Raw genomic sequence first — 61167 nt, 5'->3', positions numbered from 1 at the left:
GATGAGGTAGGTTGTACAAATGGCATGATGGTGCAAGACAGTACGGTCGTAGCAGCATGGGTGTGCAAGTGGTATTGTAGTGCAGGACAGTTCTGTCGTAGCAGCATGGGTGTGCAAATGGCATTGTGGTGCAGAACAGTCATTTCAGTCATTTGGGGGGGGGTCATCTTCTTGACAGCCTGGTGACTGAGGGGAGAGAGTTCAGCATCCTAACAGCCTGGTGGATGAAGCTGTTGCTGAGTCTGGTGGTGCGGGAGTGGAGGCTCCTGTACCTCTTCCCAGATGACAGGAGGCTGAACAGATTGTGAGCTGGATGACTTGCATCGCTCACAATTGTGGTCGCCTTGCGGATGAGGCGGGTGGTGTATATGTCTTTCAGGGAGGGAGGTGGGGCACCAATGATCTTTCCAGCTGTGTTTACTATGCGCTGCAGAGCTTTTCTGTTGTATTCAGTGCAGCTCCCACCCCACACAGTGATGCAGCTGGAAAGGATGCTCTCAATGGTGCCTCTGTAAAAGGTGTTCATGATGGGTGGTGGAGCACCTGCCCGCCTGAGTCTGCGGAGAAAGTGGAGACGCCGCTGAGCCTTCTTCACCAGAGATGCAGTGTTGGTGGTCCAGGAGAGGTCTTCACTGATGTGCATCCCCAGGAATTTGGTGCTGCTCACTCTCTCCACAACGGCACCGTCGATGGACAGAGGCAGGTGTTCGGTGTGACCTCTCCGGAAGTCAACAATGATCTCTTTGGTCTTGCTGACGTTCAGCAGTAGGTTGTTGTTCCTGCACCACCTGCTCAGAAGGTCAACCTCCTTCCTGTAGTGAGTCTCATCTCCCTTGGTGATGAGACCCACCAGAGTGGTGTCGTCCGCAAACTTAATGATGTGATTGGTGCTGTGAGTTGTTGCGCAGTCGTGTGTCAGCAGCGTGAAGAGCAGTGGACTGAGCACGCAGCCTTGAGGGGCCCCTGTGCTCAGTGTGATGCTGCTTGAGGTGTTGTTGCCAACACGTACCACTTGAGGTCTCTGACTGAGGAAGTCCAATAGCCAGTTGCAGAGTGAAGTGCTTAGTCCTAGTTTGTCAAGTTTGCAGATGAGTTGTTGCGGTATTATTGTGTTGAATGCTGAACTGAAGACTATGAACAGCATTCTCACATAAATAAAAACTACCTCCTATTATAAAAATACAAAATAAAAGTAAAAAAATAGTATAAAACATAAAATAAATGCATCAGGAGGCTTCTCATACCATTCATTCATTTTATTCATACAGAGGAAAAGAAAAAGCTCAATTTCTTGTAGGGATAAACTGAGGTAGTCAGGTAGCAACTGGCAAATTTGGTAACAAATTATAAGAAATTAACATTTTCAATGTTGTATTACACAGTAAAATGTAAACACTCTCACATAATATTGTCAAACAAGTCAAACAAATGTTTCAAATAGTACCAAAACTGAAACTCTCTTGAAAATATTACAAAATAATTAATGAGTGTGTTTTATGTGCGTTAGCATGTGTGACGGGTTTCCAGCAACGTACCGCGCCTCCACAAAACATCGTCGGCACTCAGTCTTTGTCCAGTCCACCACTCATGTCCCATCGCCGTTATGTTGCACCGGGAAACCAAAGTATTCCAGTCAATGGTTCCCACACTACTTCTCTTCTTCGTTAGTTTTCTTCCTCTGTAGGCTAATGACATTAGCTGGCAGCTTTTAGGATCATTACCGCCACCTGGATTGAAGTGAGGACTCGACTTTTTCTTTTTTTTAACTGGCTACTCACTCAGACGTATTCCCCGTGTGAAAGACTGTCCCAGATCGTCATCCTTTGCCACGAATCCAAGACCTCCTTGACAGTTTACAGGACAATACCTGGTTCTCCATCCTTGATCAAGGCAGCGCTTATCACCAAGGATTTGTAAGTGAGGAATCCAGACATCTCACAGCTTTCAGGCGGATACGTATTCCATTCGGCCTGACAAATGCCCCTGCAGCTTTCCAGAGATGTATGGAAGGTGTGCTGGAAGGTGTTCGAGATGAATGCTGTGCCCCATAGCTTGATGATGTCTTGTGTTACTCAGTGTCCTTTGAAGGTCACATACACCACCTCAGGCAAGTTTTCAACTGCATGAGAGAACATGGCATTAAACTGAGACCAACCAAGTGTGAGTTATTTAAAAAAGAGGTCCGCTATCTTGGTCGGCTGGTGTCTGGGGAAGGAGTAAAGATAGATCCACAGGATTTGGCAGCAGTGATGGCACTTAAAGAGAAAGAACCACACACAGTTGGAGACATCAAATCTTTGCTGAGGTTTCTGGGATACTACCACTCCTTCATCCACCTATGGCACGCTGGGACAGCCATCTTACCAGCAGTGGGGTACAGGAGTGAACTCTCTAATGCCAAGGTACCCTCTCCTAGACCACCTCTGTACTGCCCCCTTCCATATTACACACCTTCACAACCATTTTAACATTTTTAATGAAGAAGCAAAGTCCCAGTCATATTTTTCACATGACAGTACATTACTAAGAAGATAAAAGTCAGTGGTTACAAGACTGGTTTGCTTTCAACCACTGCTTGAGGTGACTTTTGAAGGTTTAATGAGGGACACTCCCTTATGGAGAGTGGAAGACTGTTCGAGATCTTACTTTACAGAAAGAGCATTTTGTCCAAAGGCTGTTTTTCTGTGTGGGACCTCACAGTCCCCTCTAGAGGAGGCAATGGTCCTGAGACCGTTGTGAGCCCTTTTTTTTTTAAGAAAGATAGACATGGGAGGTGGGGCATGTAATTTTATTCCAGCCGTCATCAGGCAAGAGGCGGGGCACACCCTGGACAGGTCGCCAGTCTATCGCAGGGCCAACATATACAGACAGACAACCATTCACATTCACACCTACGGCCAATTTAGAATCACCAGTTAACCTAATGAGCATGTCTTTGGACAGTGGGAGGAAGCCGGAGTACCTGGAGAGGACCCACGCAGACACAGGGAGAACATGCAAACTCCACACAGAAAGGCCCAGTTGGCCCATGGATTCGAACCCGGGACCTTCTCACTGTGAGGCATCAGTGCTAACCACCTCTCCACTGTGCTGCCCCCACAAGTAAATTTACGATTTTTTAAAATTCTCAAGACTCACTAAGTGGTGCTTTTTTAAGATGTTACAAATGCGAAATGACATCTAGCAGTATCAAGTGTTATGAAAGGTCGTATTAGTTTAAAATTTTTCAAATTGAATTTCACTGTATTAGATATTCTTTTAATGTGGCTTTTGAAACATAGTGTGGAATCAAGGGTCACACCAAGGTACTTGAATTCAGAAACAATTTCTATTTCCTGTCCTCCCAAAAATACACTTGAATGTTTGATGTCCAATGGTTGTGTTGTGAACATCATACAAACAGTTTTAGTTGTGGTTAGTAGCAGGCAAGATTTATAAAGCCACTCATTTACAGGAACCATAGCTGAAGTAAGAAAAGAGGCTGCTTTGTGAATATTTTTTGCACTAGTGAAGATGACAGCGTCGTCAGCGTACATTTGAAATTCAACATTAACACATGAATTTGGCAAGTCGTTAATATACAGAGAAAATAACAGAGGACCCCTGAGGTAGACCAACAGGGACATCTAGAAAAAGTTGATTTGACACTGTTAATGCAGACACACTGTTTCCTGAATTCTAAATATGATTTTATCCACTGAATTGCCGCCAAAGAAAAATTAAAATAGGTTCATTTAGACAGAAGAATTTCATGATTTACAGTGTCAAATACCTTTTTCAGATCTAGAAATACATCACCAACGCAAGCATTAGTGTCCAACATGTCTTCTGTGGTCTCCATTACTCAATACATGAAGCTGGTCAAGTTGCCTACTTCTGACAAGATCCTGCCTCACAACTACGGCTGCTACTGGATATGGAAGCACCTACAGTGAGTCCTCATTCTCTTTATTTTGACTTTAAACTATGCAGTGGCTAACCCATGCAGTCTTCTCAGTCTCATCACACATGTATGTCTATCTTCTTTGGAACTTCAGCTGGTGACGTTATCGGCACCAGGCTGAGGCAAGCCTTGCTTCATAACGTGGATCACCAGACTTGCACCAGCTCTGGCTGGTGGGGCAGCACTGTCAAGAAAACTATGATCTGTGCTGGAGGAGGAGCTCAGTCTGCATGTAATGTGAGTAATATTCATGTGCAGCAGTGACTTCCAAAAATCAAAATCCCCAAGCCCACACTGTAGCTACTCCCCCAGAGGAGTGTAGTCTGGGAGCTGCTATTTAGGCTAAAGGGTTTTCTTTTTTTTTCTTTTTCTTAAAACAAACACCCTCACTATTAAGACTCCTTTCTGTCTGCAGCTTGCAAATTTGCACACAAGACACACATTTCACACAAGATTGTCATTTTACAGTTTACACACATTTTAAACATTTCATTTTAAGCTATTTCTCTGATTTAATCACCGTGTAAGACCCAATGCTTATAAGCAGCCTACATTCATTAAATTGTGCTTCATACATTTTATTTTATTCACTCATTCATCTTCTGTACCTGCTTATGCCTGTCACAGGGGTCTGCTGGAGCCTATCTCAGCTGTCATCGGGCGAGAAGTGGGGTACACCCTGGACAGGTCTCCAGTCTATCTCAGGGCTAACACAGAGAGACAAACAACCATTCACACTCACATGCACATCTACGGCCAATTTAGAATCACCAGTTAACCTAAAATTAGCATGTCTTTGGACGGTGGGAGGAAGCCAGAGTACCCGGAGAGAACCCACGCAGACACAGGGAGAACATGCAAACTCCACACAGAAAGGCCCAGTCGGCCCATGGATTCGAACCCGGGACCCTCTCGCTGTGAGTCATCAGTGCTAACCACCTCTCCACTGTGCCGCCCCCCAGAGAAGAACAATGCGAACAAAATTGAAATGGAAATATAGTATATACATGTGCAAATAAAAGACTTAAATGTAATTCATCTCCTGATGCCGGAACAATTTTGTCCGACTCGGTTAAAACTAGGTCTGTGCGGCTATCTTTGCTGCACACTACCTACTATGAATGTTGACGGTTATAATATGACCCCTGCGTGGCCTCATGAATGCTAATCAAAGGCTTACAGTGGAATTATGTTCTGTAGCCTCTGGGTTGTTACTGGAAGTGTTTAGACGGTGATCATAAACAACATTAATCAACAACTTGTAACCTGCAATACCAATGAATAGTCCACACGCACACATTATTATTATTATACCACGACTGTTCCTCCTTGACACGTGTTTAACTCTTTAATCTGGAGTTCAGCTGCTGGTTGTTGTTGTTCTTCAGAGGTTGACCGTAGGCCCACATGTCTACCACAACCACTGCATTTTATATTAAACAGTTTAGTTACCGAAATAGTTTGTATAAACTCTGCAGCAGCTCCATGGACACATTTAAGCCAAAACTCTCTTCATTTAAAATTGGTCTGTTCATGAAAGCTGATCCAACTTTTCCCCCAATTTCTATTCCACAAATGTCTTAAAAAACACATTAATATGAATCCAACATAATGTAGTGAGATAAATAGAGGCAGAAGATGTTATCTTTCAGTCAGAAATGCACACATTCCTCGACGCACAGGAGCTCTCTCATGCTGGGCACTGGTTCACTCACAGCATAAGACTAGCCTGGACCGCTCCCTCCTGCAAACAGAGAGGAGGACCCGTCCCTATCACTGCTGCGCCAATCATGAGGCTGCATGTTACATGCTAGCTCTGTCAGGTTCCCCGTGATTGACCCCGGGAGCTGATTCTGTCCACAGCTGACTAAGTTCCCAGTCAAAAGGGCGCATGCTGCAATATTATTTTAAAAAAGGGTACCTTTGTGAAAATAATAAATAGAAAAAACAACATTTACTTCACCCACCAATCCTTGTGCAATCATTTTTGCAAGATATCCCTGGCTAAAACACTACAGCTCCTATCGACAACAGCCAGCAACTGACTACTGAGGCCTGATGCCAAGTGTATGAACACTGTCATGAGCAAAAATGGATGATCTGTTACTTGACCAAAATACTAGACAAAAACAAGGTATGTTTATAAATGGCACTGGCACTGCCACCCTACTCACTGTACCCCGCACATGTTTAAAATAATAACGTGAATATATGAACTTGTATATGAATAGTTTAGTACTGAACACACAATAACGGTACATTTATAGGTGGCACTAGGTCCAGTTTAACAACACACGTTTATACAGTATATATAATACGGGGCAAGTGTTCCATCTCTCTATCAGTTTTGGGGGTCCTGGCCTAAAAAACGTTGAAGACCCCAGGCATGTAGTATATACAGCTAAACTGCCCGATCACATCTTTGTGTGTAAAAATAGAGTTGTCACGGACCAATCCGATAACTTGATCGCCTCCAGTTTGCTTTCTAGACTGTCAGAAAGGGAACAAAAGCATACACGCTGACTGCGCTGAATAAAGTGCATTTGAAAATGGGCTTTAACAGCAGGCATGCACTCAAAATCTCCCCCGTAATCTTTGAATCTCTGCTCTGCTGATCCCAAAGGTGTCGATGAAGACATGACGAGAGCAGAATATTGTGTAACAGTCTTGCCGTATAAGTGAAAGTTGCTAAGACGATGCACAATAAGGTAACAAAATATATAGCATACATTATACTGAACACTGCTGCTTAGTGGAAGACAGAGAAAACCCTGCTGCACAAGCCTGGTTACTAATGGTGGAATGGATAAATGGAGCTGAGTCAGCTGTTCTATGTATGAATCCCCTTGGGTCCCACTATAGCGATAACTGTGAGATAGACACAGGTGGACATGGGCTGGTATTGTCACACACATACACACATGGTATACACTATCAGCAGAAGGGGCCCTAAGGGTATAAAAAGAGTTGTGCGCAGGAGGGTCCAGTGCAGAAACTTTCAGGAGACAGCAGACATGCTCAGATTTCTTTTGTTGACCTCTCTCGCAGCCCTGGGTAAGAGTTGTGTCATTCTCCCGTGACATTTTGCACACACAAATCCTCACATACTTAATTTGGGGCATAATTCTGACTGTTGTTGTTCCACTGTCTCTGCTCTGATCAGTGCTGGCTGAGCTGGAGCCCCAGCCCAGGTACCTGGAGGATGACATTGCTGAGGAGAGAGTTGTGGGAGGTGAGGTGGCCAGAGCCAACTCCTGGCCCTGGCAGGTACTGTATGCCTTTATTGACTCTACAACAGCTTTTGTTGAAGTATTCAGACCCTATATGCAAGTAAAACCCCTTAACTTTTGCCCACAAGGTATTATCTTGTCCAACAACAGTATTTTCAAGACTTTACAGAATTTCTTTTGTAAGAGAATGAGTTATGTGGGTATATGGTTATATAATAATGCATTGTGCTCAGTGATCGTGGATCTGGCTTGTAGAAGAAAATATTAGTATATTATATTATATTATTTATATATTATAGTTATTTCTGCTGCTGAAAAAATGTATTGCAGTGATAATATCAGAAATGTACCATCTGAAGTGTAGTGCACTATTATGTAATATAAATAAGAAAATTCCAATTGAGTGTATTCAGTTAGCTTTACTTCAAAATGTAAAACATTTCAGTGCAACATGATTCTGCATGCACGTTCACAAAGTCAATCAGATGTTTTTAAAATGGAGCTTGTAATGCCTTTAAGCATCTCACAGAGCGTGTAGCGCTGCCAAGACGTGTTTTGGTAAAGGGTGAATAGTTAAGTCTCCTGCAGTAAATGCTCTCCGTTGTCATATCATCAGATCTCGCTTCAGTACAAGTCTGGCAGCAGCTTCTACCACACCTGTGGAGGAACCCTGATCAGGAGAGGATGGGTCATGACCGCTGCTCACTGTGTGGACAGGTGGGAGTTTCATGCATCACAGAATAGCCGCTGAGCCTAAAACCGGACTAAGCCTCGTTATGAACATGAACTTCTTTTTATTTTCTTACATTTTCTGAGGGTGTAGGCGCACAGCTGAGACATCTTAGACTTGAGTCTTCTGCTTCAGTGCAATCATCATTTCTGCAAAACATTACATCCAAGTAAAATATTGATTTTTAACAGATGCGGGTTACTGGAGAGTTCAAACTGCCTGACAGGATAAATACAAGTGGATGGATAACATTCTTGACTTTTTTTGGGTGTATTTGCACCGATACAGGTCCAGGACTTGGCGTGTTGTTCTTGGAGATCACAACATCAACAACCATGAGGGCAAAGAGCAGTACATGAGCGTGAGCCGCGTCTACCTCCACCCCAAGTGGAACTCCAACAACGTTGCTGGAGGGTTAGTTGTTATAGTTTGAATTTACATACATGAACTGCTGATGAACAATGTACACCACATATTATAACAACATAATGCATTTAGATTTTGTCATCAGTACAATAGAAGGCACATAAATCTGATCTAAAAATCATTGTTAGGTGCAGAATTTACACCTAAAGACAGACAATAAGCCACTCCTAAAGAAAACCAATGAGAAGAAATAATAGAGAAATAATACTGACATGAGGTCACGTTTATCTGACCCTCAGCTGGGACATCGCTCTCCTGCGTCTCTCCACCGATGCAACTCTCAACAACTACGTCCAGCTGGGCGCTCTGCCTCCTTCTGGCCAGGTTCTTCCCCACGACAACCCCTGCTACATCACTGGATGGGGTCGCACCCAGAGTGAGTCTGGCATACTGATAAATTATTCAGTTCAGTATTTGCATGCATAAGAAAATCAATATGGAAACAGCATCAGACGTTGCTGAAGTGTGTCATGTTGCTATCTCAGGGTTCGGCTAATATATATTTTCCTGCTGTCCTCAGCTGGAGGTCAGCTGTCTGCTCAGCTGAAGCAGGCCTACCTGCCTGTTGTCGACTATAGGACATGCACCAGCTACGGATGGTGGGGCAGCACTGTCAAGGACTCCATGGTCTGTGCTGGTGGTGGCAACGACTCTGGCTGTCAGGTGAGCTGACAGTGTGATGAATTATTTCATGGTTCAGCTTTATAACACGCAACTCTTTATTAAGGATTTATGAGCTGTAACTAGGAATGGTATTCATTTATTTATGAATCAGTTATAAACGATTAGCAAGGGGAAAAAATGGTGCTGCCAATAGCTCCTTTGACATGTTGGGTTTAATAGCCACCTTATAGGAAGATGCAGAACCTCTATTTATTAAAGAATTATTAATGGATTACACTGCAAAATGACCAACTTCGCCTGTTAGAGCAGGGCAGATTTTCAACTCTCTCTGAACCCAGTTTCAAAAGTTGTCTCCCAAGCGTGTCACCCCTCGAAAAATGGTTGTGTAAAAGCAGACTAGGAGCAAAACACTGGAAAGAACTTGTCAGTATTCAGTCCCACTCCACGGTGACAGAGGTGGACTCGAATGCCTCCCGCTGAGTTGCGGGCCGATCCCATCCTGTCAAGAAAGATATTTTGGAGGACAACACGCGGGATTACTTGCTACATCAGCGGGGCCACAAGTCAGTTAAAATGATCCAAGCTTGTGCTTAAGCCGCACAAATTGTCAAAATGTTGCAAGCCCGTGTTCTGCACGGAGTTGCTCCTGGCTGACTGAGATTAGAAGTGGATATGAGAAGGGAACGGGGATGAGTTAAGTGCTCCGGAAAATTTGCTTCGAACTCTGCTTAAAAGTGCAGAAATAAATCCATCAGTTTTGAGAGTCTTTAATTTGTTTGAGGTGTGCTTTTTTTCTGACTGCAGGGTGACTCTGGCGGCCCCCTGAACTGCAGCGTCAACGGCAGTTGGGTTGTCCACGGTGTGACCAGCTTCGTGTCTTCCTCTGGTTGCAACACCTACAAGAAGCCCACCGTCTTCACCCGTGTCTCTGCTTACATCAGCTGGATGAACGGCGTCAGTATTTAACAATAACTCATATATATGAGTACTGACTGTTTTAAAATACTGTTCATAAATACATTTAAATGATTTATTTATAGTTTTATGCCTTTTATTTGTATAAATGACACTGCATGTAGTAGTTGAAGAGTTTTATAATCAGTCTTTACAAATGCATGTTCTGTATCTCTGCAGCATTTTGCTGATAATCACATAATGATTCATTTGTCCTTACTTTGCCAGATCATGGGTTGAGAAGAGCGGCGATCTCCATGGAAACGAGAGAACACTTTGAATTCATCTCAGTTTCTACCTCTGTCAGAATAAAACGTCCTTTAGTGCACATTTGCCTCACTTCTTCTATTTTTTTTGTGTGTATAGCAAACAACAGACACTGGCCATTAAGATGTTCAAACGCAAAAGTAACCAGAGGTGAAATATATTTCAGGTGAGAGCCGGTTCTAATGAGCGTGAGGCGATGTTTTCGAGATGACCTTTTGCCGCTGAACCGACTTCAAAACATGCTCACAAATAGAGTCATTAAATGCCACGGTCAGTGAAGAACAGGTGTAAAAGTGCAATTTATTCTGAAGAGCAAAGATAAGTAGGTCATTAGAGAGTGATAATTCCCACTAGATTCAAATGAGATTAAAACAGGCTCGAAAACAATTAAATGTGCACATCAGCCTCTTAGCAACAAATAAAGGAAAACATTTGAGAAGATCATATTTTAGGAAGAAATCTTGGATGGCAAACTTTACTCCAGAATACTTTAGTGGTTTACTTTAAGTGTCAGCAGCATGTAAATAGTTCATAAATACACAAATCTGCACGACAACGAAAGATAAAAACGAACATAATAAGATGATTTTCACTGGCTGCATATTCAGGTATTATTTGGACACAAGCAACAATCAGAGTTAATTTAGTTACACAGGTATGAATCAAATTAAATTATCACAAATAGCGTGGTTATCTCAAGGTGACATTGACATATTACTGCTTGTAAATACACAAGTGCTCATATTAAGGTAGAAATGAGTCGTGAAGCAGGTAAAATCTAAAAACATAGATTCAAAAATAGGAGTAATCCAAAAACCAAAGGCAAAACGAGAACCCAGGAACACTATTGGACAGTTCTTAACCCTATTTTAGCAGTTTCTGTAATCTCCTTAGATGTTTTCTCTGCTTGATGCATGCCAGTGATTTGATTGTTCTCAAACAGACTAACATCTATTCCACGACCACAGGATGTGTCTTTAGACATGGTTGTTTAAGAAATGAGAAGCTACTCATTGCATCAGTTGAGGTTAAATAACTTGTTTCCAGCTGAAAGATAATCACCCATGTAGTACTTATCCAATAGGAGGCTCGTACCTATTTGCTTAGTTAAATCCAGGTGGCGACTTTTTTTTTTTTTGGCCAGGCAGTGTATATACATATGGACAGAGGGGTGAGACACAGGTGATACTAATGAGGGAGGAACACACAAGGAGAAACCGATCCAACAATCAAAGGGGGCAAAACACTGGAAGAAAAGCAGTACAAGAAACGCCAAGGAAGAAGTTTACAAAATAAAAACAGGAAACACAAGAAAACCAAAATAGGGTCACAGAATATATTCCAAATTCAAAACCATGATAATTTTTGCTTAATATTCTCATTTGTTGTTTATTATCTTCAGCAGTCAAGGCTATTGGAGGCTGAAATTCCTTCGTCTGTCAACCCCTCTGGAGGTGATCAGAGTCCCCCCCACACAATAGCAGAAACTCTATACTGACGTGTTGCTCTGGCCTGAGCAAATCCACAATACCACAAAGGAGCCGTGTCTTATTCATGACTTAAATTCATAGTGAATAGTTTGACAAAAACTGGAACCTTGACTTCTTTACTAAGTCACACATGGAGGGAACATTTGTCACAAAAAATATGAAAAAACACGGAAATATCATAACAATGAAAAACAGAAATCCTCTCTGATTAACGACCTTGGCTGCGGCAGATAAGTGTGAGTTATGGAGAAGGGAACCGGCCAGTCACCACTGAGGACACATCGCTTGATTCTTACACAGTGCGAAGCACATATAGACGGAGGCTGTGTCGTCCACCAGTCCTAACATGTAGCTGAAGACAGTCTGGTGGTGCAGACAGCTCCGCCAGCTTTGAGGTAGCAAGTTAATGTCATTCCTCATTAGTGTACAGGTTCTTCTTGGCAGGGTCAGATGGCGTATATGTATGAGGAAGCTGGATCCAGGAGATGTGAGTCCATTATTTTCATAATCTTAGCTGAGGTACTGAAATATAACTAACATGATGTGTCTCTTCATGTCTACTAGAGGAGGATACGAAGGCTTAAATATATGCAGTACTTTGTCAAAGATATAAGCATGAAGGTAAAAAGCAGAGTATCGAAACATTTGTCATCCAGCTTCATAGACGTTGTGCCAATTCTGAGTTAAACTCTGATCAAAAATATTCTGACTACAAGGTTTTCGTATTTTCATTCTTCTCCCAAATTGTTACTTAAAACATTAAAAAGTTCCCTCCTCCCTGGCCAAATTCATTCTGTGTGTGTTATAACCTTGGATGGTTAATAATGCACGCACTCTTCGAACGGCTTAACGGACTTTACTTCGTCTGCAACAGCACTCATAAAACAGGTAGCATCACACAGGTAGCAGCGTATCAACCGGGAGGGGTACACTTCTAAACATTCCTGGGGGTCACTGGGTTAATTAATAAAGGTTCCGGGGTGCCATTCCCTGATAACACAGTAACACATTTTCAGTCTATAACACTGTGGACCACCCAAAACTTACTATATCAATTATTTGTGTTAGACCCCAGCGCCAACACATCACCCTGTTGCTTAAGTATTGCAGACATATCTGTCAGAAAACCAGGATCAGGAACATGCTGACTCTCTGTAAGCACACTCTGGCATATTGTGTGTGTGTGTATGGAGGGGGAAAAACTGCTGTGTCTCTGCAGCGATGTGGCCATATGGTGGTGATGATGGCTCTACGTCCTACAGTAAATACCTGTCATCTTGTGCCGTTGCAGCACAGGTGTTCTGATGTAAATTTAAGCTAAGTGGAACACCGAGCGCATGAGTTGGAAGAACGTTCTGACTTGCTTTAGTGGCTGGAAAGAATGTGAAACTGTCAAAAATGATAAGGAAAGCCATTTTAACACATTATTGCCAGGATAACGTCAGGGAGAGAGCCAAGCCTGAAGGAAAAAAAGGAAAAAGACATTTTCAAATAACCTACACTAGGAGGAAGCTCTTGTGACAGTCTGTACATAACATGCAATACAAAGAGATATCCAAAATGCGTTTGAAAAAGGCAACTGGACTTGCAGAGTTTTTTGAGAAGACGTTTCACCACTCAAACGAGTAGCTTCTTCAGTTCTAGGGGACTGGTGGGAAGTTTGAGGTTTAAATAGGAAACTCTGTGGGTAACCCATCAGAAACTTGCTTGTTTGTGTAAACAACCACCTGTACAGCTAATTTCCATCAACGGTTAGATACTTACCTGTCGTTAAGGGGGGACTGTTTGTCCCTGTCCTCTTTCCCAATGAATGGTGCTCTAACGACCCTTGTAAGTCAGAGTCTCCAGTCTCAAGGTGTGAATGGAGTTAAAACTTCTTGGGGACAGAAGTTAAAACTGTATCGTAAATTGATGGCAGATTACATCTCAGTCCACCTCCTCTGTTTACAGAAGGTTTTTCCAATCTTACATAGATGGCTTCCTTTACTCTTTCAAACCATCTGTCTTCTTTGGCTAAGATTTGGTATTATCGGGTTTGATATAAACTGGAATGCAGTGTTTTCTGAACACTGTTTCAGAACAGTTTGTTTCTCCAACACCCCAGCCACGTAAGGAATGACGATGTTCTTCATCTTGTTGTACTCCTCCTCTCTGTCCTTTCTGGGATATCTTTTTGAGCTTTTGACAAAGGCCCAGTTGGGATATCCACATGTCTTGAGTGTTTGTTTGATGTGTTTCTGCTCCTTCTCCTTACCATCCAGTCTTGTTGGTACAGTCTGTGCTCAGTGCTGAAGGGTTCTGATGACCCCCTAGTTTGTGTTCCAGGGGGTGGTGGAAATCAAATAATAAATGCTGATCAGGGTGAGTGGGTTTCCTATATACTGCAATGTTGAGGCTTCGGTCTTCTTCCACGTGCACCAGACAGTCCAAGAAGGCCAAACTACCTATGTCAAGTGAACTTGATGTTGCTGTCCACTGCATCGATGTGCTGTGTGTCCTCCTGTGTCTTATTTTTAACCCAAGTGTCGTCCACATACCTTGTGCATTCGTTTGCAGCGGAGGGACAGAGAGCGTCGAGTGTCAGTGTTGTAACGGCCACGCTTGGATGGATATGATTAGATGCGACTGGCTGTGAACGAGGGAGCGAAGGTTAAGCATGAATTAAACCCTCTGACTCCGGCTAGTGCACGCTTGACTTGCCTGAAATAACATTTCCTTCCAATGACAAGTGAGCAAAGTACTGTTCTGTTTATGACGACCGATTGAAAGCTCCAGAACAAGGAGTCTGTGTTTGATGTGATCTCATACTATAAATACAATAAATCACGTAACTTCATGTTTAACATTTTGGGTAAAATGTATTTCAGTTTCTTAACAAAACAAACAGTGGAGACTCTGTGGATATTAAATAATCTTTGCACATCAGTGTGAGATACCCAGTCAAGATTGCCAAACTAATTAGAGATTATTACACAGGTTAATCAGGACAGCATTAATGGATAACATTTCTTTTTTTCTCTCTCTTTTTTAGTGAATTTCTCAGCTGGTGGAACTAAATCAAAAGGTCAGTGTATCTGTAATATCTCTACAAGAAGATTGTGTTCCCTAATGAGAAGCAGTTGGCTCGCAGGACTAATTACGGAGCGTTCATCATTTTTCTTCAGCTTGATTAATCATATTCTCGTGTTGAAAAATGTTCACCTCTCCATTTAACACGCACCGTCAGGGGTAACATGTTGGGGATGCGAACCGCTGTCTGGCGCTCTCAGAAGTCGCGCCCCACTCTGTTTTAGTCTGATTCTGTTACAGTAAGTTTAGGCGCTTTATGCTGGACCCAGGGGTCTCCACATTCTGTTCCCCATCAGCCCCTGCTAATTCACCATACAGACATCGGCGGGGTAGATGATTAAATTATCATTACTTTCAGGAACTGAAAGTCATATAAACTAGCAGACAATTGCTAATCAGGTTTTGGCAGCGTACTTGAAACTTTGCTGCTTGATTACCTGCGGTTTTGGAAGATAATTTGCAAGTAATTGCAGGTCTTAATATTCTATCAGATAATAGTTTTAGTTTTTATATAAGTCATGCGAAAATTGTCAAACTATTTCATTCGCAGCATGAAGCATCAGATGACTAAGTCATTAGCAGTCAGCGTGCAAACTTGTTCAAAATATGTTAATTGTAGTAAGCATGCCAAGTTTGTTAATTAGCGCGGAGAACAAAGCACACCTGACGTTGGAATATTTTACAAGAATTTGGAAAAAATTCTAAAAATGGTACAAATTAAAATTTTGACCTCATGTCACAATGAAGGGGTCTTTCTCCGTGGATCACATGTAACAGAACAAATCTGAAGAATGGCATATAGTCCTTGCTAGCATGTAACATGACTAAATGGCCACATGACAAAAAAATAATAATTATACACTCACACGGAGTATTTCTATCTCCCTTCCACCCAACAACTTCCTCAAGGTATTTCGTTTATTCATTTGCTTGTCTCATTAAGGCCTAAATGTTCAGATCATCCACAAACATCTGTCTGCCAGACTGACAAAGAAGTCGAGTTTATTTAGTCCTGGAACGGTCCTGGCCCTGAAACTAGAAATACTGCAGAAAGCAACAAGAAGGCATCTCCTGTTCAGAAAGCACAGATTGATACGTCACCCGCTGTCTCTGCCTTAATGCAGAGACTACCTCAAGCTTCCACATCACGGAGACTGCCAGAAAATGGTCAATTTTATTGAATGCCTTTGAGAAAACAAAGAGCACCAGACTACACAGTAAACTGTTCCACTTTCAACAGTAGTCTCACCTAATCGATTAGGCGACGAGTGGTAGATTAATCATTCAGTGTCTAAATTTGTGCCACATGTGCTTAATAACCGGTACTCTACCTGGTTTTTAAAAGCAGGAACCACATTGGTTTAGATGACCTAAACAACTGCACTTGATGGAGAAATGATTCAGTTTAATGTGTGCTGTCTTATGGTCTGGTGGTGTGTGGTCTGCCCAGCAGAGAGCAGTACCTTCTGCTTATGTCTGCAGTGGAGGGAGATGAAGGATCTATTAGCATCCCTAGGCCCTGATCAGATGGCAGCTGTCGCTCTGGATGTCAGGTCAGTCAGTTATATATCAGCTCTTTACTGCTCAGTAGAGCTCTTTTCCTACAGCGATGCAAAGGTACAACTGATGCTGTGGGTTTGATGGGTACACAGTGCCATCTGGTGGATTCATAATAAACTGAAGCTGATGCTGCAACCAGTAGAGTGTGTATATGCCCTCATCAGACACTTTATCAGCTCCATGAGCCAGATCAGTGAAGAGGTCATTACTGATTAACTATGCATTTTTAAATAAAGTGTTGCTAAGAAAAACAGAAGTCTGCTAAGATGAGCTGGCCCTCACATCGTACATTAGTTATTACAGGATATCTGCAGCTGATGAAACAGTCTGTTTCCTAAAAAATATAACTAAAACACAACTTCAACATTTTCAGTACTGAGCATCTCTCCTGCCGCCCCTTCATCACACATTCCTCCTTTTTATGGGATTTTTGGGGAGGCCGCCTCATATTTAATAATAAATTCAAGGGTTCAATTCGACCTAATGGAATCAAAAGAGACTCAAACTATAGGTGGCAGATAAAGGATGTTTAATTGATTAATTCAAAACATTACACATAAATTGCCTTTTTGGAATTCCTCATTTATGTGGTTCAAACATGTATAAATACTATGACACTCCATGAGTGCGATTATTTACAGCTGAAAAATATATCTCATGCAATAAATGCCAAAGAGGCTCCAAACATACCGGATTGTTTTAATTATTTAAGGCACAAATAGAATAAGAAAATATGTGACTCCATATACACATAAAATGATCTTACAGATCATGAACACTGTGAACAGGCCATTAATGTAATGTTTATTTGAAAATTTGTCTGAAACTGTCTTCATAACCCTGCAAATGTTATATTTTATACCTTTATTCAGTTATTATACTTCTGCTTTTGTTTAAATGATATATTCTTCCCTGCTTTATATTCTGTTTGCATCTTTATTTCCCTTGTCACTGTTCTTTATTTTTGCAGCAGTGTGCTTTGTCGTACCCTGGTCCGTATGGCAGAAAGACCTTCATATGTGTAAACTCGACAGTTTGCACAAATGCCCTGACATCTTACAGTTTCAGGACTCTGTTCGGGGGCATCACACCATGCCCTCGATGGTGTCCAGCTTCGGGGGGTGCTCAGCTCCGCCGCTCTGCGTTTCTTGGCTCTTGTAGTCCTGCTGGTAATCTTTCAGCATCTTCACCACCTCCTCGTGTCCAAACTGCATGGCGTCGTCGACTGGCAGGTTCCCCCACCTGTACACGATGAAGAGAGAGTATTTTGTCAGACTGGGGGAGACAATTTTAGGCAGTGCACATGTACCTACTCAAGAAAAAAATCTCATACATAACCTGATATTTAAAAACTGTTACCAACACAATGGTAGCAGGGGTTGAAATATTCTGTTATGATGAAATACAGGATAAAGGATTCAAAGAAGTTTGTCTCACCTGTCTGCTACAAATGGGTTAACTTTGCAGGTTTCAGTGAGGAACTTCACTACATCTATATGACCTGAGAATAAAAAGAAAAAACATGGATTGGTTTGCTATCAAAGCCAAATAAATTATGTCAGACAAACCGCTTGAGATCATACCACCCCAGTCGAGAAAGGTGTTCATGATTTACAAGTTTATCTAATAGAGTGATAAACTGTAGGCAGTGGGAGGGAAAGCTGCTAAATAAACAAACTTCATGAGAGAGAGGGAGACAGAAACAGATGTATGATTATTTCCTCCAGTTGCATTTCAGCTCAGAATCACATTAAGGAGAGCAAAGCTTTCATTTGGAAGAAAAAAAAGTTACTCCCATTTTTTATCTTGTAAACTAATAAGCTGCTTGCAAGGCTCTTTTTGCTGAAGTCACGGCAGTGGAGCATTAAAGCCGAGCTGGGAGTCATGGATCGCAACACAAGACAAATAATCCACCATATGGTCCTCTGTAAGGATTTATGATGACATGATGAATGACGACACACATTTTTTAATTACAGCTGTCAGCGCCAGGACAAACTATTTAACAAGCTTGAGGATCTTTCAGTCAGTCACAGTTGAACAGAAAATCTTTCTTTCCAGATGGCACATCGGGATTTAAAAAAATAAATAAAATGTTTTTTTCCATTCAATGACTGATTAACTAAATGATAAACAAGGTGTGCATGAAGAAACACATATAATTGTCAACATGCAAGATGAACTTACTCTTTGATAGTCTGTTGGTGTGTGAAAAAGCTGCTATGTCAAACAGTCCTCATTAAAAGTGAACTATTTTGGAGCTAAAATCTGTAACTTTGCACATGTTGCCATCTTAAAGCTACAGCAAGTAGCTCTGTGACTAGCTTAGTTCAGCCCTAACCTGAGTTACCTGGGTCAAAATCAAAATTAAGGATTACTTAAAGCCCAGTGTTGTGCGGCAGCAACATTGTATGTCAGTAAGATGACGGATAAAATGAAGATACATTACTGCCCATGGTTTTTAAACTACTTTCATATTTTTTTTGCATATTTTACACAGTGACAAAAGATTTTCATTCATCGTAAATGACCCAGAATGAAGTAACACAATGACAATGGTGACTGAGCCTACATTATGGCCCACTGAGGAAAGTCTTGCATTATTTTTATGTTTGCATTATTATGAACTGGGTGTCTGCAGTAACGTAATCTCTATGAAACAAATAAATGCCAAATGGTCATCAGAATATGAGATTACTGCGAATGCAAATCAAACAACTTCTGCTGCTACAGCTTCACATTAAAAGCATTAAACTGGCAAAACATGAGTTGACTTTCATGTCGTGGGCAGCCAAGATCATGGTTGCTCATAGAACAATGCAAAAAAGCTGATAATTGCCTGACTTCTCTATTCACATGACAATGTTTTGTTGCCCCCAGAAATCTGTGACCTGTAGTGTTAAACCACATTTGCTGTAAGTAACCGTCAAAATCAGCCAGGACTGAGATTTGATAGTACTGCGGTTAAAAGACTATAGCACCTGCAGCACTCGTCTTGTATGGTTGTGCTTGTGTTGAAGCTGTTGATCACTCCTAACTTGTCTTGGGAATGCAAATGTGTTTTGACCATTGTGCCATTCGTTCTGATACCAGAACTTTGTCAAAGACAAATAGTTGTCATTCACAGGGAACCGAGTGCTACATTGACATGCTGTTTGTATTTGAGGCTTGCAGAAAATATGGGACAGCATTTAGTTTGGACCGGTGGAGCTCACCCTCTGCTGCAGCGATATGAAGTGCTGTTCGAGAATCGTAGTCTTTGCGATCCATGTCCATGGATGAGAGTGCAAATCTGTGGCATCAAAAGAAAATAATTTCACCAACAATTCGCAAATACTTATATTTTCCATGCAAATAACAAAACAAAACACAATACACCGGTCAGCCACAACATTAAAACCACTGACAGGAGAAGTAAATAACATTGACCATCTTGTGACAATACAATGTTCTGCTGGGAAACTTTTGAACCTGACATTTGTGTGGATGTTACTTCGACATGTCCCACCCATCTAGACCAGACCAGGGACCCCCCCACCCCAAAGCAATGACACTCCTTGATGGCGGCAGCCATCCCCAGCAGGATGCAGCCTGACACAGGCATACACACACAAACAGTTTAGGAGCAACTCAAAAAATATGTAAATCTGCACAAGGTGTTGACCTGGCCTCCAAATTCACTAGATCCCAAACTGATCAAGTATCTGTGGGATGATCTACAGAGGCCCCTCCTCTCAACTCATAGGACCCTAAGGCCCCCACTAACAACATTCTGTTGCCAGACAACACAGGACACCATCAGAAGGACCATGTCCGTTCTCTGATGAGTCACAACTGTTTTGGAGACACAAAGGAGACCTACACAATATTAGGAAGGTGGTCGTAATGTTATGCCTGATCAGTCTATGTGCTTATAGAACAGCTGGACACATACTAAAACATATACTGGATAAAGCTTGCTCCAATTTGATCTACATTACTACAGCTGGGAACCTTTGCTGTATTTCATTCCCTGTTTCTCTTCCCATGCTACTTATTAAATAAAAGCTAACATCCACTTCTGTACTAAACATGAAAAAACATTTAATGGTTTGATGAGGGTTAATGATGTTAACTGTAAACTTCAAACTAATATAAAATCTTTGCCAAGAAGCATTTGTAGATGTTCAGTACACTCTACTGTTTTCTCACAAAATATTTCACATATTTTGTTTCTCTATTCCACATCCCTGGTGTATAAATTCTGAACGGTTTTATTTTATCCATCAGATCTTCTGGTAATCTACCTTCTCAGGGCCGACACGTCACCACTGTAGGCGGCGAACATCAAGTTGAAGACTGACTTGTTCTGCAAACACATTAAAGTAAACATTAAGAAGGAGGCTCAACGCTCACTTGACAGAACAGACTGAAGGAAAGAGACTCACCCTGTCATCCCCGTCCAGCCTGCGAGGGTCCTGCTTCTTAACAAAGTGCCTCAGGTTGTCATAATTGTGGAAATTGAAGAGGGACACGAGCTCCTGCAAGATGACGCTTATGATTTACTACTGATTACACAGTGTGAAAAAAGAAAAAGAAAAAAGCAGATGCACAGTGTGTGTCGCTGATTGCATGATTTAACATTGTATTATCAGCTGTAGAGGAGGGGGAAAGATATACCGGGGTCATAAAGGTAGAGGTCAGGAAATGTTTCACAAAGCAGAAAAATATTTCCTATTGACCTTAAATTACCACAGAAAAGTGGCCAATAAGATTTCTTAAAAATATTTCAAACATTAACAGGTTTTGAAGTTATACCAGCAGCTTTCTACAATTGTGCTGCATTATGACATAACCCCCAGAACCTGTCAAAAAAATCAGCATCACAGATTCTACCTGAAGGGTCTAAACATGACAAGTTGTAACTACACATGATGAGAAGAGTTTCACAAAAATAGTCTAATAACCTTTGAAGAACAAGCACTTCTAGGAGTGTTTCACGTACAGCCACACTAATTCCACAACCAGTTATTCTTTTTATTTTCCCAAAAACATAATTATGAGATATAAATCAATACAATCAACATGTTTGCGAAAGCTCTGTTGTTGGCTTTGACTACAAAGACAGAGGCTCACTCTATATGTGCTCAGTCAACTATCACACATGAGATATAAATAGTCTAACAGCTGATGTTTTAAAAGAAAGAGACAGCTCTGGAGTCACTGGGTTGTAAAACAGTACGCTGCTAGATTATAGGTGACTGATAATGTAAAGACACCGAATAACTTTGCTGTAGCAATCATTAAGGCAGCTTCAGATTGCACATCTTGAGTAAACCGATCAGACATAATATTATGACCACCTTCCTAACATTGTGTAGGTCTCCCTTTTGTCTCCAAAACAGTTGTGACTCATCAGAGAATGGACATGGGCCTTCTGAGGGTGTCCTGTGGTGTCTGGCAACAGTTTTTTGAGTTGTTCATAAACCCATCTTGTGTGTGTGCCTGCATCCTGCAGGGGATGACTGCTGCCATCAAGGAGTGTCATTGCCATGGGGGTAGGTGGGTAGTACATGTCTAAGTAACATCCACTTCCCAGCAGAACACTGTATTGTCACAAGATTCTGACAGAAGAAGTTATTCACTTCTTCTGTCAGTGGTTTTAATGTTGTGGCTGATCGGTGTATATTAATAGTTTCTGTCCATAGTTCATTAACTTTAACAGAACTGTCAAAGTACCGATACTACAATATATGAATTGAATAATTTCAGACTCAGGTGTGAACTCTTGACAGTATCAATAAAGTCACTGTAGCAGAGAACAACAACGTAAGCCCTCGGAACGAGTTGATGCCTTGCCTGACAGAAGTGAATTCCCCGGACGCTGTTTCCAACTCTGTCCAGTGGGGGAGACCAACACATCACTCCCATGACGTTGGGGATCACCAGAAGTATGGCACCAGACACCCCTGATTTTGCAGGCAGACCCACCTGGGAGTTGGTTTGAGGCAAACAGATTACTTGTGTTGTGTAAGAGAGATGGCGTAGTGATGCTATTACACACTAATGTCACTCACGTGAAAAGCCATCTGGCCAGAGAAGTCATACATGCCACACGAGTGCATGAGGCTCAAGGTGTTTCGCACCGCCTCGGCGCTCAGGACAAGCTCGCCTGTGATTGGACAGATCCCTCCGTTGGCCAGAGTGGCAGCCATGATACTCCCGGACTCACAGGTCACCTCGATGGAGCAGAGCTGAGAACAACAGAGGGTCAGTCAATTACTCAAACCACTGGAAGCGCTCTAGTGATCATGGCTAATCATTAGGCATCAAGAAAGAGCTGTTTAATGACACCACAGCTGTTTACCTGGAAGTAGAAGTCCAGGGCATCGATCATATCTGCTCCCGGAGGAAAACACTGTTGAAAGAAATATGATCGTCATGAGTATTTGATTAATAGTGAAGCATGCAGGAGATTTTAAACTGAGCTGAAAGGCATTCTGGCTGTGTGATCATGATGGAAACGTTGATTATCTGAAAATCTAAAAAACATTAATTCGTACTTAGTGGTTAGTGTACATGTCGTTTATGGCCGAACTAATCCATGAATTTATTTGTAAAATGAAAAATTACTATATAGATAATTTTAACTGAGCAAAAAAAGAAAAGTCAGTTTTAGAATCTCTAATATGAGGATTGTGTAGTTTTCTTTGCCAAATATATCTGTCTGTCTGTCTATCTATCTATCTATCTATCCATCTATCCATCCATCCATCTGTCTTTCTATCTATGTACTGTACACGTACTGACAAAAAACGTTTAGCTGAATCTCAAACTGCTGCGGCGAAAACTAGAAAGATCTCTAATCCTTTTAACATTGTTCAAAATGTTCTATAGCTGCTGACCTTCTTCTCTTTCATGTAGTATCCAATGGCAAAATTTCTGTCGCCCGTTTCCTTTTCAGACTGGAACCTGAGACCGAGAAGCAGAAGAGGTCAATAACCTAACATTAATAATGCAGTAGGGCAGTGGACATGCAATTTTCCTAACACAGTTACTCTTCCAACTTATATATATAAAACAATTATATAAAGATGACGCGCTCCAGATTATTTATCACACGAGACACTCACGTGGCGTTGCTAAACCCTACGTATTCTTGGCCGGCCATCTTTTTAACAAACTCCATGACCTAAGGAAACAAAAGACACAGTTTCCTCCACACTTTGTGACCAACGAGATAATCGTGCCGCAATTTTATGTTCACAGTCTCAACAGGGAAGAAGATCTGAGGCACACTACTTACATAGTCGAACTTCTCTGCCTTATTTGTGCGAGGCTGAAAACAAAGCAAGAATGGTATGGTTGTATAAAAATGTGCTGACTGTAATAACCACATTCATTCCACACTCCTCGTGATCTGCTACTAATTACGCGGTGTGAAAAAACAAATGAGAGATTGGCAGAGATCAGGAAGAGTTCAGGGAATTGTGAAAGTGTGAAAATCTTTCTTTATCGATCTGGTTTCCTTTATTAAATCAGTCAGTAAAATAGGTTGCATGTTTATCACACCTAAATGTTTCAGATCATCAAACAAATGTAAATATAAGACAAAGATAACACAAGTAGACACAAAATGCAGAGTTGAACGTTTTGGAAGGTGTGTGTCCCATCACATCTGGTGTAAAAGTAACACCGCATTTCAGAAAGAGAACATCATACCAACAGTAGAATATGGTGGTGGTACTGTGATGGTCTGGGACTGTTTTGCTGATTCAGGACCTGGAGGACTTGCTGTGATAAATGGAACAATGGATGCTGCCATCTACCAAAAAATCCTGAAGGAGAATGTCCGGCCATCTTTTCGTGACCTCAAGCTGAAGTGAACTTGGGTTCTGCAGCAGGACAATGACCCAAAACACATCAGCAAGTCCACCTCTGAATGGCTGGAGAAAAACAAAATGAAGACTTTGGAGTGGCCTAGTCAAAGTCCCGACCTGAATCCCGTTGAGATGCTGTGGCATGAACAATTCTGCAGAGATGACTGGGCCAAAATTCCTCCACAGCGCTGTAAAAGACTCATTGCAGGTTATTGCAAACGGATTTTGTTTGTTTTTCATTTAAAAACTCCATTTTGTGTTTACTTGTGTTATCTTTGACTAATATTTAAATTAGTTTGAGCTGAAACATTTAAGAGTGGCAAACATGCAAAAAAATACAAAATCAGGAAGGGAGGCAACACTTTTTCACACCACTGTATATAATTATTAGATATGAAAGAATCCAATTAACACTTTCGTACAACCCATTCCTCCACTCGTGTGACTCCAAGGTCCAATTAACAGTCTTGCAAACCTTTCCCTGCTGTTGACTTTTAGTAAAAAGACATCGGCTCACTGCACGTGCTGACTCAGCTGTCACACACCAATTCTGTTTACCTTGATAAGAGAGCTGATCACTATGGCTCCGGCATTCACCATGGGGTTGTGCGGCTTATCTGGGCAGAAAGGACAACAAGATAAGGCGCAAAGCCGTCGAGGAGTTCTGAACTAAATGATGGCGCGGCGCATCTTCAGGCAATCAATTAATCATTGTCGATTCTTAACTGAAATGACTGTGGAATTATTGAAATAGTTGCTGATTCGTTTTCCGTTGATGGACTAATCTTTTCTGCGCTACAGCATGCATTAATATTTAATCGCCCTCTGAGGGGAGGAACGTGCTGAGCCCTGCAGCAACTCGAAGAGATGGAAGAGAGTTTTGGTCACAGTTATGCAAGGTCTCTGACGTTTCTTGATTGCTTCACGTCAAAAACATGAAGCCGTTCACACCTTCATCATCAAGTGAGAGCATGTTAAACTTGAGTCCACTGGGCTCCATGCCAACATAGCGGTGGACCATCTCTGTCCCTGCCTCATGGACAGCGATGGCATATTGCAGGGGCTTTACGCACGACTGCAGGCAAAACGGCTGTTTAGTGTCACCAACTGAGTGTCTGGAGAGAGAGAGAGAGAGAGAGAGAGAGAGAGAGAGGGAAAAAAAGATAGAATAGACCTTTAAATAACACAGAATATGGAAAATCACTGAACATTCAACAGATTGACATTTGACATTGACACCTGGCAGGATATCTGTTTCAGTAGTTCAAATGAGGGACAGAGATAACTATTTATAGCTTTGTCGTTCGGATTTGACCTGCTTTTCTGACTCTGTTGCAAATGCGGTGTTCACACACTGAGCGCCGCCTGATTGAAAGCCTCAGAAACAGCTACAGGTGGAGCTGGAAACAGAATATTCATTAATCAGCTCGGAGAGGTCTTGATTTTGAAAAAAGTAGCTGACGCAAGCTCAGTTCATCTGCAGCACTGAGGTTTTTGAACGTATCACACCCTCTTCCCAACTATCCGTCAAATCAGATCGAGCTCAGAAAGAAAGCAAGACTTAAACCTGAAAAATTGGAATTTTAATGTTTATAATTCAACGGGAAATTCTCATCTGTCAGGGAAAATTACGTGCGTATGATTGAAAGCAGTGACAGGGGGGACGCCTGTGGTGAAACAAATGCAAAGCACAAATCTGTACTTCCTACCTCTGGCCATCAACTGTACACAGCGATACACCCCACAATTCTGGGTTAAACTTGGCCAGCTGAGGGATGTAGTCTGCAACCTGGAGCCACAATACACAAGAGAAAGTACAAGTTAAACCATGCATGACGGGAAATTGAATGAGATTTCTCATTTCTTGACTAAATACTGATCTAGTGTTAAATTTGTTGCATCTACACAAATACAGGGAATCATATACAAAATATAACATATTTTATGAAACGGGACTCTACATCTGTAAATCTGATACAATAAAGAACAAAGAGGCTGAACCTTTACCTTCCCATTACTTTGGTTTTCGACGGTTTTGTAGATTTTGTTTATCTTTCGTGCAAACACATCAAACTCGGGGATGATGAACTTCTTTCTGAAGGCCTGGATCAGAAGGACAACGTTACCGCCGACACATCTGAAGGAGAAACAACCCGGAGCAGAGTCACTCAGGAGCAATGACTGAAAATCAAAAGGTTTTAGCACGTGTGTGTTTGCGTGCAGCACCCCGGCGTGAGGGGATAACAGGAGCTGCCAGCCATGAGCCTGAACGAAAGGCTTTTACTTTGATCAACATGATGGTAAGTAAAGCTGACACAAGCTATCTAACAGTGACTTTAACACCTTGTGGATGTGGATGATCAATGTTAAAAAAAAAGAAGATATTACCACAATTTACAACTTTTTATGCACATGGTAGCTTTTACGAAAGTCAAGTTTTGGCATTAATCCATGGGGAATACTATGAGACATTGTTATTCTTACATCATGTGTTAATGAGACTCTTTGGTATTTTGTAAAAGTTAATAACAGCTTGACTTCAAGTCCAATAAATTAATCTAATAAAAAATTACATTACTCAGGTGAATTCATTTAATAGTGTCTGTAAAACCAAAATATCCGGTTCGGTCATATAATATTATCAGGCATAACATTATGACCACCTTCCTAATATTGTGTAGGTCTCCCTTGTGCCTCCAAAACAGTTGTGACAGAGAATGGACATGGGCCTTCTGAGGGTGTCCTGTGGTGTCTGGCAACAGAATGTTGTTACTGGGGGGCTTTGGGTCCAATGGGTTGAGGGGAGGGTCCTCTGTGGATCCAGTGCATCCCACAAATACTTGATCAGTTTGAGATATAGGGAATTTGGAGGCCAGGTCAACACCTTGTGCAGTTTTTCATGTTTTTTTGTTTTTTTTTTAGTTGTTCCTAAATCGTTTTTATGTGTGTGCCTGTATCAGGCTGCATCCTGCTGGGGATGGCTGCTGCCATCAAGGGATGTCATTGCTATGGGGTGGGAGTGCCTGGTCTGGTCTAGATGGGTGGTACATGTCTAGTTTCCCAGCAGAACATTGTATTGTCATAAGATGGTCAATGTTATTTACTTCTGCCGGTGGTTTTAATGTTGTTATATATGATTACTTTTCCTATTATATTGTAGAATTATAGACTTTTTTTCTGCTTCTACTATTTTATGGAATTTAATAAAAGCGTCCGAAAAATTACCATAGAACCAAACAAATATATTAAAGACACAGTTTCAGCGAAAACATAAAAGTGATGTATTTGGACTGCAGACAGACACAATTACGCAACAACAAATCCTGCATTAAATTGGATTGTTGTTGGAATGTTGGACTAAGAATAGTTCGGCCTCATGTCTGCACCTGCCTCGTGCCTGGTGGAGAATGGAAAACAAAACAGAGGAGTGCAACGCCCAGAAACAGGCAGCGATAATTGCCTGAAAATACATTGTTATATAATACCCCAGTCAACTGCGACACAGAATCCACAGTCCTTGGGTGCTGTTGCTCATTATAGTTTCCCAACAGTTATTCAGAGCGTAACATTTTTTACTCCCGTGAATGTATGTATATTTGATGAGTCTGTCAAAGAAGCGTGAGAAATAAAAGCACAACACGTCGATATCTGGAGTGCAAAGTGATATTTAAGTGGTGACTTTTAAATTTCAAACATGCCTGGCTCTCAAGCTATTGCCGCAGTATACAGTAAAAACACCACACAATACCTTGTATACAGACCAAACAGAGGTGTATAATTTCTGCAGCCCTGGGGTAGCTAATTACACGTGTAGAGTGTTCCCCTGAAGTCTGGCGGCAAATCACCCTAACACACTGAAACTCGGCAGCACTTGAGTTTTGCATATTTATAATTATAATTACACAGACGGAGGCAGCAGTGACTCAGAGTGGATCGACCACTAACTGAAGAGTTGGGGGTCTGATCCCTTGTTGCTCCTTTATTAACAAGTGAGAGGCAATAAAGTGCTTTGTGCATTAAAGTAGAAAAGCACTTTATAGGTTAATTTACTGAACATACCTTGATGGTGTATTTCTTATAATTTCTTGTAATATATAAAAGACAAAAGCTCTCACTGAAACAGTTCAAGACAAAGTCTGTGGGCCGTAATTAACCAACCAACCGTAGCTATATTATGATTATATATAGAGTATGTATATATAATCAGCAAACAGATCTAGATATGGATAATAACAATTGTTGTTGTAGGAAGCCAAAGGTCGTTTAGCTTCCTACAACTCTTCATGGTCGTCTAATCACATTAATGATGGCTCTTTTTGCCTTACAGAGAGCAATGCACAACACCAGAACCCTGAAAGCGAAGCAGTGAATATACCCTTCAAGCATTTTTATTCAAAGGTCACTATGACATGTCATAGCACTTGATCTGGTCACAGTGAATTGCAGCAGCAGTATGTATTCCTACGAGCTTTGAATTGCCTCCGTGCCTGCGAGGGGTTATACACAAATAAAGCTGCCTTGAGGAACCACCTGCTGCCGTCTCACCTGTGGAAAAGATCCCTGTCCATCATCACCTCGCCGACAGATTCCTTCACGGCTCCCCGGAGCTTCTCCATGCAGTCCTTCAGACGAGGGTCCGACGGGTGGAGGCCGGTTTTCTTCAGCGACTGCGGACAAGAAATCAGGCCCAACCTTACCTGCTGCCTCAGCCAAATCTATCCAGGTACCGTGAACAGCGGGCTGACTACATACGGAGGATGCTTACTGAGATGAAGTGTGAGATGGGGACTTGCTCCTTTCCGTCTGTGATGGTGTAGAAAAGCATGTTTTCCACTCCAGAGCTGGGGGGCTTTGAGGACACATTCCTGGTGGAGTGAAGAGTAAATTGTTGAACTGAGAAAAGCAGTTTCACTATTCACTTACAAAATAAAATACAGGTTTGTTTGTTTTTAAACTTTTAAACTAATTACTGGAGTACTGCAAACTGAACCAAGAAACAACAAAAATGGCAGAGATGCACATGGTTTGTGTTGTTTAGATGTTTATGACAGGTGCACCTGCTGGTCCCTGGGAGCTCCACACTGATATGTTGCTTTAAAAACTCTATTTGATGAAGGCGTCATTTATAACTGACACACTTCTATTGGGTGACCATTTACCCTGCGTTCATATTACACAGAACAACTGTCAATCTTTATATAGGGGCACTTAGTTTGGCGTAAAGTGAACCCACACCAGCAGCAGGGAGGTGTTGACAGACGCACAGAGACACTTACGTTTTGAGATGTAAAGGATCCGAGTGTGTAGCCCGTCGCTGGAACGCACTTGTTGATTTCGTGGCCAGGCAACATGCCGGCTGGATGATGAAAACCTTCTTCGTGGCGTCTGTGTATTTCACGATCAGCTGTGCGGAGTTTGTCAGACGCAGTGCTCTCAGGCAGTGCATGGCTGCGACGAACGACAGCCTCAGACCCACTCTTGCTAGTTTGCCTGGCACAGGAAGACAGCGGATAACGTCGCTTCGGTGGTCTCTCTTTGAGACGTGTGGAAGCGGCTCCCGCGAGGTCACTGACTTTGCATGTGTCAGGCTAAAGTTTTGCTGCCTTCAGGCGTCGTCGGAAATGCTGGACCTTCAGCCACCGTGGCACATGTTCCTGGCATTTAGCGCTTTTATGCAAATCGCTGCGCTCGTCTAAAAATGTTCAACTTCATATGAAATATCCATGCCCCATATTCATAAATTATGTATATTTAAATATATCAAGTCTGTCAGAAGCTGTAAAACTAACGAAGAAACGGAAAAAAAAGTGATTTAATAGAGAGAGTAGAATTTTACGAGGAGCGTCTGAACGCAACAGAGGTCCATATAATAAATAACAGACAGGCTTCCACATGTGTGGGTGTGTTACTGGACTGATAGATACAGAAGCCAGTGAACAGCCAGAAGCTTATTTTGGAAAACGCTGATGTGCCATGAGAAAGGATTTAATTTTGAACACGCTGGATCACAGCAAACTATTTTACTTGGCTGTAATGAAACCTCCACACCACACCTCTCGCCCCGGCGCTAACTCTTAGGGGATATTTTGGTCTGAGAGAGCCTTTGCCCTCTTGTGTAATGACAACACATGTTCACCCAACATGCGCCTCATTATTATGGTCACCGTCAGCTGAACCTGTTCAGTACATCCCGTCAAACCGATAACTGATAACTTACTGAGCTGATAGCTCAAATGAACACAGCAACAAAAAGCTTTATAAAAACATGTACGTGTAAGTTAACTTAAATGAATGAGCTTGTTGCTGAGTACCTCACACCGTTTTTCCAGTGACACACACTAATTATTATTTATAGAATAATGCATAATTGTGATTAAAAAATCTTATGAAAAGTTTTATCAGGCACAACATTATGACCACCTGCCTAATATTGTGTAGGTCTCCCTTGTGCCTCCAAAACAGTTGTGACTCATCAGAGAGTGGACATGGGTCTTCTGAGGGTGTCCTGTGGTGTCTGGTAACAGGTTGTTGTTAGTGGGGGCCTTTGGGTCCTATGGGTTGAGGGGAGGGGCCTCTGTGGATCAGACTTGTTTCAGTGCGTCCCACAGATACTTGATCAGTTTGGGATCTAGTGAATCTGGAGGCCAGGTCAACACCTTGTGCTGTTTTTCATGTTTTTGTAGTTGTTCCTAAACCGTTTTTTGTGTGTGTGCCTGTGTCTGGCTGCATCCTGCTGGGGATGGCTGCTGCCATCAAGGAGTGTCATTGCTATGGGGTGCCTGGTCTAGTCTAGGTGGGTGGTACATGTCTAAGTAACATCCACATGAATGCCAGGTCCAAATGTTTCCCAGCAGAACACTGGATTGTCACAAGATGGTCAATGTCAATTACTTTACCTGTCAGTGGTTTTAATGTTGTGGCTGATCGGCGTGACGCATATTGAGCCTAATGCTGCTAGTGGTTCAGATGAGTCAGCATGTGTCTCTGTGTGAGATTAGCAGTAACCCCAGGCTGTTACAGTGCTTCTCTCTGGTGCTATTTTTTTTTTTTATTATTATTATTATTATTTTAAATATCGACTTTCAGGAGCTACACAAAGGTCTTAATGTTTGTTAGATCACATTTAAAATACACAAAAACACTTTGGAAAGGTTTCAAACTGCCTTACAGCAATTAATTAATACATGAAAATCACTGACATACCCTATACAATTTTCCATACATGTTTACTTTGTTTGCATTCAAGAAGACACTTAGAGACCACCATTTTGTTTTTGTGCATGACTGTAACTCAGAGTGAAGATTATTTTAAGGGAAAACTTCCAAACATTTCTTTTATTTATGCCGACAATAAGCACATGACTATTCTGAGAAACACTGTATCTTGATAGTACAATCTTTTAATTTAGCCTTTGATGGTTAACATCCATACCAAGCAACATAAATAACAGTGTTAAAAGGCACAGCATAGTGTTAACAAACAAAATAATACGCAGTATACAGTAGATTTTACTAATAATTTTTCTTCATATCGTCTAGTGTCAAGCAGACGGTTCCGAGGGAAATAATGTTTTTCCATGGCAGGTCACGCACGTATAAATATAATAAGAGCAACGTCAAATCATTGCAAGGCCAAAGAAGATAAGGAATATGGGTGTTTCAAAAGGAAAAAAATGATTTTCATGGTCAGCCCCTGCTCTGCATCAAAATGACATGAAAAAGGCTGATAACTTTGAAGACAATTCTTCAAAGCCATCATCACATCTTACACGCTCTTTGAAGGACGTGGCAGCACCAGCTTCAGTCCAATATCGACTACGCAGGAAGGCATGTAAGAGAGGGGGATCCAGATAAGCTTGGCATCCCAGCCGGCGCTGTAGCGGGTGCGTGGGTGGGCGGAAGTCAGAGCGTGCTCCATGCAGTTAGTCACCTTGGAGAGGTCAGAGTCGCACACAGCATTCATGATCAAACGCTGGACCTTAATGTCTGTGAAGGAGAATCACACATGGCTGTGAACACATTTTGTGAGTTATCTTTCTTTGTCTGCCTTTTCTGAAACAATTTGGGGAATTTTTCAAGAAGAAATTCAAGAAACAGAAGTGCTTTACATATTTTGGCATGAAGTGTTTAAATAGTTGACCTACAATACCTTGATAGCTTTGGATTCAGTCCACTGAAATGACACCCTACTGTACTCACACTTATCAAGGTACTTGTCTCCATAGCTGGCCTGGACTTCAGGGCTGAGCTGGTTCCACAAGCGATGCAGCTCCCTCTCGATGGGGTCGAGGCTCGTCACTGCGGTCTTGAAGAATCCCGGTTCAATGATGCACACGTTGATCCCAAAGTAGTGAATGTCTCTCCTGAAGACAGAAATGTCATAATACAGGAGCGCAGCACAGTACATGTATTTCAGATCAGCCGCAGAATTTTACAACTACAAAATTTCACATAAAACTGACGGCCTCTTTCTCACATGTCACCCTCTACGGGATTTATACCTTATAGCTAAGGGCTGTATTAATGGCTAATAAATCACATACACGTGCTTTTAAAGTTGAATTAGAAACTGTTGATAAAAACTTTTTGGTTTTGGCACTTCATATTTCAATTTGGCAATATAATTAGTACTAATTAGTACTTAGGTTGGTGAGACAAGCTGCAGTCTTTGGCTTCAACATTTTGAATGGTGAATAAGTGAAAACACAGAAGAGTAGAGATATAGTCTTCCTTAGTTTCAAAGACAATATTTGTCAGCTCACATGCTGAGGCCAAGTTAGAGAAATTTGTTTGATGGAATGTGTTTTATTCCCTCAGTGCACACCATTGTACTCTGGCTCGACCGGCTGCAGGTCTTTCAAATCTTATTAAAGGTCTAACAAAGACTAACAGTGTCCAGCAGAGATGTTCTTCAGCTCTATACGCATTGCTTCATATGAGACGTTTCTTATATGATTTGATGAGTGTGCGTTACCTGAGGCAGTCGGAGAAAGACTCCACTGCAAACTTGGAGATGCAGTATCCGCCACCGTTTGCAGCCACCCTACCCAGCACCGATGCTACATTTACAATACGGCCACGGGCCTGCTTGATGAGCGGCAGGAAGGTCATCGTCATGGCAATCACTCCATTCATGTTTACTTTCAGGGTGCTGTGGAAATCCTCCACTTTCATCCACTCTGAAGGACCCATGGGTAATGAGCGCCCAGCATTGTTCACAATACCCCAAAGTCCTATAAAGACAATGAGTGATGAAAGGAAGGACATATTAAGAATCCTTGTGAGATCTAATTAACTAAACTTCCTGTATTTGACTGTGTGAACCATCTCTCACCCTTATCGCCAACCTCCTTCTTGGTCCACTCCATGGCCTTTTGGATGCTGTCCTGGCTGGTCACATCAAGCAGGACGGTCCTCAGGTTAGGCCCTGCCACCCTTTTCAGATCGTCAGCCCCCTTTTCCGTGAGACAGCCAGCCAGCACGTGGAAGCCTTTGCGGTCGAGCTTCTTGCACAGCAGGTTTCCAAACCCGCTGTCACAGCCGGTCACGAACACGTACTTCTCTGCGATGCCCTCGATCTCCTGGCTGTCTCTGTACAGCCACACGATGACCCACAACACCACGAAGGTGGCGGGGACGTACGTCCAAGCATTTTCACTAAAAGGGAGGAGAAAATCAGAAGACCTGACTTGACCTCTGAGGCACAAAGGTTAAGCTACAGCTGCCAAATTAATGTCTAGGATGCAGTGCAGCACTGATATTGCTTACCCTAAGAGGTCGTAGACAGCCTGTATATCCATGTTGCCTTCAGGACTAGGATTGGGTTATTGGTCACCTGGAGGACTGAAAACATTGTTAAGAGTACAATGAAAAGAAGAAATACACTGATAAAAATAAGGGTTAATTCATTGATTTTCTCAGATGTCAGTTTCTGGTCTATGTCTTTTACAACTGAAGGGCCTTAGTACTGTAAATTCAGTGCTTGTAATACAGAAGTGCTTTGGTTCCATCGGGCACATGAGAAATCTTTAGATAATACTCTTAGGGAAGAAAGAAAGGCATTTGTGATTGAGTGAGACCAAAGCAGGCGAGGGGGGGGGGGGTTATTGTTGTCGAGGCACAATTTTAATACCCGTGACGGAGCTGCTTAGGCTGCTCATTGACGAAAACCAATTAGTTTTCAAGCTTATTACAAAAAAATACATTTGTGGGTTTTCTAAAATATTCTTATGTCAGCAGAATAACACTGTTCAATTCGGCACAAGGTAATTAAATAAAACATTCAGTTAAATTGTTAATCAATTTAAAATTTCCAGTTATATTTAGCTTTCTTGGTAAATATATCCTGAGAAATGTCCCAGAACTCTTTAAATATTTCTATCAACTGAATAAAATTTGATAGGACGTAACTGAGATGTAACCTCAGCGACTCTTTGTTGTAAGCTGTTTTTGTGCATATTTAAAATGATTGTTTCTTTGATTGAATTCAACTGTGACTGACTCCATAGGAAATAACGCTGATTATCAATATTAAAGATCTTAATCAGCACAGAGAATAAATCAGACTAGAAAGATAAGAAGTTGGGCGTTAACTGAGTGGTGAGAGAAACACCAATATAAAACAATGTCATCCTACCTTTTACTCTCTTTCAGAAGTGATGGACCTCTACAAGTTATCCGTCCTCTTCCCTTTCTCTTTCTGGATATTCTTCTGCCTCCGCTCGGAGAGGCTGGTCAGTGAGAAGCTTTATCCCTGTGGTTTATTGGTTTATCCCTTAAGACAAGTCCGCTATTGGTAATCCCAAATCCGTAACCACTTGGTTTATGTATTCAAGAAATAAAAAAAGTGGTGAGAAAGAAAATAATTTTTTTATACAGTGAACTAAATAACGTTCTACTTTCATATTACGTTCAATTCTTTTAGGTGGTGGACAAGAAAAAGATTGCAAATGAGTTTCCAAAGCTCTCAGGTGATACGGGCATCGGGGACTTTATGTTTTAAGAGTATTAATACAAAGTTATGATAATCCCTCACGTCGAGGCCGATGTGTACCCTTACAAACGTAAGTACAGGCACGTTTTTGTTGATGCAGTTCTTGAGACTAGTCAGCTCAAATAGTAGAGATACTGACAGAAAACAAGAACTGACCATTTCACTATACTGCTGTGGCCCACTCATGTTTTAATATAATGCTTTTGGGGATAATGTGACTTGTTTCACTCAATAAAAATTAGAAACTATAAACTTGCCTTCATTTCATGTTAAAGTGATGTTAAAGTGTTCTGTTAAAGTGGCCTAGATGAAGACTTTTTATTAAAAATCAAGTGTAACTGAAGCATGGCTTGTAATTATGTGAGTCAGTGCATGTGGTCGTGACATAACTTTCGCTCACGTCACACATTCCAACACTTGTCCAATCACCGTGGCTGAGCAAATATTCATCCAGTCGCTGTATTCAGTAGTTTAGAAGGGGTTTTGTTGCAAAACTTTGTCCATAAATTTTAAGACCATTTAAAGCTTTCTGCTTTTGTAACAAGCATGATTAATCCACTGATCAAAATACAATCTTTGAGCCAGAAGTCTATTGCAACTAGAAATATTTCCCAATTCCAAAACTCCTTATTTGATAGCGCATCTCAATGCAGCCTGAGCTCTCACAGTTCTGCTACCACTGTGTAATTAACATTTAATTTTTACCTGCACATTACTGACATCTACTGTGGGAACATCCTGAATAAAAAAAAAAAAATAAAAAATCCTTCATTAAGAAGCCTGTTCAATATTCTCTTTATCAAATGAGGCACTCCATACGATTTTTTTCCCCTCCGCCCTTGTCTAAGATGTATTTTTATGTAACAGTTGTTAATCTAACATAACTTGTTTTTTAAGAAAAAAACACCAGTGTATTTTTTGAAACTTTATTAAAAATAATGTCCAAAGAAAACTGAAAGCTGTCTAACAAAAACAGTACAGTGCATAGACATGTAATGCATTGACACATACATACATAATTCAGGTATCAGGTGCTGCAAAGAACATCTTTTAAGGAAAGACAACGCACAAGGACACAGGTCTAATGGCCCCTTAAACCAAGTCATTACATGCGACAGCTTCACAAATCCACACTAATTTATTTTCCCCAGTTCAGCGATTGATGACCTTTAAATTGTTGAGCATCTTCAGCATCACTGTGTTCTTACCCCAGTACTGCTGCTAACACAAGAACTTAAGCAATGACACACATCTGTATTTAGCCGTCGAGTGCGACACCCTATCAAGGCTTATCTGAACAGCAGTCCACGCACGAGGGAGTGCAGGCGAGCAAAGTAGTCGCTGACATTGTTGCGCTGCACATTAGCTAAGAGGGATGGACCGGAGCAGATTTCTCTTTCCTTCCAGTTCATTTAGTTTCAGCTCCAAAGGTTCCTCAAGCCCCATAAAGTTTATGAGCAAGCGGACTGAAGCTGACCCTTGTGTACGTACTCCAGAGCTGTGGCGATCGTCCTCATGTCCATCTCAATACTGCGGGCCCAGTTCTCCACATCTCCAATTTCCTGTTCAGAAGAGAGCAGAGCAAACAAAATGTACATATACCAACCAGGAGCAGCTCAAAATTTAAAAGTCCCCTCCCCCATCCACTCAGGAATGTGTTTTTGACTGGCTTTTTTTTTTTTTTTTTAGTTTCTGAGAACATATTAAATCCCTGTTTAAGACGGTTCATGCAAGCTTCATTTGGTGATGTCCAATGACAAAGTATAATAATATAGTAGAGTAATGTGTGCGTTTCTAATTTTTTTTTTGTGAAAAAACAGCACATCAGCCACAAGTTAATTATTTTAATATTTTTTAAGTGTTTTTTTTGTCATCTAAGTTGTGACTTAGATCTAAAGGCTGTGTGAAGGAGGCTGTGAATACAACTAATCTGCTTGTAGTAAACCTGATATGGTAATTTCCACTAAAAGTTTGGATCCAATAACTGTTTGCAATGTAAATTTTGTTGTGATATTCTTACTATTTTGTAGTTACATCTGCATTACCTAATCTCCTTTATATAAATATTGAACCATGCTAATCAGTACAATGTGTGAGTCCATGAAGCAATGAACCCACTAGGAATATGTCCAACATCCAAGCCAAAGCGTATAACACTGAGACCCATTAGTGAATCTATTAATTTATTATATAAGCAGAGGCACCCCATCAGGTGATCTGACAGATAAATGCACAGGCTTATAAGATAATGTAAGCAGTTACAACCTCCTTCCTGATTCAGTGTGTCCTACCTTTAAGGCTTGATTGAAACCCTCCACCATACTGATCCACTGAGCAGTTTGCTTGGAGAACTGGCTCGCCTGCACCTGAAGAGTCTTCACCTCATGGTCAAGCTTACGCTGGTTCACATATGCCTGTGCGACTCTTTGAGGAAACAGGACACAACAATGAGCTGAACAGCAGTTTTTATACAGGAAAACATACAGTTATAAACTATAAAGTCACCGTGTCATTAATTTCTCCATTTACACTGAAAACATACAGTGAGATTCAAACTAGGCGGATTTTGGTCATAATCTTTTCCATAAAGGAACAATACAATAATGGTCATTGCATTGCAGTCTCTTTAAGCTGCTTGTCTCAGTTTTATCACGTCTTTCGAAACGGTTTAACAATCCCAGCGCACTATTTGCGGCCGTATTACACAACAAGCAAATTCTATCCTACCAGGAATTTATTCCTTTACTGTAGAGGCTCTGAGAGTGGCATTAGGAGGGAAACCCGGGGAAGAAGCTTGATTGTTACATACAGGCAATGAGCGTCCATGTATCCTAATCACCTTCAAGGAATATATGTATCAAAAGCAGGAGTAGATTACTCATCTGCTGCAATGGAATAAAAACTATTTAATTAGATTTTCAGTAGAGTTAAGTCACCATAGATTTATTTATTCATTTATTCTATTTATTGTTATTTTAAATGAAATACCTATAGGTTTTAAACTACTGATTGGAGATTTCAAACAATTAGAAGACAGTATATTGTATTCTGGTATTATTACTTTTTAACATTTCTGTTGACAACGCCTAGAATCTAAAAAACAATCGACATAATGAACATGATCGTTTATATCACTCTGATATCATGATTAAAGGTACCTGTGTAGGCTTTTACAGGCGATTTACAGTTTTGCTAATACAAATATTGATTTATATTGAGGTAGCAAATACCTGGAAAGAAGACATAAAATGTACAAAGCTGAAAACAATTTATGTTTCTCTGGGACATACTTAATAGCCAATAGATCAGTTGTAACCATCACAATTACCACCTTTAAAACTATAAAGCATAATAATCCACATCTCCATCTTACCCAACATTTAGGTGATCTACCAGGGCTTCTGTCAGACAGGTGGCTGCAGAGATAGCTTCACGCCTGCGTCTTTCTGTGCAGGAAAATAACATAAACACAGGTAAAAAATCGGTACTACTCCAAAGTGAAATAGAGCTTTATTTTTAGCATCAGTTAGCATCATAGCTAGCCAGCTGAAGACTTTCGCCCACCCTGAAGCTCCTTCCTCTCGGTTTGCTTCGCCTGGTGTTCCTTCAGTAGACGAGACAACATCTTTCTTGAGTAATCTTTGTGTATAATTTGAGAATATTAAATCCCTCCTCATTTAACTGATTAAAATGTCACCTATCAGACGTCCATGTAGCTAGCTTGCTAGCGACGATGATAGCGGTTGTCACGAGACCAAACCGACCGAGCTCGAGATGTGGGCGTGTCCAAATATGGTGCCATTATTATCAACAAGAATGTAATAATTATTTTTATTAATCAATACAAAGAACATATGCTTGACCAGCTAACATACTCCACATCAATACACGATTCAAGAACATTTTTTTATTCACTTGTGGAAAATTTGTTTCATGATGACGTCAGCTTCACTGACGTACCGTCTAGCCTTCAAAATAAAAGTGTTCATAAATAAAGTAATCCGTAGGCTACTGTTGCTACTGCAGTGATTATTATTTTTTTTAGAAATATTCCAAATCTATATAAATACAAGGAAACAAAAATGTTAAAATATGTCACGTAATTAGATAGTAAACATGCCCTGAAATGATGTATATGCAGTACAGTCTGGTGACAGACAAGTGACCGAAGATATTGTGCATTTTCGATGCAATGAGCTTTTCCAAGAATTTCAATCGTATAACAGTCCTCAAAATACTGTGGATACAGTTAAAAACAGTCAAAACTAGTCAAAACTAGTAACTATTCAAACTGATCCGTACATGACAACAAAACAAACCCAATCTTCTGATGGAGACTGTATATCTATCTATCTATCTATCTATCTATCTATCTAAAAAAGATAATAAGAAGTCTATCTCTTATTAATTTAAAAAAATATATAGAATTAAGAAGAATTCAAGTCTGTCTCGTTCTGTAAATACGTTGCATTTAGCTCGTCCTACCACTATTTTATTTAGTTTTATTTACATTTTATTTTTATTTCTTAGAGCTGCCGTTTTATTGTGAAAATCTTGTAACGGAAAAGCTGGTCTTGTTCTAGCTTGCGGAACAGGGCTCTGTGTTGATGGCACGCATTTACCTGTCAACAGCCAGGATATAGCTCAAAACTAAAGTCTCTGTGGCTCGTTATTGTCTCCTTTTATCAGGTATGGACATTTAGTCTTTGAAAGACTGGTATGAGACTTCCTCCTCTGAACAACCGAATCTAGTCAAGGCGCCGGGTGGTGGTGTTAGCATTATTTAACGTGAGTTGATGCGTGGTTAGCTAAAGCCTCAGTGTTCAGGATGTCGGCGACCAAAGTTGCTCCAGGGGGTGAAACTTATCACCTTCTATTAATGACTAGTAAACAGCTTACATCTTGGCCAGCCATACATCTTAGCAATGTCATAGCCGAGACATATACTCCGTAATAGGTTAGTATTTGACGCTGTCTTGGAAACAAATCCCCTCTTGGCTAACATACTCGCTAACGTGACAGATAAGCGATTAAGCTACATAACATTGTGGTGCCATCACGTCGCAGATAACATGGGACAGATTCCCCTCTTTAAATTCATGTTATGGTCTAAGAGACTCTTTCTGTTACATTAAAGTAGCGTATGAACCCTTCGAGGATCTGACCTTTCATGTTATGTCAAAGATTAGCAAAGTAGGTTTACGGAGACGTAATTTAGCCAAGTTGAGGATTGGATTTTCTCTTATGGAAGGTACTTGAAATAGCAAAGGTTAAACAAAGTCACTGGGTAATGTGTATGGTGACATTTACAGACATGGTAATATTAGTGGTAATTCATGAATTTGCTGCTTATTATTCATATTTATAGTAATGCCACGTTTACTAATTAATCATTGTTCTTGGAGGAGTGATCTGTGTCTGATTATGTTTTAGTGGGGTCAGTTCGCCAGTTACGTAAATCAAGTCCTGCCTTCTATTGAAAAGATATTATCTCTACATTCTCATAAGTAAATCACTGATCTGTGTTGGATGACGAGGGAGATAAGCATGCAGATGCAAGTCTGAGAAGTTAGAGCTGGAATTCTTTAGTGGAGAAAGCACCAGTGAATTGATTTCTCCTTTATAACGGGTATATATCCCTGGAAGACTACCACTTCACCTGTTCAGGGTTACTTTATTTCTTGGTCTTTCGTCTGGTGACAAGAATTTGTAAATAAAACTATGAAAAAATACTGCAAATTCTGTTAAAACCTGCACATAGTTTAAGTAATTATTTTATTCTGTAAGCCAAAATGAGGCCTAGATACCTGAAACCCTTACAAATACTTTTGTTTTACTTACAGTAAGTAGCTTCCTCGATCTTTACAGGCTACCAAACTTGAAGCCGGGTTACATTTTCCGCTGACTGCAGGAACCTAATAGCCTAATCACGCTTTAAGTAGGTTACTTGTAGAGAGTGTCCCATGTTTACATCTGATGTTACTGGTTGCAGGTTCAATTGTTGCAGCCAAAACAGGCTCCAGTGTTATGGATGAACCATGAAGGCCCAATTACAAGTCACGGGTAAGTTATTGTAACATTTGAAAGTACATCAGTCAACACAAACAATTTGAATAAATGTATGAATTTATAGTGTTCAGTATTTTACACTTTTGTTATAAAAAAAACCTTAAGGTACATTGTTCTTGTTGTTAAAATATCTCTAACAAATGACTATTGTTAAGCCCTTAGAGGCTACAGGAAGTGGTGGCTTAGGAAATATTAACTTGTCAACAACACTGTCAGGTTGTGGAAACTTTACCAAAGTAACTCCTGATAAAATTTGATCGTAGCAACTGAAAGTTATATTCCTTGCAGTGTCGGTTTGTTATCTGTTGTTTTTGCTATTTCTAGTGCTTTCAGCCAAGCTGAAGGAAAACAAAAAGAACTGGTTTGGTCCCAGTCCATACGTTGAAGTAGCCGTGGATGGCCAGTCAAAGAGGACTGAGAAGTGCAGCAACACACACAGTCCCAAATGGAAGCAGGCTCTCACAGTGTGAGTACGACTTTGTCAAAGCCGGAAGCTGTTTAATAAATAAATAGCCTAATTATATGTCAACCAAATTACACTTAGTCAACAAAGAATATTGTATTTATGCCTATATAATAGAGTTGAATGTTGTAAGCCTACAGTCTACTCTACATTGCAGATATCTCAGAACTGTTTCTGGAGTAAAGATACTGGGCAAGCACTTAGGGAATCTGTCAACAACAGTTTCCAAAAATGTATTTAGCTGCAAACACAGAAAAGCAAACAAATCCTCACACTGAGGAATTAACCAGCAAATGTCAGGAGTTTCTACATCAAGAGATGACAACAGAAGTTAAGTACTACTACTTAAAAAAAGAAGAAAAATACCAAATGATTCAACAATCCTTCCTACAGAATTGTGACTCCAGTCAGCAAGCTGATCTTTCGTGTTTGGAGCCATCAGACACTGAAGGCGGACATCCTGTTGGGAATGGCCACACTGGAGATCAGTAAGACCCTTAAGGCTAATGACCTGAAATGTGAGTTTACACTACGATCTTTCTCCTAAGTGGTAATACAAACAGTGGTTCCTAAACTTTCTGTTCAGTTTTCCACTTACTGGCATAAGACATGTGCGATCTCATTGCAAAGCCATTTGACAGAGTTTGCTTATACGATTCGTTGTTGTTTCAACCTTGAATGTGGGAAAGATATGCTGTCAAGAAGCAAAGAATTCCCTATAATTTCAGTGTGTGTATTTCTATCAGCAGCGTGTTAGATTTGTTAAATGTCTGTAGACACTGCACACACTTGTTATATCATAGTGCATATCAGAATCAGAATCAGAATCAGAATCAGCTTTATTGGCCAAATATTTGTGCATATACAAGGAATTTGACTCCGGTAACTTTTACTCTCTTGTGCAAAAGCACAGAACTTAAATAAGCGTGAAAAATAAATCTCGATCCATCTGTACACATAAAATAAGAAAATTGAAAAATTAAGGATAAGAGCAGATATATACAACGATCCAGGAGATTGTACAGTGAGTATATACAATTAATGCAGAGTTATCGTTGTTGTTCATGGGAATGGTCTCACACTCTGTGACTACTCAGAGTTCGTCAGAGCGACAGCCCGGGGGAAGAAACTGTCATTGTGGCGGGTGGTTTTGCATACAGTGCTCTGTAATGAGTCTAAACAGATTGCATCCGGGGTGTGAGGGGTCTGAGGAGATTTTACCTGCCCGCTTCCTGACGCTGGGCCGGTACAGGTCCTGGATGGAGATGTGATACGGAGATGTTTTATTGGATAAGCTAAACAACCAACATGCACACTACTCTACACTACACTACACACTACCCACTAGCTTTGCTTTTCAGGCATCTTCTGTACTTATGACCTTATTTGTGCTTTAAGTGGGCTTGTAACCCAATACAATGGCTTCTCTGGGAGCAGGACAGCATGAGACATTCTATATTCTATGTTGCAGCAGCATGCTTTTAATTTGAAAGCACTGAACAAGACTGTATAGGCCATGGTTCTTGTGCACCCCATGCAACTAAATTGCTCACAATAAACTGAAGCCCTGGATTCTCACTAGCAGGACTGAAAGGAGTAACTAAGTGCCTTAAAAAAATCATAAAAGTCTGAGGAATCAATGAGTGGGTTTGTCAGGATTTGTATATTGTCATGTGCTCAGTTTTTTTTTTAACTGTTTTATGACAGGCTTCTATTTTAATTATTTTGTGTTGGATTAATGCAGTGGTTCCCAAACTTTTCTCTGCTGGGCCCCCCTTTGGTACATAAGAACCCCCCCCCCACCCAAAAAAACAGGACACGCATACAAATATTGTTTTCAGACTCCATTGTAATTTATTTCACACCTTGTAATTAATACAAACCTCAACCTTTTTTGAACAAATAAAAGTAAACTTTACTGTGTAACAGGTTTGCGTTTGTGTGGGAGCCCGTCAAAAACTTGTTCATCTCATCGCTAGCAGTGTCCTTTATTGATTCATTCATTCCAACTAGAGGGTGACACGGGAATCAATTGTCGCTCCCATCCCATTCCGAGGCCACAAAAATACTCCCGTCATAACCCGATCACGTGACTGTGCCCCCCCCCCCCCCCCCAAAAAAAGAAAATCCTGTCCCGCAAAATTCCGAGAGAAAGACTCCCAAATCCCGTCCGCTCCCTATAAAGTTGGGCGCACTCAGCGCATTGCAGCGTCACTTTTTTATTTAATCTCCGGCTCCGTCCCGCTCCTGCCCGCTCCCGTTGAGTATTTGCTCTATCCCGTCCCTATCATGTTACCAACAGTGAAATTGACTCCCGTACTGCGGGAGTCCCGAAAAATTGTCACCCTCTAATTCCATCTGCGCCCTGCGCCCCTCACTTTGGGAACCACTGGATTAATGTATGTTTGAGTCACTTGCAAATTGTAAGCACCCACTTAAAACTATAATCTGTTCCACTTTCAGTATGTGAGGTGGTGCATACACTGCAGCTGTGCTCCGACAGAGACCCCAATGACATTGTAGGTGATTTGTCAGTCTGTCTGGACGGCATGCAGGTAGATCCAGAATCCTTTGCCCTGGCAGAGAGAGATAAAGGTGAGGGACCACATACACACACCCACGCACCCTCTATATTATGTTGTAAAGCCTTTCCACTTATAAACCGATTCATCTGTTGCCCATCACTCTGTGTCTGATAGTTGCTCGGCTGTGGTTGCCAAGGCAATGCCCTAGTATATTTCCCAGCCACGAAATAAGCAGAACATATAGTGACATTATGGAACGCTGTGATCAGGCTCTTCTTGCTGTGACCACTCTGTGTTATGACAAAAACACAGTCAGCGTCGCTACTGCTGCATTTGGACTCACCCAACATTTAGCATTGTGAATTTGGTGGTAGGAACCAGAACGTGGAAAGTGCTATATCTTGTTACAAACATGTATCTCTTTTCGTGTGTATGTATTGCTTTCGCATACTTTGCAGACCAGAGGCGATTAAACATTGTCATATTTGTCAAAACAACAAGCATAATGAGGCACTGGTGCATATATTTTTGAGACTATAGGAGTTGTTTGTATTGCAGTACTTATATGGACTTACAAACAATTCAAACAAATAGTGAAACTAATGAATACAGATATTAATCCCGATTTACACCTATAAAAATGGGTTAACCATCAAGCTCTCATTAATTAATAGTTTTTCTTATCATCAGGTTGCAGTTGTAGCACCCTGAATTGTTTAACATAAAATAATCGATGTGCCTTCCTTTTCTGTGTCATCCCAGCTCCTCTTCCAAATGGAAATACAAGACAAAATGGAGATGCTGGCAACAGGTGAAGTAAACTTTAGTTTTATTTTAGTTTTAAATATTGTGTATGTTTATTTTTCGGAAAATACTCAAACACTTTGTCCTGTAGATCGAGCAGGGACACATCTCCATCCAGTGACTCAGAGGAGTGGGTTATTGTAACGGTCAACGCTGTCAACGGTACAGATTCTCCGTCACGGTCTCCAGGGGGCTCCACTTCCTCCCGGCCTCCTAGACCTGCCCGACCTCCCCCTTCTATGCCTCGCAGGCCAGCAGCCTCACCAAGTACGAGAACCTTCACACTAGCTCACATATAGGTTTCTATAGCAGTTATTTCACACGCTCATACACACACTGCCTGTGCTTGTTTACGTGTTCTGACTGCAGTTAAAACAAGTGCACCTGTGCAAATTAATTCACAGACCGAAATGTTCTACCCTCTATCTTTATCTCGTACTCTCACCAGCCTCGTCCAGTAGTTCTTCCCCTAGTGAGCTGAGTGAAGGCCCAGCTTCCGATGGCTCCTCTCAGGCATCAGCTAGTGGATGTTCCGATCAGCATGATGAATCAGGTGCAGCAGCAGCAGCAGCAGCAGCAGCAGCAGCAGCAGTGACGGCGAGTGCCTCACAGACGGCAAGTGGCCCCAAACCAGGGGCCTCTGCTCCAGCAGCTCCAGCAGCTCCAGCAGCTCCAGCAGTTCCAGCAGCTCCAGCAGCTCCAGCAGCTCCAGCTACATCAGCTCCCAGAGTGACTCCTGTAAACAACGGTCCCTTGCCACCAGGGTAAGACATTACATTTAGCTCTACAGTCACTCACTGCTGTTAATAGGCACATGGTATTACAGCTTTAGCAATATTTACATTATGTGAATTGAGGATTTAGATTTTCAAGCACTGGAAATGTGCATGATAGCCTGTTTGATATAATTTGTATTGCTTCTGCAGGTGGGAGCAAAGAGTAGACCAGAATGGACGGGTGTACTATGTGGACCACATTGAGAAAAGGACAACATGGGACAGGCCTGATGCTCTGCCTACAGGGTAAGTGTATTCATTATGTTAGTTGGCAGTTTAAACTTTCACCACCAGAGAGCACTAAAAACATGTTTTTCAACTGTCTAACGTCTGAGGTCATAATTCTTTTAAAAAGTAGTTTAAAAGATTATTATAAATACAGAGGAAATGTCTTTAGTTTTATTCTTTGTCAGCTTGGTCATGGACATGATTTGATTTGATTTGGTATAGTGCACCAAATGCTAAAATACTACAAATATCAAAACCTGGTTTACATATAACGTGTTTAGTTTTTCAATCTATTTGACGCTCACATTTGTTCACTAGTTCTAGACTCTGGTTGTCTTGGAAACCTTTTTTTTGGAGTGAAACAAACAGAAGATAAACTGACATCATGCAATGAACTACCTGTTCCTGATGCCACCGCTCTCTATTTCAAAAGAAATTCAACCAGCGCTCCAGTTAGCATCCTATTAGCATTGAATTTGGGGGAAGTCGAGGACTTCGGAGTTTCATTAACATGGCACGGTCTGTTGTTGTCACATCACAGCTTCTCTCCTCCTGTGTGCACATAACATAGTTGTGCATTCCATACAATAAAATGATCAGATTACTTATCTTATAACCACTTATTTTATCTCTACTGCATGTTTGAACTTTCTTTTTTTCACAGTAATTAAATCATAGGTCAGTGGTGTTGCAGTCCTCATAGCGGTTTATGTTTTTAATGATTTTAATGATTTTCTGGTGGAGCCCACATTAACACTGCCTACTTTTTCTCTCCTTTTTCTGCAGGTGGGAGCGCAGGATAGATCCCATGGGTAGGGTGTACTATGTTGACCACATAACCCGAACTACTACATGGCAACGGCCCACGCAAGAGTCGGTGCGCAACTACGAGGAATGGCAGCACCAGCGCAGCCAGCTCCAGGGAGCCATGCAGCAGTTTAACCAAAGGTTCATTTATGGGGTGAGAGCAGTCACTATGTTAGCTCCTGGATTTGTTACGGTCATTGCACATAATTAACAGTTATAACAGTTGTTTTGATTAAAGATCCTGCTAGGGTAGGGTGATTTTTCTGTGTGTAATTTTATTTTGCTAATTAAACGGTGTAATGTAACTATATACAACTTAACTATATAGATAAGATGGTTTGTTTTGTTTATTTGAAGAAGGGAAACCATTAGTCTCTAATGCATATTACACTATGTTACTATTCTGTGTTTAAACAGGCTTTTAAGACTTAACATTTGTGCTATTCTCTCTCTCTCTCTGGTTTAGCTCCAAGACCAGTTAGCAGCCACAGCAAATAAAGAGTTTGACCCGTTGGGACCTCTACCACATGGCTGGGGTAACTATCATCAATGTTAGACATGAGCGCTGCAGTTACTGTGATGTAAAGTACAGTAAAGATGTGTGATTAAGATGATTAGTAGAGATTCATAGCGGTTAATAGACACTGACTCACGTAAATGTTTTTTTTTTTTTAAATACCAGAGAAGAGAACGGACACCAATGGCAGAGTGTATTTTGTTCATCACCCAACTCGGGCGACACAGTGGGAAGATCCTAGGACGCAAGGGTGAGTTTATGTCTGTCTGCCTCTCTGGGTGTGTGTGCCATGTAATGTGATCGACAGTGATGTGTCTTGGACATTCCTTTGTCATTCTGTGAGTAATTAATTCTGTCATTGCTAAGTCACTTAGCTGTACTTGTATTGCTTTATTGCCAGTGAGAGGCGCTAGTGTGTCAACATCTTGCTCATGCCTTCTTAACTGGCTCAGACTTCCGCGTGACACATCCTAGGCGCTTCCTTTGCCGACTTTTTGTTAAGATGAGAGATTCATTTTTTTAATGAGACGAGCACATGCAGACAGTGTGAGAAATGTTCAATAAATGTTGAAGCATTTATAGTGAAAAGTCAAAAAGCTTCTTCAAACATGATGGAAACGCACACGGATTCAAGCATCTTGTGACAGATTTTGCATGTTAAAGTTGCTCCAAGCCAGGTGTGTGGTGGGTGGACCATTAAAAAAAGTAATTAATGTGAAAAGATGGGTGTATGAATGACGGAGACTCTGACTAAACACTGTACAATGTAACCACCTAAGCCCCACTATTTTAGGACATTTCTTTCTCTTTACACGTGACACGGGATATGTTGTTAAGTAATAAACAAGCAATTAATTATTTTAATCATATACTATTAAATATCAGCGTGAAGATAGAATATTATCAGACAGATATTGTATGACATGATTTTATTAATGAAATATAAATCATGCTGAGAAATTCTTCTTCAGGGCATGTCATTTAATATAGTCAAAAAAACACAATTACAGTATATATATATACTTTAATAAGTATGTTTTTTTAGTGTATCTTGGTCACAGTCAAATTCCTTACACTTGAAATCAAATTTTTTTTATTCATCTATTTTATCTCTTTGCTCATGGTTTTATTGATTTTCTTTGTTCAGGCTGCTGAATGACAAGCCCCTGCCAGAGGGTTGGGAGATGAGGTTCACTGTGGATGGTATTCCATATTTTGTGGACCACAATAGGCGAACAACCACCTACATTGACCCCCGCACAGGGAAATCCTCGCTGTAAGTTGCTACTACAATGTTTAAATTAAGTTGAATAGGCGTCAGAAGAAGCAGTAAGGCTGATGTTTCACGTACGGTGGTATTTTAGTTGTACGTTAATTAGTTGTTAGTTAAAATGTATTGATCAGTGCAGGCCTAAGTGGATTTAAATCACTAATCACTTAATGCCAGTTGATGCCAGTTAGTCGCCGAGTTGGAGCATCACCGATCAACATACAGAATTAACATAGATGTTTATGTAGAGAGTGTATACAGCTCTTGTGTGTGTATATTTATAATCTGATCTTTTCCATAGTGAGAATGGGCCACAGATAACATATGTCAGGGACTTCAAAGCCAAAGTGCAGTACTTCAGGTTCTGGTGTCAGGTATGTACTTTTTTTTATTTTTTCTGTGTATTTACTGGCCTGTTGAGTCTTCATATATAAAGTATTTTATTTGTCTACAATCTAAATATCTGTATACTATACTTTTCCCCTCTTAGCAATTGTCGATGCCTCAGCACATTAAGATCACAGTCTCACGGAAGACCTTGTTTGAGGATTCATTTCAGCAGGTAAACAGTGTGTTGTCTCCTTGACATCTTTCTGAGTTTAAGAGCATTTCAAAATGCTTGAGTTGATTAACTGATTCAATTCTTTGTTGGCATTCATAGATCATGAGTTTCCACCCTCAAGATCTCAGGCGGAGACTGTGGATCATTTTCCCGGGAGAGGAAGGCTTGGACTACGGAGGTGTGGCCAGGTAATTTCAACTGATTTAGTTTTGAGTTATTGACACCTGTGCATGACTTACAAGGTGTGTTGGTTCTCATCTGTTGATTTTTAATTATTTTTTTGGACCCCACCCTTGGCTCACAAACCGCAAACTCTGATATAATAATTACAATGCAACATCTTCCGATTTCTCTTTGACGTCCTCTTATTCAGATAGGCTCACTCATCCAGTATGACTGCTTCCATTTAACTGTTTCTTTGTTTTCTCTCCTTTGTGGTCTCTTTCCAGGGAATGGTTCTTCTTGCTGTCTCACGAAGTACTGAATCCCATGTACTGTTTGTTTGAGTATGCTGGCAAGGACAACTACTGTCTTCAGATCAACCCCGCCTCCTACATCAACCCTGATCACCTCAAGTACTTCAAGTTCATTGGACGCTTCATTGCTATGGTACCTGCACTCTTTGTCTCTACGTTTACTAACTTTACCGTCAGTTTTAAACTACATTTGGCCCAGACAATGTGTGTGTAGTAAAATGCAAGTAATCCCGTGTGGATCATGCAGCATTTAAACGATTGGCTTTGAAATGCAGTATGATCTCAAATTTGAAATTCAAGAGACAATCACACTTATACACTCACCAGCCACTGGAGTTGCACCTTGTTAATACCAGGTTGAACTCCCTTTTGTCTTCAGAACCGCCTTAATTCTTTGAGGCATAGGTTCAACAGCACTCTTTGTTGATTTGTAAGCTGCACATCTGTTACCTCTGTCATCAACGGGGCTGTTGTTTACTGGATGTTTTGTCTTTTTAAGACCGTTCTCTGTAAACTCCAGAGATGTTTGTGTGTGAAAATCCAATTAGCTCAGAACAGGTGAACCTAATGAACTGGACGTTGAGTGTACATATATATATGCCTAAAAGCTCTGAAAGGAATTGATTTTTTACTTAATACTTCTATGGCAGACTTGTCAGTCTCTTCAAACTTTAATATTTTTACTGTCTATCTCTTTTGTGTTTAAATGTATTTACATCCCTGACGTTTCTATGTTGTCTCTTTCTAGGCCTTGTTCCATGGCAAATTCATCGACACGGGGTTCTCCCTGCCCTTCTACAAGCGTATTCTGAACAAACCCCTGGCTCTCAAAGACCTGGAGTCCATAGATCCCGAATTTTACAATTCACTCATTTGGATCAAGTATGTCTGGGTAGCTGAGTCTCATTAGCATGATGGGTTGAGCAGATATATAAATGGTGCTGTGGCCATCTACGGTAGTGAAGAGGGAAAAAAGTGTGTCAATTTTAGTGCATTGGTTATTAATTTCGGTGAGCAGTTTATATGTTTGTGCGAGTGGGGTTATGGTTTTGAATGTGTTATCTGTGTAATGTAGGCCAGAGTTTATCCAGTCATCACCTCATTCGGTAAATGTGACTGAATCAAGAAAATTACCTTAGAATGTGTATTGCGGTAAAGTTATGTCATGTGTTGTACGTCATGTATCTGACTCACCTGATTTTGATCAGAAAAACTGAGCAAAATCAGGTGATGTCACAGCTCCTCCTTAGGAACTGTGATCCAAGAACTGTGATTCTTGCATCAGTCATTACTCATTAATTCTGATGAAAATCTTAGTGCAGATTTGAAGGTCCAGTGTGTAGGAATTAGTGGTATTTACGTCTAAGATTTCAGGCCAACTGAATAACCCTTGTATGACCCTCTCCCTTTAAGCCTCTAAACTCCAGCCAGTAGATCCCTGTCTGCACTATACACTCAAACTACAATCTTTAACATTTCTTAACATGTTTTATATTTAGAATAAAACGTAGAGCACTGTGTAGCCTCAGCGGATGTGTGGGTTTTGTGAATGCCTTCCTGTATTTTTCCCTAGGTATTCTAAGTGTATCAGTAATGATATTGACTTTCTGTGGCCTTTTAGGGATAATAATATAGAGGAGTGTGGTCTGGAGATGTTCTTCTCCGTTGACAAGGAGATCCTGGGGGAGGTCACCACCCACGAACTGAAACCCGATGGAGGGAACATCCAAGTAACTGAAGAAAATAAGGAGGAATACATCAGGTACAGCTGCACCCTGTTAAACACAACATTAATATCCTCATTCAGGCTGTGTTGCAGGAAATACAACAGTATAACACACTGAAAAGCCCATTGTTAAACTCACAGACAGTATCGCATTTAACAAAGTGTTCCCTATTGTTTATATAACCAACCGTGATGACATTATGGCAGTAGAATGGCACAGACAATCAATGGCAATTATGAAATTTGAAATGCTGTATTACACTTCTCCTTAGAAATGAGTTATCTTCCTCACGTTTAATCAGTGGGTTTGATTTTATTTTATTTCATTACGTGTGTCTTCATATCTCTGTATACAGGTTGGTGGCAGAGTGGCGGCTGTCCAGAGGTGTGGAGGAGCAAACACAGGCATTCTTTGAGGGTTTCAACGAAGTTCTTCCCCAGCAGTACCTTCAGTACTTTGATGCTAAGGAATTAGAGGTACTAAAGTAATGTAAATTATAATGGTCTCGACAGGAAAGTACGGTGAATAAGAAGTTTGAACGTGCTTCATTCTTGTCTGTAGGTGATGCTGTGTGGGATGCAGGAGATTGACTTGGTGGACTGGCAGAGAAACACAATCTATAGGCACTATGCCAGAAGCAGCAAGCAGATCCTCTGGTTCTGGCAGGTTTGTGTACATGTATCTTCAAAACAAAACGTTGCTATTGAACTGTCTTTAGTAGTCTTTTTAAGTGAAACCAACTCTTACTGAATTTTGTATCACATAAATAATATGGCATTAACAAAAAAATGATCTGTTGACAGTTCGTGAAGGAGATGGACAATGAAAAAAGGATGAGACTACTGCAGTTCGTCACAGGAACCTGTCGCCTTCCTGTTGGTGGCTTCGCTGACCTGATGGGTATGCAAAATGGACTCGCACATTGCACATACACCAGCATATCATAGTAGAATATTAAGAAATCATTACATTTTCTTTTTGCATTTTTTATTAATACAGGAAGCAATGGCCCACAGAAGTTCTGCATTGAGAAAGTGGGAAAAGAAAACTGGCTTCCACGAAGCCACACATGGTAAGGCCAGTTATTCTACTTTTACCTTTATAGAGGCCCTTCTGATTCAGGCGTCTGACATAATGTTGGTCTTAACTAGGATTAAACTTTCATGACCAAACCCTCTTAGTCATTTCTAATTCAGCCATTGTGAATGGGTGTTAATGTTTATGTGGTGTTTTTTTTTGGCTCTTTCAGTATGCGGTATCATGAAACATTACTACAGCAGTAATTACAGATAATTAAAAATGTCATAATGTACAGCTCTTGTTACATAAGCGGGTTTAGAAGTGTAAAATCCAGACTGGAGGCTGGCCAACCACTGTCTACTGTAGTTAATACGCTGACGATGATTAAGTACTTGATATCAGCCCCACTTCTAAAACACCAAACTGTTCCTTTAAATCCACACCTTGTTTCTGCCTTTTCTCCCTTTAGCTTTAATCGCCTGGACCTCCCTCCGTATAAGAGCTATGAGCAACTGAAGGAGAAACTCATGTTTGCCATAGAGGAGACAGAAGGCTTCGGACAAGAGTGATGCAGCAAGGAGTGGAGCAGAGCAGCGTGGAGGAGCCATATCCATTTTAGAGCACTTTCTGGATTTTCCCTGCAGCCAGTAGCTGACTCTGGTAGTTGGACTTAATCATTATTGTCTGTCTGACTATGGCATATTTGGTCCGCAAGACACCTGTGAATCCTCCCCGCCCTGTTTCACTTCTTACTCGTTTCTCTTACATCCATCTGATTTTCACTGTCATGCGATGCGGACAGGAGAGACACCTTTCTCACTCTGTCATGTCCACACTTGCTGCATGTTGAATGAGTGCAGTTTCGACACGCACGTCTGCAAACCTTTTGTGTCATTGTTTCCCAAGAATTGGCCTTTTGGGGTCTATGCACTAGAATTAATCGTGTCAGTGGAAAAATACATTTGTGCATTTTGACTTAAAATATGAAGCTTAATATCTAAAGGCATCATCAGAGGTTCACATGGTTTGGAGTTGTTCCGACTTGACTTTTTGAAAGGATGAATGAATGGATAACTCTTTTATTTTTCCCCAAAATATGACAATACTGACTCCCATAGCACATATGCAGTTTCTTTAATAACTTTGATAAAAAAATTATTAAACTATAGAGATATTTTATCTTGCGTTGATAGGTTGATTTCTGAACTTTATAATGAGTTAAAATGTTGAACTTGTTTGCACATGGCTATGTGAGCAGTAGGAGGGTAAGGATTGTTCTTAAGAGAGGCTGTATTTTTATGTGCAATAGTTTTGTAGAAAACATTTTTTCCAACAATGTAACCAAACAGTGATTTGTTTGATCATTTTTATAAGACTTTGGAGATTTAGTATTTACTATTGATTTAAAATCCACTATGAAATAGACATTTGCATACTTTCATGTGTATTCGGTGAAGCGTCTTTGGTTGTGATGTGATTAGACTGAGCTTAACATGACCGCCGCCACTGCTGTAAATAATGTCAGCATGTTAGACCATGGATGCTCACAATCATTCGTCAGTCAGGGAAACTGAAACTGTGAAGGCTTGTCTTGATAATTATAAGACGTTACTGATGACGTGGGAGCGTTGTATATTAGAGAGTTTTTTTTCTTTGTTTTTGTTTTTTTATAAATATGACTCATTCCCACTGAATGGTAACCAATCCTTTACTAGTTGTCAAGCGTATTTTTCTCAGTGGCCTTGAGTGATCAAGGCACATGCAACAGCCCAAGTAAACTAAGAGAATATCTTCACCAGTTTGACAACATGTAAACAACCTGCTCAGACTAGTCTCTTAGTTTACTTGTGCTCATGTATCCGGCCCACTGTATATCCTAGATGATTAATAAGCATTTTAATCTGTGTCTAATGCGGTTTATGTAAATAATATGCTTACAAAGTTTTAAGCATAGTTTTTAATATCTAATTCGAATAAACCGTTCCACCAACCTTGGAGCTGCAGGTGTCAGAAGTAGGAATTAAATTAAAAATAATAGCAAGTAGCCCTAGTTTTATAGGGTGTAAGGCTTTCAGACCTGTACAGTAAGGTTGCATTTCGTGTTTTTTTTTTTTTTTGCAAAAATCCTCTGTTAACATTAAACTTCAAAGTTTATTTTTAGTGTTAGATATTGTATCACTTTTAAATGAATTAATTTTGCAAAAAATATGACTTAAGAGTAAGTCATCGGGGTAATCAGTTCTTAACATCCCATAAATGAATAAATAATTTTCCCATCCCATAAGCAGTTTTGAAATTACTTCATCTAATTTGTTCACTATTATCCACATAAATGTCGCTACCTGTATCTGACACCTTTGTACCTAATTGTGAACAAAAGTTCGGTAGTATTTTGCTCTTAAGGCAGTGGTTAAGAAGCTGTCGTCTTAATCTTGTTGTTCTCTGTCACTGTGGATTTGTCTTCATGGGTTGTGGCATGAGGCAAGAACATTTTAGCCATCCATCACAAAACACCTGTTTATTAGTCACTGGGAGTGGGAAATGTGCTTTAGTGGAAACCTAGGTGTACAGGCCAGGAATGACAGAATCTGCTCAGATCAGTAAAACCAACTACTACACAAAGAGTTCACTAATGAAAGTAAACACGTTTAATATCTATGAAAATCTGAAGGATTATAACATTAAGGAGCCGCCTACTAAAATGCCTTTGTATTTCTGCACAGTATTCACCTGTGATGTTGCTGTATCTGTTTCTTTGCTTGATATATATCAAAAACCAGATTTGTAATGTGATATTTTCTAATGATAGTAACTGACCGAACGTCGAGCTACGGAGGTGTTTGTGTATAGGGAGTGTGGTGTAAAATGATGATGACCTGTAATTCTCACATTTTGTTGTGTCCCCAGCAACTGAAAATTTAAAACGTCACTCTTCGGCAAAATCCCTTTAATCCCCAGTTAAAACGTAAAAAGGATTAATTCACCATCGAACCACGCTTATTTAATCTTGCGACTCTGTGTTCTGTCATAGGGTTTTACGATGTTGTTTCTTCTCACCCTACCGCCCTGAACTGACAGGTATATTGAATGAGTCAATACACCTCCACATACCCATGTCCAGTCTTTCTCACAGTCTCCTATGTATTCTTTTACTGGCAGCAATTCAGTTCACACCTACAACACTCATTATGTAGCTGCCGGTGTGCAGAGGAGTGAAGAGATTCTTGTAAAACTAGATGACCGAATAAAACCTTTTTTTAGGTGTTGACTGTTGAATATTTTAACAGGTTACAACTAATAATAGCACCTTGACACTCAAGTTGCTTTAATTAACCACTTCTCTTTTAAATCACCACTGTGTTCCAGATCATGGGGCAGATGAATATATAGAAATATGCAAAACAGAGTTTTAGTTGTACTGATTGCATTGTAATTCACGTTGATAGTGTAATCACTGTTTTTAATTTTTATTTTGAAGCTTTTTTTTTTTTTGATAAGTGGACGTCTATGGGTGAATACTATTTATTAGGAGGACGTGTTTCCTGTAACAACGGATTGGATTGATTGAGAAAAAAAATAAATAAAACAGTACTGAAACTCTGAAAGTGTGATGATTTTTATTACTACCATTGCTTGCTTATCATTATTTTTTGTTTGAATATTTCAGATTATAAGCAGATCCGCACAGATGGCAATATATACTGTATATATTAAAAACATTTAGTTCTTAGTCTTTTTATATTACTTTTTTTTTTAATCACATTCATTGGATCCAAAGTGTAAACATGTAGAATAAACCTGCTCTAAAATTAGCTTTTACTTATATAATACTGAAATGCAGCATTCTGCATAAGCACTTCTTGTGTGTGCAAATTATTTTCCAACCTTTGTACTTCTTTTGAAGTTACTGTGCTGCACATCTACTTTTATTTTTGCAACGTGAAGGATGAGAATGCTTATTCTGGTATGGGTTACTGAAGTGGTGCCTTAGGAAAATTTTAAAAACACAAAATAATGCAGAAGTGTCTGTCTCTCTGTGTTAGCCCTGCGATGGACTGGCGACCTGTCCAGGTTGTGCTGGGAACTCGCCCAATGACAGCTGGGAACAAGGAACAAGCGGTTACAGAAGATGAATGAATGAAAATAATGCAGAAGATAACAATGACTGTTTAAACTTAGTATATATAATGCAATTTGCCTGAAAGGAACTAGTGTTTGCTTGGAGAATTTACTAGAATAGAAGCCGGCTCCTCTAAACGAGACTTGACGTCTTGTTGTTTCACATTTTAAAAATCCTAAAATTTGTTAGTGAAACTTCTCTTGCAAGACATTAGTTTCTTTGTATTCCCTTTGAAAAAAAATGTCTTTATATGAGACATCCACACTCACATTATGTAATAAGGAGGAGTTGCACTGACTAATGCAGTTATGTATCATAGTCTGGTATGGTATGTGGCAACACAGAATACAACTACAACTACAAATACGTTATACTATCAGCTCTGGTCTACAGTTTCTAGTATTTACGTGCAACATTATGGAATGTTAAATTATACATATTTTAAATATTTATAAAGTACACAAAACGCAAGGTAGGAACCCATGCCGCATCGCAGCGTAGCACCTCGGCGGATTTTCAACGTGACACCTAAATTTTGTGTTGCGTGTCCAACATGTATTTGAGTCCTACCGGTTGCATTGAAAGTCATGGCAGCTCCTGATCTGATAAACGTTCTCCTGTATACAGTCAATAATCTTCTACAGCAGGAGAAGTACAAAGCAGCATTAGCAGTTCTGAAAGGCTTCAGGAACGGCGCCGTGTGAGTGAACGCATTCAATATAGTAGCGAGTTAGCTTAGCTGCTACGCTAGTTTAGTTCTACACCACACAGCTAAAGTGGCTAACAGGCTAATCAGCTGGAGTGTTGCTCTAGTAGTTGCTAGCTTTAGCAGCTGTCCACTTGAATAAAGTTGAATTGAATTGAATAGAATACATTCACGGCTCAGAGCCACGTTGGTTGCAATAAATCGCATTTGCAGAAATGGGTCGCGTTGATTTTATTGAAAGATGACTGTGGGTGTTTGACTATGTTTTCTTCGTCAGCTGTTTCTCCAGGTAATACTGACATTACACTGTGTTTATTACTCAGATATGGAGCCAAGATCAGGGCACCCCACGCCCTTGTCATGACATTTCTCTTCAGAAGTGGCAGGTAAGAATACGAGCTGTGAATCCTTAAACCCTGCAATTAGACATGCCTCTAAAGTGGGGACATTTATCTTAATTTTTCCCCTTTTGCAGCTTGAAGGACAAACTCAAAGCCATTCTGAAGGCCACATATACCCACTCGAGAAACCTGGCATGCTTTGTGTTCACTTACAAAGGAATGCAAGCCTTGCAGGAAAAGATCCAAGGAAAGAGTTTACAGTCTCACTCGTTTCTGGCGGCCTGTCTTGGAGGATGGTTAGTGTTTGGAGACAACAACAACATTAATAGCCAGGTATGATGAGCTACAGGCTGCAGTTTTTGCTTTCGGGTTGGCTCCAGCCCTGGTCCCACGTCACCGTGAACTCAAGATTGTTGTGGCTCCAGCAAACGTTACCTGTGAACTTCAATTTTTGCTTTTCACTCCAGATCAACATGTACTTGCTGTCCAGGATCCTGTTCGCATTGTCTCGACTGGCCGTGGAGAAAGGGTTCATCCCAAAGCCCAAACAGGACCCCTTCCCGCTCTTTGCCACGCTGGTTTGGGGCATCGTCCTGTGGCTGTTTGAGTATCACCCGCACACTCTTCAGCCGTCGCTACAGTCCTCCATGAACTACCTTTATCACGACAGCAACGTGTGGCATGACATCTCAGACTTCCTTATTTATAATAAACCACGGACTGCGTCTCACTAATGGGTCTTTTTTAAAAATCTGTAATTAATAAGCTATCTGTAATTCATAATTGTTGCCATGTAATTTTTATAATCAATATTCCAAATATAAATTAATGTTGCCTTTTTAAATTTATCGTGAGATGTTTTGTTTTACGGCTTCATGATTTTGTTTGTGTGTGAACTTGCACCACGTTTCCAGCTAAACCGGAATGTTTGCACACCATTTTCTTTACCATTTCTGTATCATTTTTGTTTTAATCATGTTTGGGTTGATCACCCAATTTGTTTGGTTTTAATTTCCTTTATTTAATTTCCAGGAGTGTGTCACTGAATACAGTCGAAAGATGTTTGATGCAAAACGGGCTGAAATGCTGCTAATCTGTTGTTAAACTGAAGCTACACAGGGACACTAAAATGTCAATAATACTGATGATATAAACAACTAATGTGTTTTAAAAAACCAAAACATTTCCTCTGCATTCTTTAACATATATATTTGGTAAAAATGAACATGGGAGCAGCTATTTTGTTTAGTTTGAACAAGAGTTGTTGAGTGGGTTACTTAATTACATAACGATTCACTGACAGTGTCGAATGAATCGCTAAGACAATGAATTCCCCCCAGCAGAAGACAGAAGAACAAATACCTGATGTGTATGTGAAAGTTTTGCTTTGAATGTTTCATCAATTTGGGCCTGAAGGCGTGCCATCATCGCGGCAAAAAAATTTACATGGGTTGAGTGAGATGATGTTTCAGTCACGCCTGTTCTTCTTTTCTTGGAAAGCTGAATCACCAATTTTTCAGCGCATTGACTTGCTAAACTTGGCATGCAGTGTTTAGGCACTAGAAAAGCATCCACATGTTTTATTGATATTAAACTGTCATTTGCAACACCGTCCTCAGTACAAACCCACATACAAAGCCACATATTTATATATGCACACGTGTAATTCACTCACTTTAGACAACAATCACATACACACCCACGTAATACAATTGCACGTATTACAGTAGAAGTTGGTAGAACTTTCTCTAGAGCTTTCTCTCAGTGTCTGCACTGAACAACGGTTTATACATTCAAAGTTTCAGTGGTTAGGTGCATAGTATCAGAAACAGGTCTTCCCCAGTTCAGTGTACTGTATATGTATATTTGGATGTTTTTAAAGACTCAGGTCTGTTATCATAGGTTTTGAACTAAAGGTAAATATTGTAGATCTCAAGGCCATGTAGATGAAGATTCACAAGTGCACTTGTCCCTTTAAAATGCCAGGGATTTTCCTGATAACACTTTCACGTACAGGAACTTGGAGAGGCAACGTCTGCAGTGATGAACTGCTGTGGTAAACAAAGTCCTAAATATTTGTAATTACTGTAAGTCACAATTTAACAAATGGATAGCATAGGTAACCGCACTAAATGTGTTTCAAACCATTTAGTCTTTTTAGAGTTTAGAATAAGTTTATTAAATAAAGACGTGTCTGTCTCTCTGTGTTAGCCCTGCGATAGACTGGCGACCTGTCCAGGGTGTCCTCTAGCTCAGTGACAGCTGGGATAGGCTCCAGCCCCCCGGCGACCCTTCACAGGACAAGCGGTTGCAGAAAATGAATGAATGAATATATAAAGATGTCTGCAGGTCATTGGTCTGCAGGTCTGATCTGAAGGAGCCCTGGTTTGCAGCGTGACTGATAGTCAGTATATAAAATGTGCAATGCAGGTCTGAGATGGAATACAAGTATAAATTACATTAAGAGTAAAAATGATTGTCTATAATGAATTCTCTGCTTAAAAACAGTTTTTACTTCACTACAATCCAACAATGGTAAAATCAAGAAACCAGACAATTTTGTCGTCCATCAAACCATGTTTCCAACAAGAACAAGAAAAACCAGCCTCACGTGTTTAAAACAAAGTGTCACACTCAACCCAGAGAGGAGGAAACAGCAGAGTGGCAGCCCTTACTATGAGTTAATTCTCTAAAAATGCATCCCACCCAATTAATTGTTCATAGCTAACACAGGCGAGTACTTTTACATTAGAACGAGATTTACGCAATAAGACCTGTTTCTCTTGGAGGCGAGCCTAAACATCGCTGGGAGCAGTTGTTGGCTCAAAGTAAACTCCTCCACTTGTATTCTGGGCAGGAACTGTGTTTTTGCGCGACATTTGCCTTGCTGTTAGCACTGGATCAAATAATGCTTGTATAGAGGACATCAGAGAGAAAGACAAAAAACTACGCATGAGTGTGTAGATGTGTACCTTAAAACCTCATCTGTGTATTATTGCACTGGGTATTTTTGTGCATGTTTATGTACTGTATCCTGCCAGTCACATCACCTATACATACAGGAGCTATAACTTTTTTTTGACTTTTAGACTTTAGGATGATCGATATTGGATAAAAAACAACATCTAGTGCAGTTAGGGTTTGTTTTGTTTTTTGAGGATTATTGGTCTGACTTAATAAAAAGAATCTCTTTAATGCTAAGAGCTACATTATACAGTTTAGATTTAGAAAAGGATGGATATATGTACATATTCATTCATTCATTCATTCATCTTCTGTACCCGCTTATTCCTGTTAAGGGTGGCGGGGGTCTGCTGGAACCTATCCCAGCTGTCATCTGGCGAGAGGTGGGGGTGCACCCTGGACAGATCGCCAGTCTATCGCAGGGCTAACACAGAGAGACGGACAACCATTCACACTCACACGCACACCTACGGCCAATTTAGAATCACCAATTAACCTAATGAGCATGTCTTTGGACGGTGGGAGGAAGCCGGAGTACCCGGAGAGAACCCACGCAGACACAGGAAGAACATGCAAACTCCACACAGAAAGGCCGCCCACATACTTACATTCCTTATACATAAATCAGATGACAGCAAGTGAACACT

General features: G+C 40.6%; 6 protein-coding genes across 7 annotated transcripts; 3 read left to right on the top strand and 3 right to left on the bottom strand.

The window, feature by feature from the left end:
- Positions 1–6957: 6957 nt before the first annotated feature.
- On the top strand, positions 6958–11326 carry LOC311487495 (elastase-1-like; the record flags this gene model as incomplete). The annotated part of the gene is made up of 8 exons (XM_084543792.1): positions 6958–6997; positions 7107–7210; positions 7790–7890; positions 8192–8317; positions 8569–8705; positions 8850–8992; positions 9758–9907; positions 10136–11326. The coding sequence occupies 8 exons, from the start codon at positions 6958–6960 to the stop codon at positions 10145–10147; spliced, it is 813 nt and encodes a 270-aa protein (XP_084399918.1). The 3' UTR covers positions 10148–11326.
- Positions 11327–16805: 5479 nt separating this feature from the next.
- Positions 16806–29868, bottom strand: gls2b (glutaminase 2b (liver, mitochondrial)). The gene is made up of 18 exons (XM_084542437.1): positions 29429–29868; positions 28918–29017; positions 28698–28819; positions 26160–26289; positions 25862–25941; positions 25104–25267; positions 24711–24769; positions 23579–23611; positions 23406–23464; positions 23178–23244; positions 22640–22690; positions 22350–22526; positions 22132–22263; positions 20721–20813; positions 20580–20641; positions 19509–19585; positions 17731–17794; positions 16806–17535 (listed from the first exon to the last, which is right to left on the bottom strand). Exons 1-18 carry the CDS (start codon positions 29596–29598, stop codon positions 17379–17381), a joined length of 1797 nt encoding a protein of 598 aa, XP_084398563.1. The 5' UTR covers positions 29599–29868; the 3' UTR covers positions 16806–17378.
- A 2049-nt stretch (positions 29869–31917) lies between these two features.
- On the bottom strand, positions 31918–33952 carry rdh5 (retinol dehydrogenase 5 (11-cis/9-cis); the record flags this gene model as incomplete). Its single annotated transcript, XM_084543649.1, has 5 exons — positions 31918–32138; positions 32352–32515; positions 33127–33385; positions 33487–33809; positions 33921–33952. 5 exons carry the CDS (start codon positions 33950–33952, stop codon positions 31918–31920), a joined length of 999 nt encoding a protein of 332 aa, XP_084399775.1.
- Positions 33953–36057: 2105 nt separating this feature from the next.
- bloc1s1 (biogenesis of lysosomal organelles complex-1, subunit 1) lies at positions 36058–38990 on the bottom strand. The gene is made up of 4 exons (XM_084543799.1): positions 38710–38990; positions 38519–38591; positions 37437–37569; positions 36058–36707 (listed from the first exon to the last, which is right to left on the bottom strand). The coding sequence occupies exons 1-4, from the start codon at positions 38768–38770 to the stop codon at positions 36597–36599; spliced, it is 378 nt and encodes a 125-aa protein (XP_084399925.1). The 5' UTR covers positions 38771–38990; the 3' UTR covers positions 36058–36596.
- Positions 38991–39740: 750 nt separating this feature from the next.
- itcha (itchy E3 ubiquitin protein ligase a) lies at positions 39741–56021 on the top strand. 2 transcript variants are annotated; one of them, XM_084543372.1, is made up of 24 exons: positions 39741–39834; positions 41138–41208; positions 41539–41680; positions 42071–42195; positions 44141–44272; positions 44965–45013; positions 45098–45273; positions 45455–45770; positions 45933–46028; positions 46797–46971; positions 47284–47353; positions 47500–47584; positions 48482–48610; positions 48906–48978; positions 49095–49166; positions 49266–49354; positions 49616–49775; positions 50391–50524; positions 51264–51404; positions 51725–51845; positions 51931–52035; positions 52173–52269; positions 52369–52441; positions 52859–56021. In XM_084543372.1, the coding sequence occupies exons 2-24, from the start codon at positions 41184–41186 to the stop codon at positions 52956–52958; spliced, it is 2685 nt and encodes an 894-aa protein (XP_084399498.1). In that variant the 5' UTR covers positions 39741–39834; positions 41138–41183; the 3' UTR covers positions 52959–56021. The 2 variants fall into 2 exon arrangements, with proteins under 2 accessions (XP_084399498.1, XP_084399499.1); XM_084543373.1 differs by having other exon boundaries at positions 39800–39933.
- Positions 56022–56633: 612 nt separating this feature from the next.
- On the top strand, positions 56634–59670 carry pxmp4 (peroxisomal membrane protein 4). The gene is made up of 4 exons (XM_084542638.1): positions 56634–57209; positions 57539–57601; positions 57691–57889; positions 58024–59670. The coding sequence occupies exons 1-4, from the start codon at positions 57097–57099 to the stop codon at positions 58288–58290; spliced, it is 642 nt and encodes a 213-aa protein (XP_084398764.1). The 5' UTR covers positions 56634–57096; the 3' UTR covers positions 58291–59670.
- The last annotated feature ends 1497 nt before the right edge of the window (positions 59671–61167 follow it).

Source organism: Chelon labrosus (assembly GCF_963514085.1).
Source record: "Chelon labrosus genome assembly, chromosome: 4".
NCBI classification, from domain to species: domain Eukaryota; kingdom Metazoa; phylum Chordata; class Actinopteri; order Mugiliformes; family Mugilidae; genus Chelon; species Chelon labrosus.
Note: the sequence above shows the minus strand (reverse complement) of the source record. Positions and strands in the feature narration are given on the sequence as shown.

What these genes read in the sequence shown, in the direction of transcription:
- gls2b (XM_084542437.1), bottom strand. Translation starts at nt 29,598, where the DNA reads ATGCACTGCCTGAGAGCACTGCGTCTGACAAACTCCGCACAGCTGATC. An exon ending in GATCCTTTACATCTCAAAAC is followed by an intron (nt 29,018 to 29,428) that starts GTAAGTGTCTCT and finishes TCACTCCACCAG; the next exon opens with GAATGTGTCCTCAAAGCCCC. An exon ending in AAAACCAAAGTAATGGGAAG is followed by an intron (nt 25,942 to 26,159) that starts GTAAAGGTTCAG and finishes TTGTGGCTCCAG; the next exon opens with GTTGCAGACTACATCCCTCA.
- bloc1s1 (XM_084543799.1), bottom strand. Translation starts at nt 38,770, where the DNA reads ATGTTGTCTCGTCTACTGAAGGAACACCAGGCGAAGCAAACCGAGAGG. An exon ending in CGAGAGGAAGGAGCTTCAGG is followed by an intron (nt 38,592 to 38,709) that starts GTGGGCGAAAGT and finishes TTTCCTGCACAG; the next exon opens with AAAGACGCAGGCGTGAAGCT. An exon ending in GTTTCAATCAAGCCTTAAAG is followed by an intron (nt 36,708 to 37,436) that starts GTAGGACACACT and finishes TCTTCTGAACAG; the next exon opens with GAAATTGGAGATGTGGAGAA.
- itcha (XM_084543372.1), top strand. Translation starts at nt 41,184, where the DNA reads ATGAAGGCCCAATTACAAGTCACGG. An exon ending in CAGGCCAGCAGCCTCACCAA is followed by an intron (nt 45,274 to 45,454) that starts GTACGAGAACCT and finishes TACTCTCACCAG; the next exon opens with CCTCGTCCAGTAGTTCTTCC. An exon ending in TTGAGGATTCATTTCAGCAG is followed by an intron (nt 49,167 to 49,265) that starts GTAAACAGTGTG and finishes TGGCATTCATAG; the next exon opens with ATCATGAGTTTCCACCCTCA.
- pxmp4 (XM_084542638.1), top strand. Translation starts at nt 57,097, where the DNA reads ATGGCAGCTCCTGATCTGATAAACGTTCTCCTGTATACAGTCAATAAT. An exon ending in GGCTTCAGGAACGGCGCCGT is followed by an intron (nt 57,210 to 57,538) that starts GTGAGTGAACGC and finishes TTTATTACTCAG; the next exon opens with ATATGGAGCCAAGATCAGGG. An exon ending in TTTCTCTTCAGAAGTGGCAG is followed by an intron (nt 57,602 to 57,690) that starts GTAAGAATACGA and finishes CCCCTTTTGCAG; the next exon opens with CTTGAAGGACAAACTCAAAG.